Source organism: Jatropha curcas, chromosome 10 (assembly GCF_041381405.1).
Source record: "Jatropha curcas cultivar XTBG-Jc1 chromosome 10, XTBG_Jcur_1.0, whole genome shotgun sequence".
Lineage (NCBI taxonomy): Eukaryota > Viridiplantae > Streptophyta > Magnoliopsida > Malpighiales > Euphorbiaceae > Jatropha > Jatropha curcas.
The window spans coordinates 16,949,714-17,021,802 of NC_143160.1; the positions used below are offsets into that span (position 1 = coordinate 16,949,714).

At 31.6% G+C, this 72,089-nt stretch overlaps 5 protein-coding genes and 1 pseudogene across 6 annotated transcripts; 4 read left to right on the forward strand and 2 right to left on the reverse strand.

The window, feature by feature from the left end:
* The first annotated feature begins 13,166 nt into the window (after nt 1-13,166).
* Nucleotides 13,167-19,158, forward strand: LOC119369584 (putative terpene synthase 2). The gene is made up of 7 exons (XM_089715697.1): nt 13,167-13,326; nt 14,493-14,754; nt 15,334-15,709; nt 16,551-16,769; nt 17,064-17,202; nt 17,608-17,856; nt 18,711-19,158. The coding sequence occupies exons 1-7, from the start codon at nt 13,198-13,200 to the stop codon at nt 19,002-19,004; spliced, it is 1,668 nt and encodes a 555-aa protein (XP_089571823.1). The 5' UTR covers nt 13,167-13,197; the 3' UTR covers nt 19,005-19,158.
* Nucleotides 19,159-23,540: 4,382 nt separating this feature from the next.
* On the reverse strand, nt 23,541-26,518 carry LOC149493195 (chaperonin 60 subunit alpha 2, chloroplastic-like). The gene is made up of 4 exons (XM_089715438.1): nt 26,418-26,518; nt 25,809-25,875; nt 24,714-24,914; nt 23,541-24,012 (listed from the first exon to the last, which is right to left on the reverse strand). The coding sequence occupies exons 1-4, from the start codon at nt 26,516-26,518 to the stop codon at nt 23,725-23,727; spliced, it is 657 nt and encodes a 218-aa protein (XP_089571564.1). The 3' UTR covers nt 23,541-23,724.
* Nucleotides 26,519-33,640: 7,122 nt separating this feature from the next.
* Nucleotides 33,641-35,273, forward strand: LOC149493196 (putative terpene synthase 2 pseudogene; annotated as a pseudogene).
* A 1,150-nt stretch (nt 35,274-36,423) lies between these two features.
* LOC149493197 (putative terpene synthase 2) lies at nt 36,424-38,799 on the forward strand. The gene is made up of 4 exons (XM_089715802.1): nt 36,424-36,566; nt 36,861-36,999; nt 37,405-37,653; nt 38,506-38,799. The coding sequence occupies exons 2-4, from the start codon at nt 36,877-36,879 to the stop codon at nt 38,797-38,799; spliced, it is 666 nt and encodes a 221-aa protein (XP_089571928.1). The 5' UTR covers nt 36,424-36,566; nt 36,861-36,876.
* A 3,587-nt stretch (nt 38,800-42,386) lies between these two features.
* On the reverse strand, nt 42,387-45,268 carry LOC119369585 (chaperonin 60 subunit alpha 2, chloroplastic-like). Of its 2 annotated transcripts, none has more exons than XM_089715328.1 (3): nt 45,128-45,268; nt 43,812-44,012; nt 42,387-43,120 (listed from the first exon to the last, which is right to left on the reverse strand). In XM_089715328.1, exons 1-3 carry the CDS (start codon nt 45,251-45,253, stop codon nt 42,833-42,835), a joined length of 615 nt encoding a protein of 204 aa, XP_089571454.1. In that variant the 5' UTR covers nt 45,254-45,268; the 3' UTR covers nt 42,387-42,832. The 2 variants fall into 2 exon arrangements, with proteins under 2 accessions (XP_089571454.1, XP_089571455.1); XM_089715329.1 differs by lacking the exon at nt 45,128-45,268 and adding an exon at nt 44,521-45,121.
* A 17,776-nt stretch (nt 45,269-63,044) lies between these two features.
* LOC105635753 (putative terpene synthase 2) lies at nt 63,045-69,479 on the forward strand. Its single transcript, XM_089715724.1, has 6 exons — nt 63,045-63,178; nt 64,390-64,651; nt 65,230-65,605; nt 67,274-67,412; nt 67,807-68,055; nt 68,973-69,479. Exons 1-6 carry the CDS (start codon nt 63,050-63,052, stop codon nt 69,264-69,266), a joined length of 1,449 nt encoding a protein of 482 aa, XP_089571850.1. The 5' UTR covers nt 63,045-63,049; the 3' UTR covers nt 69,267-69,479.
* Nucleotides 69,480-72,089: the final 2,610 nt, after the last annotated feature.

Sequence of the window (72,089 nt, forward strand, 5' to 3'; positions counted from 1 at the left end):
CGACGCCGGGAAAATCTGGCCTCTTTTAACCTTACGATTTCTAATTTATTTTAGTTAGGAAAGCCAAATTATTTGTTTACTTAAACCCAACCTGAATGAATCGAACCGAGTTCTTATATGGAAAATTAATTAATCATCCCAATGAAATCCAATCATCACAAAATAATCATACAAACCATTCAAACGAAAGCAATTAAATCAAGTAAATAAAAAAGCCGCTCTTGCCTTATGGTTAAAGGCGGGCTACAAACCGAACCTAAAAATACATTCTACCCGATTCAAAATTTAAACCCGAAAACCAAAAATCCAAAAATCATGCATAATTATTATTTAATATTCTAAACCTAATTAAATTGCGATTGCTCACAGTTGGTCGTCTTTGGATCTATTAGAAAAATTAAATTTTATTTTGTACAAAATTCGTTAATTTTTTAAAAGAACAAAAATTGTTTTTGGACTCCTAGAACAGTCGCGTCACGCAGCTGTTCTTTGGAAGATCAGTTGCGTGACGGATCTAGCGGATGCGTGACCTAACTGTTCTTAAAACTCCATATCCGTTAAACATTTATTTTAGGTCTGCAATCAAGAAATAGAATATTGAAAATAAAATAAAATTTGCACATGAACAGTTCCGTGACGCAACCACTAGATCCATTACGGATCTGATAGCTGCGTGACGCAATTGATCTGGGTAAAGAAACGATGTTTTGGACATGAACAGCTACGTCATGCATTTGCCAGGTCCGTTACGGATCTACTGGCTGCGTGGCGCAACTGCTCTGGTCCGTGCTTACTTTTCTAACAGATTGTCTAAATCGTTCTTTTATTTAAACATGCTTTAATAAGATCTAAAAATGACCAAGAGTGAACAGACTACCATTTAACTAAAATTAAACAACTAAATAATAACAAAATAAATAACGATAAATAAAAATATACAAAAGGGTGTAAAGGGATTACCTAACCCTCAGACAGAGGATTGTAAATGACTTTTTAAACGCCTTAGCGAATGATGGTTAAGCGGGTCCAGAAACTTTATCACCAAGGATTTAATACACTCACCCTTTTCTCTCTTTTTTCTTCTTTTATGATTTTCGTTTTTAACCTAATTGATGTCTAATGGCTGTTTTTCTTCCAGGCAACTCAGAAGAGTCTCTGGTGACGCCCTAAAAACCAACCCCAAATAAGAGATAAAATGATGAATTTATAGAAGTAGGGCAACAGGGGATAGCTACGTCACGCACCTTACGGCTGCGTGACAGATCCGATAGCTGCGTGACGCAGCTCACTTTCTGGACCGTTGCCACGTACTCAGACAGAATGAAAAACCGTTATGTCGGCATTCTCGGTGCGTCATCTAAATTGGAGTTGCGTGACGCAACCGACAGTGCCGTCACACACCTGATAGCTGCGTGACGCAACTATTATGCCATCCAGACACATTTACATTGGTCTAATTTATATCCTTGGATTAAAAGACTTCTAGATAGCAATAACCCTTCATTCCGCATCCTTGTATCCTCATTGGGTTAGGTGGGGGCATAAAGACACGCGTCAACAATATTATATTAACTGCACATAAAGTGAATATCTTGCACATAACTGTCAAAAGCACCAAAAAAATGTTATTGTTAGTATAAAGAAGAGTTCAATGTTAGCAAAATTTGTAACTTCAGGGGCATAATAAGTTACTCGCAAAATTTGAGGTGCCACAAGATTTTTTTCGTAAAATACATGGATATATTATGTATTTGGCCTTATAAATACATTTTTATTTTTAATTTATTAATCATCAGTAGCCACTACTACCAGTTAACATTCACCACCAGCCACCACTATCGGCCGCCATTGGCCACCACCGCCAGTCATTGGCAACATTCACAAATTTTGATTTTTTTCATTTGTACTCATATTTAATAATAAAATTTTTAAAATACAAAATTTTTATTATTATAAATATTTATATAGTCTTATAAGTTAAAGATCTTAATATTTTTTAATTAATTTTCAATATTGCAATCAAATAACGGAAAATAAATTATTTGAAAAATAATTTTCAAGGAAAATATTTTCTTTAGAAAATATTTTTCAAGGGTAAATTAGTTTTCAGAAACAAACTGAATTTATAAAAAAAAAAAAAATCAATAAAGTGCTCAGTGCTATCTCACCGCAATGATGATTGTCACCTTCTTAATTGAACGTTCAAGGCTAAAACCTACAAAAATACTCTGGCCTTTGCGACTTATTGTAATAACACTCTAAATTACCCTTCATCCCCCGGACACTCCAATTTAGTAATATTGTCCCCTTAAATTCAAAATCAGGTACGGTTTATAATAAAATAATATAAAATTGGTCTCTCATCAAACCAGCTTAGGTCAACTTAACTTAAGCCCCTATAAATAATGAAAACGCACCATTTTAATCTTTAAAAAACCAAAATTCTTAATCTCTCTTTCCCATCTCCATCGATCCTTCTCCCTCGATGATCTCCTGACAATGACCCAGACAATGAGTTTTTTGTAAGATTAAGCTCAACCAATGTAGAAAGATAACCCAGTTCCACAAGAATTGAAGCAGCAAAATTATTATCAAAGAAGTTAAAAGATTGCAATTTAGAAATGTCACTCAAACCAAGTGGAATCGACCAAGATAAGTAATTAGAAGAATCAACAACACTACTAGATAAAGATAAAACTTCATAAGCCATGAGAGACCATAGAAAGCAAAACTTAAAAAATGCTTGAAAGACCAAGTGGATTAAATTGGAACAATACCAAGCACATTTATCAATTAAATAGAGGAGTGAAAGTTAGAGAAGAAGGAGGGAATAGCTACACATCGAAAAATAAAGAAAATTAACTTAGAAATTAAAAAAAAGAAAAGCCTGCCTAAGAAGACGAGAAGAGAACTCTTTAAATATTATTAACTCCAGCAGCTAAACTACCTGAAGCAAAACCCATTACAACACTGACCAAGCAAAATGAAGAAGAATGAAAAAAGAAACAACACATGGGAAAAATTTTGAAAAGAAAAAAGAAATATTAACTAGATGATACAAGAAAGGAAATGCAAATTATTGCCCAGACAAAGAGAAGAAAGAAGGGGAACAATGGAGAGGAGAAGAGAGAAATCAGGGGTTTTGGTGAAGATCACAACTATGTGTTTTTGTGTTTTTAGGAGGGCTTGGGTTAAGTTAACCAAAGTTAATTTGGAGGGACCCATTTTTATATTATTTTATTAGAAACCCTAACTGATTTTGAATTTAGGATGACAATATTTCTAAATTTCTAAGTTGGGGTGCCTGGTCAATTTAGAGTGTTATTGTAACAAGTCGCATAGGTCAAAGTATTTTTGTAGGTTTAGCCACACGTTCAAAACCCGGTACCTATTGTTGACCATGATTTCAGCAACGGGCATGAGAACAGGCCTGTTTCTAGGTTCCAAGGCATAATAGGACGTACCTAAGGCACCATAGGCCCCACCCATGATTCTGAGATGTAGAAAATCTTTTCATGGTTCCAACACATCAAGAATTAGCTCAATCGGACATCATTCGGTCCTCGAACCAACTTCTAGAAGTGGAAGGTTCATAAATCAAAGATAGCTTCATCTTAGGGTCGAAGGCATAGCAGGCCTGATCCAAGGAATCATGGGCCCCACCCATAATATCAAGAAATAGAAAATTTTGTCACGAACACATTAAGAATCAACTCAATCGGACGTCATTTGGGCCTTGAACCGACATCCGGAAGTAAAATAGGGTGAAAAATCAAACCAAACGGCATAGGTACCAAGGACCCCCAGAATGGTACCGGGGACCCCCAAAATGGTAACGACCACATCCAGATCGATACTGACCATGGCTGCCAGAGGAGGGCAGGCCGATACCACCAGGGCGATGGCCGATACCGATTTGGAGGTGGTTGGTACTGCCGTATACATGCCTGACACCTCCCTTTACCTATAAAAAGGCACTTCTCCTGCTCATTTTCTCACCTCTTCTTGCTTGATTGAATGGTTCTCAAGCATCAACAACTCTCTCTCTTCCTCAAAAGCGATTCTAAGGCTATAAAGTCAAATTTATGCTCTTTTTCCTTAGTTGAGCCAAAATCCAACTTGGCTCTCAAACGTCAATCCTTTCGACTTTACGCACACTTTGGTCTATCTTAGACTAAAGCTACAAGTTAATTAATTTATTATTAATTAATTTAAGAATTAATTAATAATCCATTAATTAACAATATTATAAAAACTATACTAGGTTCCTTGTGCCCATCCTTTGCTTTATTGGAGTAAGACTCGATCTCCTTGATCGAGAAAGCGAATAGTGGAACTCCGAAGCCGCAACCCCGACTAGACGTAGGGTATAATCACTAAACTCAGACCTTTGTCAATTCAAGCTTGGTTCGTCCGACATTCAATATCTGTCAAGCCCGATCTATCCGACATCTAATATCTTTTAAGCTTGGTCCGTTCGGCAGCCAATGGATGTAAGCTCGGTCCGTCGGGCACCCTTCAAGCCCTTTCTAAGAATGGCAAAATTCTACCATCATAATCGATAATAAAACTTCGTGCGCCTTGATCCTCATACAAACGAGGTATGAAGGCATACCTATGGATTTTAACCTAGGTAGCGGGCTCCCGACTGAACTAACTAGTTGGGACTTAGGAAAATGTATCACGCGACCTAAAATCTTCCATAAACAAGACTAGAGTTGGGCTCCCCTCCGAATTATACACTTTTCAATTAATTATGCTTTTAATGCTTTATTTATAATTGCCATGCATTATTAGTATGTTCATGCATCGATAAACTGATATTCATGCAAAATATTATTTTGATTTCTTGATTATAATCCAAACTACCGATTCATATGAAAGAACCCGAAAATCTAGTCCCCGAACCAAATGATTTAAGGCTAGTGCATTTTATCCTTAAAGGCAAACTGAAAATGGAGTGAAACTGGGTTTTTTCCTTAATCTTTTCCCCAAAAATAAAAGCAAATTAAGGAGGCGACTCTAATACACCACACACAATCAAAAGCACTCCAAAAAGCCAACCCAACACACGTAAGTGCTAAACCGAGCCAATCACAACACAAAAAGGAATTGTAAAGAGATCCCCTTAGTTTTCGTAATGAACCCATCAATGGGCTTGTTTCGATTTACTCTGTCCTTCAGATCTTTCCTATAGCGCTCGATTGGGCACGCACACCTATGTTTTTTTTGTGCATTATTTCTGTAAAACCAATTTCCAGCAAATTTCCGGGTGCAAGTGGCTTTATCCTCCAAGTACATGGTCCCTGATAGACATGGCCACGGTTCCGGAACCGGTGGTTCCGGTTCCAGAAAAGCTGGAACCGGAACCGAACCGAAATGGTCCGGTTCCGATTTCGGTTCCGAACCGTCCGGTTCCGGTTCCAGTTCCGGTTCCGATCCGATTACAAAACCGACGGTTCCGATTGGTTTTCCGGCGAATCGCATAATTTTAAATTTTAAATTTTGGATACCGGTTTAAAAAAAAAAAAAATTATATGAACATAAAAAATTAAAAAATACAGTTAAAAAATTATAAAATATGAAGACCGGTTAAAAAAAAAATTATTTGAACATAAAAAATTAAAAAATACACCTAAAAAATTTTAAATTTTGAAGATCGGTTTAAAAAAAATTATTTGAACATAAAAAATTAAAAAATACACCTAAAAAATTAAAAAATACTTCAATTAAATTTATTTTTTTAAAGACTTGAATTGTTGAGTGTTGAACATAATGATTTTTTTTTAAAAAAAAATTGAACTGAATTTTTTTTTTTAAGTTTGAACAAAATTAAAAAAAAAAAAATGGGCTTGAACTTAATTTTTTTTTTGTTTAAAAAAAAAATTAAGTTGCCTACGTATCCTCTTGGGCTTTAGAGGAATCAAAGCCCACGTAGTTCTTACTTACCTTATATTAATTTCACCCCTTTTACCTTAATCGCTATTTGCACCACCGGTTGATGTTCCCGTTGAGGACCCATCGTATAAATCAAATAAATCTTCATTTTCTTTTGGATTTTCTTGGGCTCTTAGTTCGGCTTTGGTCCAATCATCCACGTACGCTTGTGCTTCTAATGAATCGGGTGTTATACGAGATCGTGTTTCATCAAGTATGTTACCTCCTTGACTAAAAGCTTGTTCAACCGCAACAGTAGAGACCGGAGCTGCTAAAATTTGTTTTGCAAGTAAAGAAAGAATTGGAAAAGTATTTGCGTGACGACTCCACCAATCTAAAATAGGAAAATCTGCATCTGCATAATTATCACCAAATTCAAAAGAAGTTGTTAGATAATTGTCAAATTCAGAAATAGAACTGGATTCCCTTGTTCTTTTTTGTCTTTGCAATAAAACTTGTTGAGCAACATCAACACCACTTACCCTTTGTGTTGAAAATTGTGAAATATTAGATTGAGAAGAAGTAGAAATAGAAGTAGATGAACTAGAAACTTGAACAAATTCATTATATAATTGCATAATATTTTGTTTAACTTCATCTACTAGTACATTTATATTAACATTATCTTCTACATCAAGATTTAATACGTCATAATAAATAGTCAAATAATCACATAAAATATCTATTCTACATCTAGGATCAAATACAATAGCAACAAGATAAAGAGGTGGTATAATTTTAAAATAAGATAACCATTTTTTTTTCATTGAAAAAATACAATCTTTTAATAAATCATCATTTTGAAATTCTTGTAGTGCAGTAACAATATTAATACACATAGGTAAAAATAAATTAGATGTGGGATAATAAACTCCACTAAATTTATAGGTAGCATCATTAAAAATTTTTAAAATATCTAAAATTTTTGCACAAATCTCCCAATTTTGTGGATATAAATTAATATCCTCAATATTATTAGTAACAAAAAAACATAATAATTCTTTATAAGAAAAAGACTCGTTTAGTAATTCATATGTTGAATTCCAACGAGTTGGGACATCCCTTGGAAAACGTTTTGGTCTTTTATTATTTTCTTTACAAAATTTAGCCCAACTTTTCATCACTTAGGGATGTGTCCATAAATATGAAATAGCTTTTTTAATTGGAGAAATAAAAGAATCAAGAATTTTCAAACCATCTTGTACACATAAATTTAAAACATGGCATGCACATCTTATATGAAAAAATTTACCACCAATATTTGGTTCACAAATTTTTTTAAGTTCAATAATTGATCTAGTATTTGCAGAAGCATTATCAAATGAAATAGAAAAAATTTTTTTTGTCAACCTATATTCATCTAAAATTGAAACAATTACTCTATAAATATTATTTGCAGTATGTTTATCATCAAAAACACGAAAACCAATAATTCTTTTTTGAATTTTCCAATCATCATCAATCCAATGACATGTAATACCCATATAAGAATGCATTTGCCAATGATCACTCCAAACATCACAACAAATTGAAACACGAATTTTCAATTGAGAAAATAAAAGTTCTAACTCTTTTTTTCCTTTGTTATATAAAGAAATAATAGTTCGTTTTACAGTATTTCTTGGTACTCTTTTAGCACAAGGATTTAAAGCTTTTTGACAATAATTATTAAAACCTAATTTTTCACCAAAACTAAAAGATAAATGTTCCATAGAAATCATTTTTGCTAATTCTTCTTTTTGTATTTTATCAGAATATTTAAATAAAGAAAGGTTAGAAGCGTACCCGGAAATTTGTTGTTGAGACCGATCAACTCCTATTTTTGTTGGATGTTTTGCCTCCAAATGCTTCCAAAATGATCCATAGCCGCCCGCTTGTTTAAATTTATAAGATTTTCCACAATAATTGCAAATTACATCGTACATTTTCTCACCTTTGAATTTTTTTGTGAAATGAATGGAGAATATGTCGGAACTTTGTCTTGCTCTTGTAACAATTTTTGCTCGTTGCTCTTACTCTTGCTCTTCATCTTCTTGAAATTGCTCATTAAATTCGGATTCTTGAGTTGGAATATCCAAATTTTCATTTGGAAAACCTTCAAAATTAAATTGGTCGGGAATCATATCATAGATGTCGTTTGTAGGGATAGATGATTCTCCAATTTTTCCCTTGCCCTTACCCGAATTTGAGTTTCCTCCACTTGCCATTATATGATAATAAAATATAATTTGGAAAATTGAATAAAAAAAATTAGAGAGAATAATTACTTAATAAGAGATATTGTAGAGTAGAGAATAATAAATGAATAATATAGAGTAGAGTGTAGTATATTGTAGAGAGAGTAAGTAGAGAGTGTAGTATATTGTAGAGAGAGTAAGTAGAGAGAGTTGAGATTTTTTTTGTAATGAATTTATAAATAAAATGAGGTATTTATAATAAATCCAAAAATTCATTTTTCCAAAAATACCCTTAAAACTAGCCGTTATATAGCCGTTTATGGCTGTTGGGAGGGGTAATTAAGACGTTTCACAAAAAAAAAAAAATCAAAAATCTGACAATTACAATGGCTAGAACCGCCGGTTCGAATTAAGACATTTCACAACAAAAAAAAAAAAAAAAAAAAAATCAAAAATCTGACAGTTACAACGGCTAGAACCGCCGGTTCTAACCGGCCGGAGAACCGGCGGTTCCAGTCCGGTTCCGACCGGTTCTCTGGAACCGCCGATTCTGGTTCCTCATTTGCAGGAACCGGAACCGAACCGGATTTTTCCGGTTCCGATTCCGGTTCGTTCCGGTTCCGGTTCTCACCGGTTCAGGTTACGGTTCCGGGCCGGTTCGAACCGATGGTTCCGGTTCCCGAAACCGTAATTTGGCCATGCCTAGTCCCTGATACTCCAGGCCCCACCTTCATAATGATCACGTGAATACTAACCCACAATGAAACTTGTCGGGTCAAATGCTTCAATAATATTAATCTTCATATTGGACGAGACTTATTTGGCCATCATATTGTTAATCTTCCTTGGATGCTTCAATGGAAGTGTTACTATGAAACTAGAGACGTGATGGGATGGAAATCCAAATATTTTTATACTTGATATGAATACAATGCACATGATTGTAATTAGGAATTTAAAATTTTTCTTTTTTTATTATATGATTGTAATTGGTGTTTTTTTTTTAAAAAAAATGATTTTTCCTTTATTTTTTTGTCTTTTGTTGGATTTTTTAAATTTAAAATTTAACATTTAGTATTAATAATTAAGTTATATTTTACTAATTAAATAATTATATTATAAATAATATTTTATCATATATTATCCACATTGAATTATTTGAGTTATAAAACTTTATGTGTATAAAATTATCTAAAATAAAAAATAATGTTTAATCTTATTGAATTGCAAATTCTGACCAACTTAGTTAGGATTAATTCAAAGTCTATAGTTATTTTAAATAAATTAATTGCATTACAATTTTTATAACACAATAATTTAATAATTGACAAAATAAATCTTATAATACATACTAAATACAATGTATATATTATAAATATGAATGGTTTATAAATTATAAGTTACAAATTACTAAAGTAACACGTGCAAAAGGCTAAATCTCAATCAACCTTAAGAAAATGAGAGAAAATGTTATGTAAGAAAATGAGAGAAAATGTTATGTTTGACATTTTTGAAATGTCATTATGTGGGCCAAATTTATGAGGCTTAAATTAATTGTGCCGTTTCACTTGGAACCACCAAAATTATTGAGTTTCACTTCGAACCACCGAAATTATTGAAGCTAATGACAAATCACTATTTTTTAAATAAGATTTTATATAAAAACCAAAATTTTAAAATGTTATTGAAATAAATAAAATTATGATTGATGTACTTGATTTCTTTCAATATAATTTTAAATTTAATAATTGATAAATGTTTTTCATATATGGACACAATCAATTTATTTTGTTATTTAATACTGTTTTATTAATTAAAAGATTTTTTAATCATTTTATTTTTTTAGAAAAATAAAGCATGCTTTCTGATTTTTTTTTTAAATGTTTTTGAGAAATTTTTACATAGAAAATACACTTCTTTAAAAAAAAATCAAAAACTGTGATTTTTAAAATTTAATTTGTACTTTTTTTTTTTTTTTTTTTTTGCATCCAATATCCTTCGTATCCCAGGACTAACAGTACACATCAATGTTGCTAACACAATCATCCACGTGATTTTACTACAACCACAGAAATATCAAAATGCAACAAAAAAAAAAAAAAAAAACAAATTGAAACAGCAATATCAACGTTTTTACGTGGTTCACTTTTGCATTGCGTCATTATTATTCGTGACTACATCTTCCTTAACAGAAATTCTTAATAAGGGGACGCCTCGAAGAATATAATTAAAAAAATTTAAAATCTATTTCACATCAAAAGTCAAATTCAAATGATGATGCTGATAACGATTACCATTCAGGCATAGGTCCACCCTCCCTTCTTTCCTTCAATGTAATTATTTAGTTTTTATGTCAGTTCCCCTCTCTACTGTTTCATGTCATGACATGACATGACACAAGTTTTCAACATAAATTCATTGTCAATGGGAAAATAGGAAGAGAAAATTTGGGACCCACCAATTGAATTGAATGACATATTGACAATGAAATATATATAAAGCTTCAAACTAGTAATTGTTTCTTTTTCTCCTCCTATTATTATACATATATGGCATGTAACCATGAATCTTCCTTAACATGGAAGATGTAACGCCTTCCACTAATCATTTCACATACAATAAAAAAAAAAAAAAAAAGCATATTATTAAGTTTTAAAGTTTTGTTCATTTAGCTCCGATGGTCCGCGGAGACTAATATATTTTTAGACTAAAAATAATATTATATAAGATTTTTTATTTTATATGCAAGATATTGATTCATTATGAGGTTAATATAATTTTTGAAATAAAATTTTTATAATTTTAAATATTTAATAAATATTTAATCGACATTATTTATAAATATTTAAATATTTAAATCAATTTAATTTTAAAAATTAAAATTTTTTGATAAATCAAATAAAAATTAAGGATGTTTTTTTTTTTTTTTTTTTTTAAATACACACATGAATTTATGTTGAAAACTTGTGTCATGTCATGTCATGACATGAAATAGTAGAGAGGGGAACTGACATAAAAACTAAACAATTACATTGAAGGAAAGAAGGGAGGGTGGACCTATGCCTGAATGGTAAATCAGTTATCAGCATCATCATTTAATTTTTGACCATGTAATCATTTAAATAATGCCCTTGGATTGTGGTGTTTTTAATGGATTTAAAACTGTTAAAAAAAAATTACAATATTAATAATAGACTTATTAAATTTATGAAAACACTTATAATTGAAAAAATTCAAATTTAAGACCTCCACTCGAGTAAAAATAACTAACCAAATCATATTTAATTAATTAATAATAGTAATTTAAATAATATAATAATAATTACACTTATATAGTTTATGCTTTTTCCTATATTGCTATATATACACTACAACTTTTTACCTTTATTTTAATTTTATAAATTGATTTTTACTTTCTATCAATAATGTAATATAGTTATAATTAGCAAGAATACTAATTTATAATATTATACTCAGCAATAGTCATAATGAAAATTAAATTTAAAACGGAGTTTATAAATTTTAAAAATCGAGTATTACAGTTTCTTTTTAAATGTTTAACTTGAGTGCATAAATGAACTAAACATTGCTTAGTTATGGGCTTAAGCCAAGATTATTAGGTGTAATCTGTTTTTGCAGTTAATTCTATACAAGTGATAAAGTAATTAATGAAATACAGAGCTCTTTGAAAGTTGATTTTAGAGTAATTATTTATCTTTGCATGAGTTGTGAGCTATAAGCATGACCATGGTTTCACAACCATCGGTATCAATTTTAAAATCAGTAGTTCCAGTTATATAAAAAGTGATACCGAAACCAAATTGCTTTTAAGTTGTTTCTAACACGGTTTTAAAAACGCTAGTTTCGATTTTGTTTGAAATTAAATAATTTAATTCAAGCTTTTTCAAATTTGTAGCATCAATAATAATAATAATAATAATTATTATTATTACTATTGAAAAAGCTAAACCAATTTAATAAAAATTCTTCAAAATAATTTTAAAAAATTATAATAAAAACAAAATAATATATTGAAAATTTCTTTAAAACATGTTTTTCACTGTTTCAAACTGAAATAGCGGGTTTGACACCAAAATTGCCCATTCCGATTTCAAAAAATGAACAACTAAAACTGAACCTTAAATTCACAATTTTAGTTATGGTTTAGAATCAAGAACCATAAACCATAATTTAGTACTGATTTTAATTGATTCCGGTTTAAAATCCAACCATGGCTATACTTAGTGAGCTAGTTCTATGAATTAATAGTTCTTAATATTTTGTTTATTTGGTGGGTAGGATTTCTTTAGATTTGTTTTCTAGCCGCTGAGAAGCCCCACAACTAGGGATAGCAACTGATCATGTATATGTTTAAAATGTTTTACCCGAATTCAAATCCGATTATAAATTAGGTATCCGAACCCATCCTAAACTCGTTTAAAAATTAATCTTTATTACATGAACTCATCCTAAATTCGATTATAATTACCTATTTAAAAATTCGAACCCGTTTAAATACCCATTTAGCATTGAAAATATTTTTAATTTTATTTTTTAAAATAAAAAGCAAGTAAAAATGAATAAAATTATTTATTTTGACTTAATAAAAAATATAATATAAATATTAAATAATTATAGTATTAATTATAATTAAAAAATGTGTATATATAATTTTTTATTTTAAATATTTTTTAAATATTTATTAAACGAGTAATGAGTACTCGCATTCTTGAACCTGAACTTGATACAGGTAATAAAAATATTATTCAAATCCATCTTAAGTCCGTTTATTCAGTTTCCAAACCCCGTTAAATAGGATCGGGTATCGATCCGATGGGGTTAAATTGCCATCCATGCCTACAACAATTCTAATTAGTCATTATTAACATGTGCATATATGTTCTTGTAAATCTTGTGGTAAGAAATGACGTAATATGAAAAAGGACCACAAGTTATTAGAAATCCGTCGCTTATTAGTTATTACAGGACCACAAGTTAATTTACTTTAATTCTCTACAGTAGTTTTTGGGCTAGTATAAGATGGTTAGCAGATGTGTTTCGTTTTCGGCATAAGCAAATTAAAATGTCTGCTCAAGCTTTAGCAGCTCCTCCTTTAACCCAAAATACCAGTTCCAATACTACTCGGCACACGGCAAATTTTTCCCCGGACATTTGGGGAGATCGTTTCCTTTCGTATGACTCTGAATTCACGGTAAAGCTTATTTCTACTTATGAATAGCATTACTTCATTTTTGTTTGTTTTTCTGTGTGTTTACTTTTACTATTTTGATAGTCTTTATATCTATAACAAATTTGTATATATATTGGCTATATTTTTGTGTATTTTTGTTATAACTACTTGATATGATACTTTAGCAGTGGATGGTGCTAAAAAAGGAAAGAAGCCAGCGAAGAATTCTTTAAAGGAAAGTTATTGTTTGTATATCAGTGAGGATATTGCTATGAATATAATAAAATAATATATCAAATGACCGTAAAATTTCCCTTCAAAAATTTTTTCACAAAACATATTACTTCACATTGATATTAATTTAATAAGGGGCGAATCATTGAGCAAACTTCAAACTTTGCATGTAATTGTAATTGTACCTTAAATCTAACTTTCATCTACTAATTCTCTGAATTTGAAGTTTAATTACAATAGCACTTTAATCTCAAATTGTACCCAATTTTATGAATAAAGTATTATTTTCATGAGGCCCACACTCTTTTTATGGTCGGGTTAACCAACTCATTTTAGCACCCTAATACAACCTTCTCCCCAAATTAGACTCCTTCCCTACCACTAATGCTTATAAATAAATAAATATTTATATTTATTTATATATATAAATAATATATTCATCTTAAAAATAAAATATTTTTATTTATTTATATAATATTGATAACAAGTAATGGCTCTCTAAAAGTGGAAATTCGGTATAATTTAATATTAGAGTGCTATTATAACTAAAGTTAGGAATTCAGAGTACTAGAAAAGAAAATTGGAAAGGTATAATTAAAACTACCAGCGAAGTTTGGGGTTTTTTTAATGATTTAACCTTTAATAAGAGCACATGTTTGAAATAAAAGATTCATATAATCGACTCCAACTAGTTTGGGACCAAGGTTTAATTGTTGTTGTTTGTCGTCGATTGAGGTCCAAATCTAAGCATGGATATACAGTGGGGGCAATAGGGCATTTGTCATGAAGACCCGACCAAAAAAATTTAGTGTGCTCCATTGCTACCTACAATTTAGTGTCGTACACTCTCACTGCTCCCTTGTAGTTCTTTTAAATGTTTTTACTTGTTCAGAAGAAGTTTTGAGAGACTTCTAATGCACCAAATTTTGATTCTCTTTTATTTGTTTGCATAGAATATCAACAATGATATGGAAGAACAAGTTCAGAGATTAAAGGAGGAAGTGAAAAGGATGATAATTGCATCGACTCATGAATCCTCAGAGGATTTGAATCTTATTGATTCGATCCAACGCTTAGGTGTGGCTTACCATTTTGAAAATGAGATTGAGGAAGCATTGCTCCGTATTCATTGCTCTACAGATAATTATAATGACCTTCACAGTGCTGCTCTACGCTTTCGATTACTTAGACAACAGGGTTTCAATGTCTCTTGTGGTATGTTCTTCTCTACTTGTTTGTTGTGTATAGAAGGTTTTAATATGTAACGCAAATCTGGATAGAAGTATATACTTAACTTTATCTTCTTTTTAATTAGTAACTCAATCTAGAAGTATATTTGTATAGATACATACAACCTAAATTTATTATCATATTTTAGAGTGCCAAATATGGGAGGCTATAACAAAACCCCTTATCTAATATATTAAAAATAAATTTTAAAATTTTATTGAGGATGACATCTAGCCGTTTTCATGTATCTGTGGTATTAGTAGATTTAAGGATTCATAAAGAGTGGCTCAAGTGATGAGATACATTTGAGTTCAGTAGAAGATCTATATAAAGTTAGAGGTTTGATTCGTGAAATTAAAAAACAGGAGGCTATCACGGAATAATCTCATACTAAAGAGCATTTATCACAATAATAATAATAATAATAATTTAGATACAAAGCCTCTAATCTCTAACTTTGATTTAAATCCTAAATTTTAATCATTAGCATATCATCCATAGTTCCTATTGTGTTCCTACTGTTATTAATAATTAACATATTGCTTATGTTGTATCATGAAACAGATGTGTTTAACAAGTTCAGGGATAGCAATGGGCACTTTAATGAAACACTTAAGAATGATATACAAGGAATATTAAGCTTATATGAAGCTGCGTATCTCAGAGTCCATGGAGAAGATATACTAGAGGAAGCGCTTGCCTTTTCTACAGTTCATCTTAAGTCCATAGCTAATTCCAATACGCGATTTCCGTTTGCTGCACAAGTAAGTCGTGCATTAAAGCAACCAATACGCAAGGGCTTGCAAAGGCTGGAGTCAAAGCATTATATCTCCATGTACCAAGAAGATGCTTCCCACAATGAAGTACTACTGACCTTTGCAAAGTTGGATTTTAACGTCTTGCAAAAGATGCATCGGGAGGAGTTGAGATATATCTCAAAGTAGGTTCTCTCTGTTTCAACCTTTTTATTATTTTTTAGAAGAAAGTTTTAGACAGACTCGCTAACTTCTAAACCAAGACAACTAGGTTTTTTATATTTAATCAAACGGAAAACATAAATGAATTAACATTAAATAAGTTAGAAAAAAAAAAGCTGTTGATGTAGTTTTATTTCATTAAATGAGTCTATAGCTGACGTGGTAGATTAAATCTATTTAAGATTTTCTCCCTGTAGACCACCACGCAAGTGAGACCCACCCAGACCACGTGTTTGGTCTACTGTGACATGAATCCAAGTAAGTATTTTCCCTGGGCAATATACGTGATGGTCCTCTCAAATAAGGATTTATAAGGCCCATGTAAAATGTGATTGGATAAGCATGGACATTAATTTATAAAATCGACCAAAACAAATGGATTGGTTTATTTTGGTGGTTTTGATCTTAATCAGAAAATTAATTTTTTTAATTTAAAATTTTAGAAATCAAAAACGTAGAAATAAAATCAGTCTTTTAATCTAATTTTATTTTTTTTGTCCTTGAACTATGACTCCCCATGATCCATCACATATGGAGTGAGACTGAATATCTAAGTCAAAATTCACTTTTGTACAAAACACATTATTCTACGGTTTTTTATTAGTACAAACAACATAAATTTTCTTTCGGCAGTATATATATATATATATATATATATATATATATAAAATTTTCTTGAACTTTTTTTTCAGATATAGAAAATCTTTTGATAGAGAAGTATGAACAACAATTTGAGAAAATTCCTAAAAATTTATTGTGAACCTTTGACTTTAATAAATTGTCTTTTCTATTATGTTATTTCAGGTGGTGGAAAGATTTAGACTTCACTACAAAGCTGCCCTTTATACGCGACAGAGTGGTAGAGGGCTACTTCTGGATAATAGGAGTGTACTTTGAGTCCCAATATAGTCTTGCCAGAAGGTTTTTAACCAAAGTAATTGCAATATCATCAGTTATAGATGATATTTACGATGCATATGGTACACTTGAAGAACTTATAATCTTTACCAGTGCAATTCAAAGGTTTGGCTCATGTGTATCATCTATATGTTCAAAGTTTATTTTGGATAGTGGCGCGGAGCTAGAAATATTTTTCAGTGGGTCATTATTTAATTTGATTTTTAGTAGGATTAATTAGATTAAATATTCTAAAATTTCTTACTTAATATTTTTTTTATCAATTTAATCATATTTTATAAATATTTTTTTAAAAGTTGAATGGGTGAATTTACTCGGTATGTATGTTGTGGCTTGGCCCCTGATTTTGGGTTAAGTCAAGATCATTATAGAACCTAACTTTCTGAAATCATCTTTTAGGTGGGACATTGCTTGCATGGATCAACTCCCAGAGTACATGAAATTGTGTTACATGGCACTTTTAGATATTTATGACGAAATGGAGAGAGAGTTATCCGAGCAAGGAAGTTCTTCCTACATTCACTATGCCAAAGATGAAGTACTTCCCTTAATGCCTCAATTTTTAGTGATGAACATTCAATTGGTTTAGTTAAAATTGAATCAAATTAATATAAATTAAATAAAATAATTTTTTATATAAAAAAATCAAATTGAATTGAATTGTTTATAAAATAGAATTGAACCAAATCATTTAGTTTCAATACTTTTCAAATTTAATTTTTTTCAAATCAAATCCATTTGGATGGAAATTAAGATTTTTAAGATTTTAAATTTTATATAATAATCTAACAAAATTTAATTTTTCTATCAAATCCAAAACCGAACCGTATTTAAAAAAAATCAAACTGAAATAAATTGTAGAATTCCAATCAATATTATCGTTATTTGGCATTTTTATTTTTGAAATGATTATTATGTGTTCATTTGATTCTTTATTCCCTAGATGAAGAAATTAGTCCAAGCCTACTTAGTTGAAGCCAATTGGATGAATAAAGATTATATACCAACAATGGATGAGTACATGAGCATCGCTCTAGTAACTTGTGGTTACTCTCTTCTTACAACCACATCTTTTATTGGCATGGGAGATATTTCAACAAAGGATGTGTTTGACTGGTCTTCTAATGGCCCTAAAATTGTTAGAGCTGCATCTGTTATTTGCAGGCTCATGGATGACATTGTTTCTCATGAGGTATGCGCTTATACACTTTGCTCAATAAATAAATTTACCTTTATACCTTTTTATAAAAAATTTTGTATCGCTCTTAATTTTTATTTGATCTATTGAACTCTTTAACTTATAAAATTATACTTAGTAAACACTTTAATTGACTATTAAGCACCTTAACGTGTAAAATTAGATCATTAAACATATAGTTATTTAATGTGAAAATTATTATTCTAAAAATTGTATTAACCACATATCGTATTTTGCATATAAAAGTGAAAAACCATAAAAATTATTATTGCTAATATAGCAAGGGTTGAAATTATATAAAAAGTGAAGTTCAAGATATTATAAGATCAATTTTAAAATTAATGGTTCCATAAGATTTTTATTGTCAAAGTTCATAATTATACTCGATAATTTGGTTCAAACTAAATTAAATTATTATAAATTGAATAAACCAAAATTTTTAAGATAAAATCAAATTTAACTGATTAGCGCAGAGAGTTAAAGCAAACTAGTTAAATTTTATCAGTTCAGTTAAATTCTTAGCTAATTTTTAGGCGAATTCAAGATTGTTTTTTTGGATTTAATGAAAATCGAACTGAATTGGAAAAAAATTAATCTTTTCTATTAAAATCAAAAATCAAATTAAATATTTTAACAACCGAATCAAATTAAATCAATCCAATCATGTTATATCAATTTTAATTTTAATGAACTATGTTGACTATTAATTCAAATAGACAATTAATGTTCATTTTAGAGATTCAACCTACTATTGAAAAATATATATATATATTATCTTGGATTTCAAAATTTTATTGGTTCTTGTAAACGATATATGGTAAATGGTAAATTGTCTTGGATTTTTGCAGTTTGAGCAAGCAAGAGGACATGTTGCCTCTGCTGTTGAGTGCTACATGAAGCAAAATGGAGTATCAGAAGAAGCAACACGAGATGAGTTCAATAAACAAATAGTTAGTGCTTGGAAGGACATTAACGAGGCATGTCTTAAACCCACTGAAGTACCAATGCCTATTCTTACACGTGTAGTTAATCTTGCACGTGTTATAGACTACTTATACAAGGACGGGGATGAATATACTCACACAGGAGAATTGATGAAAAGTAGCATTACATCGGTGTTCATAGATCATGTGCAAATATGATCTTACAAGAGGAGTTTACCTATTTTCTATTTCCTACTATTGTATCTGAAGTGTATGATACAATCATACATTGATTTATGCCTCAAAAGTCAAAAAAACTATGTTTAATTTTGATTCACAAGTTAAAACCATAAGCTTAATTTTGTTTGGTTTAGTTTCTTTTTTGTGGATGTTATTACCTTTTGGGTTTATGTTGTGTAAAAAAGAAAAATCAAGGTGAATGTTTAGCATTTAGTAGGTGCTTCAACATTATTTTGGTTTTTTTTTTTTTTCCCTTTTAGCAATTGATTGAGGTTGAGATTTGACATTTTATGGTGCATATTTAGAAAAATTTGAAGTTGTAACTACAAAAAATAAAAAATTCTTATAAAATAATAAAAAAATTGGGAGAAATGTAGAGAGAAAAATATGAGGGTCATACTTATTAATGAGAAGCCACATTTGCATAGGCACATGAGTGGTACCTTAATTAGGAAAATAGACTCTTGCACAAATTAGAAAGGCTTCTCACTAATCAAGAATATAGACTTCTAATCTATATAGGACATGTTAGAGTTTAAGTGTCCAAAATACTCACATATAAATTGAAATTATAAAAAATAGAATAACTTTCAAATTCTCTTGTCTGCTTCCATTAATACCATCTTGATCCCAAATGCTATGTTGAACCAAATAGAAACAGCATGCACAATTGTCCGTGGACGGTTAGGTACTTCCACTCTATGTCTATAAACACCCAGTAGATGGAATAATTTTTATGTTTTGACGAGATAGATTAGGGAGAGAGGACATAACCTCTATAAAAACTATTAAGATCTCCCATCATTAATTCTAATAGAATATACAATCCTAATCCAAGTTAGGATTTAACCACACTTAAGCCAAACACATTTAACAAGCTCATCAATACTTAATGATCACTCCTTTTAAATTTAGACCTTTTGGATTATAAAGGTTAACCCAAATATTTTATAAAATCAAATAAAACACAATCAATAAGCCCAAATAAATAAATTTCTAACATTCCCCCACTTGGGCCCTATTTGATTGTTAATTTTATAATAAAAATTTTATTTAGAAAACGACTCTTGGGTTAGCAAACAAGAAAACTTTTATGTGGCCGCTCATTTAAAAAAAGAACATCATAATCCAAAAGAATGCTCCAAGCATCACAGTTCTATCCAATAAACAACTAATGTCGAAATATGGCGATCTTTGTATCAACTACAGATACAAGATAATCTATAATTACAAAACTAATTTATTTATTTACATGAACTACATGTGTTTTAATGTGGTGTGAAAATTAGCACCATCATGTGATCAAAATATGATAATTTCAACTTTATCCTGCTTTCAGTCTCTCACGAGACTCCATTTATGATTCACCAAGAAGCTTGACAAACAGTCATGCTTAAGTACAACTTAAGACTTTCTAAAATCTGCAGAAATCAAATTATTATATGCAACATTTTATAAACATATATAAATTTCATAATTATGATCATTAATAATTATATCAAGCAACAATATCCTAAAATAGGATATAAATTTGTTATTATGAAAGGAATCATATAACAAAGCAATGGTTACAACCAAAATAAAATCTTGCTAATCAAGAACAACGAAAGACTCAATTATACCATATTCATCACATGAATTTTAAAAGTCTCATGAGAAGTTGCCTTAGTCACAGAATCTATCAGCATGTCTCTAGTTGAAATCTGTTCTAAATCTATCTCTTTATTCTTTACCATCTCTTGAACAGTGAGAAAATTTATTCAAATATCTTAGAGCCACTGGAGCGTTTATTATTGTTAGAGAAACACACAGTTGTCATGCTATCACAATATATTTTCATTGGCTTAAAAATAGAATCCATTACCATGAGCCCAGCAATAAAATTCTTTAGCCAAATAGAATGAGTTGTTGTCACCATAACATGCAATATACTCAGCATGATAATAGATGAAGCTATAAGAGACTGTTTAACGCTTTAAAGATATAGCCCCACCAGCTAACATGAAAATGAACTCTGAAGTGGATTTCATATCATCTACACAACTAGCAAAATATGAATTGGAGTAACCATCACCTCAAGTTCTTTAAATTGCCAATGGACAAGCATATAATCTCTAGTATGCTTCAAATGTTGAGATTTTTAGGGAAGGAAGAATGGAAATGCACAAGATGATTAATAATGTTTTGAATTTCATTGAATTAACAAAAGAATATGCCTATTTATAGGCTTACAAGTGAATCAAATAAGACCTAAAAATACTCCTAAAAATCATTAATCCTAATAACAAAAATATCAAATTCTATGCAGAAAATCTGCACTAAATAAAATTGAAATCTCAAAATAGTTTTATTAATATTATTTTGAATTAATCCTAACATTCTCTCTTAATTCAAACATAATATTTTTTATTACAATAATTAACAATTAAAATTTTTAATCTAGCGTTTGAAGCACCTCTCTTCAATTAACTTTGTTGAAGCACTCTCTCCAACTCATCATTTTGATGCACTTCTCATCAAACTAGCAAATGAATTTTTTTTTTTTTTGAAGCACTTCTCTTTAAATATTGATGCACCTCTCATCACTTTCTTTATTTTGGAGCACATCTCTCCGATATTCTCTTGGAGCACATCTCTCCAATACTCAAAAAAAAGTTTCTTGCTTTGATACAATGTTGAGATTTTTAGGGAAGGAAGAATGGAAATGCACAAGATGATTAATAATGTTTTGCACTTCATTGAATTAACAAAAGAATATACCTATTTATAGGCTTACAAGTGAATCAAATAAGACCTAAAAATACTCCTAAAAATCATCAATCCTAATAACAAAAATATCAAATTCTATGCAGAAAATCTGCACTAAATAAAATTGAAATCTCAAAATATTTTAATAATATTATTTTCAATTAATCCTAACATCAAATACCGCATTAATTTCTTAGCAACCACCCAATGCTCCCAACTAGGATTAGACATATATCTACCAAGCACACCCTCAAGATAAGAAATATCAGATCTAGTGCATACCTGTGCATTTGTTAAACTTCCCAGTGAACTAGAATAAGGGATATTAACCATAGATTGCTTCTCAATTCCATTCTTGGGACATCGATTCTTACTAGACTTGTCTCCTTTTGTCATTGGCACATGCCAAAGCTTATAATTCTTCTTATTGACACGTTTGAGTACTCTATCTATGTAAGACCTCTGTGAAAGTCCAAAAATTTTTCTAAACCTATCTCTAATGATTTCAATCCCCAAAACAAAGATGGCTAGGTAGGTGATTCATATCAAAAGTTTTGGACAATTAGCTCAAAGATTAACTATTACCTATTTGGAAAAAAGAGTCACTTTTTGTTCATGCTTTCTGCTCGAGATTCGGCTTAAAAGCAAAAGGGTAGAGTCTAGAGAGAGAGAGAGAGAGAGAGAGAGAGAGAGAGAGAATCATTTAGGGAAAGAAAGAGTTGAACGACAAATAGAGAAACCAAAGAGATAGGAGATGTTTTGCATTTAAAGAAAGAGATAAAAAAAAGTCTCTTAGATTTAAAATTTAATATATTCTATTTTTGTTGATAATTTAGATTTAGAACTTAATACATCGTGTTATTGTACACAATCTATATAGATAAAAAAAAATTATAAAAGAAAAAAGAAATATTAAGAAAAGAGATTAAAGAATTAGAAAATTTATAATGACTAAAAAATAAGAATAATATTAATTCCAACACGAACACATTATAATTCCGAATAACAATACTTGTTTCTGTTATGGCAATAGTAATACAAATTGTCTTTATGAGAGTAAGGTGGTATTTTAAGTAGAGGTAAACTATAATTTTGTTCGCAAATTAATTTAAATCCTTCTATGTTTGAAAAATATCGAATGTCCTTAACTTATTCTTAATTTATTTTAATATCATATCATGTAGTCTAAAAAGTGAATTTTTAATTCAAAAATTCAAAAATAAATACACAGCTTAATTTAATTTAATTTATCTTACTATCATGCCATTTCATCTAAAAAGTGAGCATATTCCCTTGAAAGTGTTTATAGTGACGAAAAACACAGGTTTTCATATTTTTTTGGAAAATAGATGAAAGTATAAATTAAGCATTTTTTTTACATTATTTATTTATTTATTTATTTGTTTTATTTATTTATTTATTTGATTTTATGACTTCTTTCGGTTTTATAGTTAATTTGGCTGACGCTAACATTACCACAAAATTGAAGGTATTTCACAAATCAGATTACAAAATAGCATCACTTCATCTATACTTACCAAAAAACCACAACCAACACTACAGGTGCAAGCTTTTAGGGAGTTCAGAATGGAGGGGAAGATGGACAAAAGAAAAAATCTTCAAAGTAGCGAGTCGCAGCAGAGATCATGCACTGCAGGATTTACCTAGTAGCTCTACCTCACTCACTTTGTTGTAAGCAATTCTAGCAACATACGTTTAGAACTACCCTAAGTACAAAATCTTTTCACCAAATATGGCAATATCTCAATTAGAGGCCCAAAACCATCTACTAATTCCGTGCCTTGAGAAGGCTTCTGCAAGAAAAGCTTCTGTCATACTCTAATTTAGTCCAAATTCGTGTGCCCAAGCCTGCAAGATTCGTTTCAAACCACAGCATACAGTTTCTTCCATCCCATTCGAGGCTTTCCAATTAACTATTTGGTTGTTTTCCTTAGGGTGTGATTCCAGGAACCTGAGGAACAAGAGGCTTGGGCTTCTTTACTTTTTCGACCAATATAGCTTGAGTTGTTAGAACTAATCCAGCAATTGAGGTAGCACTCTGAAGCGCACACCGTGAAACCCTACAAGGATCGACCACTCCTGCATCCAAAAGATTTTCATATTCTCCTGTCATTGCATTGAAACCTATTCTCCAATCAGAACATCGAATTTTCTCCACCACAAGTTCTCCATCAAACCCAGCATTTGTCGCAATTGTTTTTGCAGGTGCAAGAAGTGCCTGAAAACAGGATCATAAAGATACTTGCATCAGGAGATTTTCATCAGGTCTCAAGTTCAAATCCTAAATAGAGTGGACATAAAAGGGAGCTACCTTCCATTGTGCAGCTCATCTTAAATTCCAATATACAAAAAAAAAAAAAAAAGCCTCAATGATACTAGCAGAAGTGAAGGAATTTCCATCAAATAATTATTTAGAGCTATTTTAAGTCATACAAACAGTTCAACAGATAAAAAATTTTGGCACATTTTGCAACTGAGACTGTTAAATATAGGGAAGCATCTCCTACTCTAGAACTTGTCAGGGCCAAAAACTGCATTTCCAGCCATCTTTCAGCAGAGCGTCTTGCTCTATTAGTAATTGCAAAGCTTCCATGAACCATGAAAAGGACTTTGGCACATTTCACATATAACACACATTCACACTTCATAGATGCATTATATAGCACCAGTTTTTGAAATAAAACTACTTTGTCTGCATATATGATATTTCACACCTGAAGATAATTTTGAAATGCAAAAGCAGATGTGAAAAAAGAAAGTACCACAAAAGCACGTCTATCTAGAATCAAAGAGTGGAAAATCGTAGATGCATATTATACCCTAGAGAATCCTTCATTGTTATCAATAAAATCATTACTTGCAATTCAATTAAAAAACAAATAAACTATAAACGAGGACTAAAAGAAAATAAGTACACACCTTTGCTACAATATCAGCACCAATCTGCTCATCTTGATCTTCCATAGATTCCTGTATGGTGGAAATATGCTTTGAGAGATGTACGTATGCAACGCCGCCACCAGGTACTATCCCTTCATCCATGGCAGCATATGTTGCATTTTTTGCATCCTCAATCCTGAGTTTCCCATCTTCAAGTTCTGTTTCCGTGTGTTCTCCTACCTGAATTGCAAACAAATCTCTTATTTAGCAAGTCAAACATAGAAATAAAATATTGACAATCTATTGATTTTTATTTGCCTTCATGCTTGCAAGTTTAAGATCTTAATGTTATGAAAGGAATCCTAATACTATGTGGTCTGACTTAGCAAGTAGTCTCTGCTTCGATATGGTCAATTCTTGAAAAGCAAAATATAATTTTAGCCTTGATGATTCCCCATTTTGATAAATCTCCAACTTGGAAATATTTAAACTTATGAATGTCTAAGAGGCTCCAGTTTGCGAAAAATAACTTAACTATGAGAAATATATTGGAAAACCTTTTTTGAATAATAACTAAATCTTTCATTCTAAGCTAATTGAGGTCGGCTATATGGATTAATCTCTTCTATTCCAGATGCACTGTCAGATATAATTTTATAATGAGTTCAAACCAAATTTTCAGTGTTTCAAGTATACCAGCTGAATCAGACAAATGTGCCAACATATTGTGCAATCAAACACGTCTTAGAACAAACAAAATTCACACAACGGAAAAATTCTGCATAAGTAGGCTTCTGCCGAAGTTTGTGAAAGACATTTGAAGTTGGATGGTAGAAAATATATTAAAATGGAAAAAACATAATAAAGACATAAATTTGGAAGACAGTAAAGGTGATACTATTTCATCAGGGATCATCCACTCAAGGGTGCCAATAGCGTGCCAATGGTGAACAACCATTGTTTCCCAAATGATAATTAAGGTGCAACCAAAAGTCACTAAGGACTCAAGTGCATGCAATACTCAAACGTGAGTTCCTTTCTCAACATGTTTCTAATTGTAGGATGCTCTAGGATACTCCTTTTGTTGACAACCACCATCTTAGATAAGTCATATAAATAGTATATCTACATCACATTTTTCAACCATTTCTCATTCATACTACGAGAATTGATTTGAGCCATTTGACTAATTGCAACAATTCTGGGGATAAAAGGAAGGTTCACAAAAAGTTATACCCATCTTTAAATATTATTAACTCAAGCAGTTGAACCACCTGAAGCAAAACCCATTACAACACTGAGCAAGCAAAATGAAGAAGAATGAAAAAAGAAACAACACATGGGAAAATTTTTGAAAAGAAAAAACAAAAGCTTCAGAATAAACAAATATTAATTAGATGATACAAGAAAGGAAACGCAAATCATTGCCCACACAAAGAGATGAAAGAAGGGGAACGATGGAGAGGGGGAGAGAGAAATCAGGGGTTTTGGTGAAGATCACAACCGAGCTTTTTTGTGTTTTTAGGAGGGCTTGGGTTAAGTTAACCAAAGTTAATTTGGAGGGACCCATTTTTATATTATTTTATTATAAATCCTAACTGATTTTGAATTTAGGATGACAATATTTCTAAATTTCTAAGTTGGGGTGCTTGGAGGATGAAAGTCAATTTAGAGTGTTATTGTAACAAGTTGCATAGGTCAGAGTATTTTTGTAGGTTTAGCCGCACGTTCAAAACCTAGTACCTGTTATTGACCATGATTTCAGCACCCGGGCATGAGAAATGCCTGTTTCTGGGTTCCAAGGCATAATAGGCCGTACCTAAGGCACCATGGGCCCCACCCATGATTTCGAGATGTAGAAAATCTTGTCATGGTTCCAACACATCAAGAATTAGCTCAATCGGACATTATCGGACCTCGAACCAACTTCCAGAAGTGGAAGGTTCACAAATCAAAGATAGCTTCATCTTAGGGTCAAAGGCATAACAGGCCTGATCCAAGGAATCATGGGCCCCACCCATAATATCGAGAAATAGAGAATTTTTTCACGAGTCTAACGCATTAAGAATCAACTAACAGTACCCATCAATGTTGCTAACACAATCATCCACGTGATTTTACTACAACCAAAGAAATATCAAAATGCAAGGAAAAACAAAAAAACAAATTGAAACAACAATATCAACGTTTATGTGGTTGACCTTTGCATTGCGTCATTATTATTCGTGACTATATCTTCCTTAACAGAAATTCTTAGTAAGGGGACGCGTCGAAGAATATAATTAAAAAAATTTAAAATTTATTTCACATTCAGATCATGGGCCCCACCCATAATATCGAGAAATAAAAAATTTTGTCACGAGTCCAACGCATTAAGAATCAACTCAATCGGATGTCATTTGGGCCTCGAACCGACATTCGGAAGCAAAACAGCGTGAAAAATCAAACCAAACGGCATAGGTACCAAGGACCCCTAGAATGGTACCGAGGACCCCCAAAATGGTACCGACCACCTCCAGATCGGTACTGACCATGGCTACCAGAGGAGGGCAGGCCGGTACCACTAGGTCGGTGGCCGATACCGATTTGGAGGTGGTTGGTACCGCCGTTTACATGCCTGGCACCTCCCTTTACCTATAAAAAGGCACTTTTCCTGCTCATTTTCTCACCTCTTTTGCTTGATTGAATGGTTCTCAAGCATCAACAACTCTCTCTCTCTCCATCAAAAGCGATTCTAAGGCTAAAAAGTCCAATTTATGCTCTTTTTTCTTAGTTGAGTCAAAATCCAACTTGGTTCTCAAACGTCGATCCTTTCGACTTTACACACACTTTGGTCTATCTTAGACTAAAGCTACAAATTAATTAATTTAAGAATTAATTAATAATTCATTAATTAACAGTATAATAAAAACTATACTAGGGTCCTTGTGCCCATCCTTTGCTTTATTGGAGCAAGACTCGATCTCCTCGATCGAGAAAGCGAATCGTGGAACTCCGAAGCCGCACGGGTGCGCAAAACTGACCTCACAACCCCGACCAAACGTATGGTATAATCACTAAACTCAAACCTTTGTCAATTCAAGCTTGGTTCGTCTGACATTCAATATCTGTCAAGCCCGGTGTGAATACCCAAATTTTGAGGCTCAAAGAGCCAGTTTTTCTGGATTGCAAACAGTCCGACCGGACCGAAGGCCATTTTGGAAGTTTACCAGAAGTATGCCAATATGGTACTTGAAATGTCTGGAAAATTACGAGGATTGCAGAACTAGTCCCGGAATATTTTTTGGAGGTCCGGAACTCCCGGAAAAGCCTCCGGAACAAAAAACCTGCGCGCCTGTCAGCCACGGCGGCAGTAGCCGCCGGACACGGCGGTTCCTGCCGCCCGCCGCGGCGGCGGAGGCCGCCGGCCACCGGAACCGGCGACTCTGGCCGCCGGCCCCGGCGGCAGCGGCCGCCCTCCAGCCCGGATTTTGCCTATAAAAGCAGCCCCGGGTCTTCATTCCAACTCACTCAGTCTGTGTTGACGGACGCTCCTTCTCCCCTACGCTCCTTGCGATTCTTTACTGCTTTTCTAGATTACTGCTTTTCTACATTATTGCTTTCTTGCTTTGCTAATTGGTCACTAAAATCGAATTAATTAATATTCCCCTTAACGAGGAGCTTAACCTGGAGCTAAGAAGTGGCCGACGACTGACTCAGGTAATAACGAAACCCTGTCTACTTAATTTTAGCATTTCATGCATATTTCTCTTCTACTCCTAAACTCTACAACTGCATAAATGCATTCACGTCATCAATTTGACAAATAAATTGCCTCAATTAAAAATGATTAAGCTTTAATGCCCGGTTAATCAATAATCGTGGTGTTAAGCTTAAATCCGACAATATTGGCTAAAGAGCCTAGTTAATTAATAACTACGGTTTAATCGCCTTTATTTCGAACAATCTGGCTTAAGTCCAATTAATCAATAATTGTGGCTAAATGGCCTTCATTAAACACATTTTTTCTTGGCAATCAATTGCCTACATTGCAATTCAGTTAATCACTTTTGGCAAACAAATTGCCTATAAAGTAAGATTAACCCTTTTTTGGCGACAAATCGCTTAAACCAATTTTTGACAAAATGCCTTGAATAAATCAGTCTTTTGGCTTAAAGCCTTAAAATTAATCAATTTTGGCGATAATCGCCCAATCAATATCTTTTGGCAAACAAATTGCCTAAATCAACTCATTTTGGCTAAAAGCCTTAAAATCAAACATCTTTTGGCAATAATAAGCCCAAACATCAATTTTTAGCAATAAAGAGCCTTAAATCAACACTTTTGGCAACAAATGCCTAAAACAATCAATTCTTTGGCAAAATGCCTAAACAAAATGCACAAAGCATACACATACTCATGCATTAAGCATACCCATTCAAAGCCCTTTCAAAAAGGCCTATCGAACTACGTTGACTTTGATCTTCCATTCAAACGGAAGTACGTAGGTACGTTTGGGATTTAACCACGAGCGGCAAGTCGAAATCATATAAACATTTCAATTGGTCCAATTATTTCATTCACCCTGCAAAAGCATTCATTTATAGGTTAGTTCATCAGCATGACATGGTCTCGGGATCCACCTCGGGTTTGCGAACCATGCTTTAAACATTGGGATAATTAATCTAGTAATTAGGTTAATTAAAATCGGAGTCAACTTAGGGTTTTTTCCTAGTTTGCCCTAAAATAATTAAACCAGGTGGCGACTCATACATTCACGTGCATTTCTGCCCTTAGTCATATTCATTATATGCCTGTTTTCGGGGGAGGGGTTCACACCCGGTCCGTCTAACATCTAATATCTTTTATGCCTGGTCCGTTCGGCACCCAGTGGATGTAAGCCTGGTCTGTCGGGCACCCTTCAAGCCCATTCTAAGAATGGCAAAATTCTACCATCATAATCGATGATAAAACTTCGTGCGCCTTGATCCTCATACAAACGAGGTATGAAGGCATACCAATAGATTTCAATCTAGGTAGCGGGCTCTCGACTGAACTAACCGGTCGAGACTTAGGAAAATGTGTCGCACGACTTAAAATCTTCGATAAATGAGACTAGAGTCGGGCTCCCCTCCGAATTACATACTTTTCAATTAATTATGCTTTTAATGTTTTTTTTATAATTGTCATGCATTATTAGTATGTTCATGCATCGATAAACTGATATTCATGCAAAATACAATTTTGATTTCTTGATTATAATCCAAACTACCGATTCATACGAAAGAACCCGAAAATCTAGTCTCCGAACCCAATGATTTGAGGCTAGTGCATTTTATCCTAAAAGGCAAATTGAAAATGGAGTCAAACACTAGGTTTTTTCCGTTAATCTTTTCCCAAAAAATAAAAACAAATTAAGGAGGCGATTCTAATACACCACACACAGTCAAAAGCACTCCAAAGAGCCAACCCGACACATTTAAGTGTTAAACCGAGCCAATCACATTACAAAAAGGAATCGTGAAGAGATCCTCCTAGTTTCGGTAATGAACTGATCAATGGGCTTGTTTCGATTAACTCCGTCCTTCGGATTTTTCCCATGGTGCTCGATTGGGCGTGCACACCTATGTTTTTTGTGCACTATTTCAATAAAACCAATTTCCACCAAATTTCCTGGTGCAAGTGGCTTTATCCTCCAAGTACATGGTCCCTCATACTCCAGGCCTCACCTTCAAAATGATCACGTGAATAGTAAACCCACAATGAAATTAGAACTTGTCAGGTCAAATGCTTCAATAATATTAATCTTCATATTGGACGAGACTTATTTGACCATCATATTGTTAATCTTCCTTGGATGCTTCAATGGAAGTGTTACTATGAAACTAGAGACGTGATGGGATGGAAATCCAAATATTTTTATACTTGATATGAATACAATGTACATGATTGTAATTAGGAATTTAAAATTTTTCTTTTTTTATTAGATGATTGTAATTGGTGTTTTTTTTTTTTTTTAAAAAAAGTGATTTTTCCTTTATTTTTTTGTCTTTTGTTGGATTTTTTAAATTTAAAATTTAACATTTAGTATTAATAATTAAGTTATATTTTACTAATTAAATAATTATATTATAAATAATATTTTATCATATATTATCCGCATTGAATTATTTGAGTTATAAAACTTTATGTGTATAAATTATCTAAAATAAAAAAATAATGTTTAATCTTATTGAATTGCAAATTCTGACCAACTTAGTTAGGATTAATTCAAAGTCTATAGTTATTTTAAATAAATTAATTGCATTACAATTTTTATAACACAATAATTTAATAATTCACAAAATAAATCTTATAATACATACTAAATACAATGTATATATTATAAATATGAATGGTTTATAAATTATAAGTTACAAATTACTAAAGTAACCCGTGCAAAATACAGTTTCATTTAATTATTTTAAAAGTTATTGCCTGGGAAGGCTAAATCTCAATCAACCTTAAGAAAATAAGATTACTAAAGTCACTGTTTTTTAAATAAGATTTTATATAAAAACTAAAATTTTAAAATGGTATTGAAATAAATAAAATTATGATTGATGTACTTGATTTATTTTAATATAATTTTAAATTTAATAATTGAAAATTTTTTTTCATATATGGACACAATCAATTTATTTTGTTATTTAATACTGTTTTATTAGTTAAGAGATTTTTTAATCATTTTATTTTTTTTAGAAAAATAAAGCATGCTTTCTGATTTTTTTTTTAAAAATATTTTTGAGAACTTTTTACATAGAAAATACACTTCTTTAAAAAAAAGTACCCATCAATGTTGCTCACACAATCATCCACGTGATTTTACTACAAGCACAGAAATATCAAAATGCAAGGACAAAAAAACAAAAAAAGAACAAATTGAAACATCAATATCAACGTTTATGTGGTTTACCTTTGCATTGCGTCATTACTATACGTGACTATATCTTCCTTAACAGAAATTTTTAGTAAGGGGACGCCTTGAAGAATATAATTAAAAAAATTTAAAATCTATTTCACATTCAGATCAAACTGATCTCTTGCCCTGATTGTGCTGTTTTTGATAGATTTGAAACTGTTAAAAAAATTATAATATTAATAATAGACTCATTAAATTTGTAAAAACACTTGTGATTGAAAAAATTTGAGTTTAAGAAGATCAACCAAATCATACTCCTCATATAAATAAGAAGATCAATCAAATCATACTTAATTAGCTAATAATAATAATTTTAATAATATAATGATAATTACAGTTATATAGTTTACGCTTTTTCCTATATTGCTATATATACACTATAACTTTTTTCCTTTATTTTAATTTTATGAATTGATTTTTATTTTCTATTAATAATGCAATATAGTTGCAATTAGCAAAAATACTAATTTATAATATTATACTCAAAAATACTCATAATGAAAATTAAATTTAAAACGGAGTTTATAAATTTTAAAAATCGAGTATTACAGTTTCTTTTTAAGTGTTTAACTTGAGTGCATAAATGAACTAAACATTGCTTAGTTATGGGCTTAAGCCAAGAATTATTAGGTGTAATCTGTTTTTGCAGTTAATTCTATATGAGTGCTAAAGTTGTGAGCTATAAGTATGACCATAGTTTCAGAATCATCGGTTTCAATTTTAAAATCAATGGTTCCAGTTATACAAAAAGTGGAACCGAAATCAAATTACTTTTAAGTTGTTTCTAAGACGGTTTTAAAAACATCAGTTTCGATTTTGTTTGAAATTAGATAATTTAATTCAAGATTTTTCAAATTTGTAGCATCAATAATAATAATAATAATAATAATTACTGTTGAAAAAACCAAACCAATTTAATAAAAATTCTTCAAAATAATTTTAAAAAATTATAATAAAAACAAAACAATATATTGAAAATTTCTTTAAAGCATGTTTTTCACTGTTTCAAACTGGAACAGCGGGTTTGAAACCAAAACTGCCTATTCCGATTTCAAAAAATGAAGAACCAGAACTGAATTTTAAATTCACAATTTTAGTCACGGTTTAGAATCAAGAACCATAAACCATACTTTAGTACTGATTTTGGCCGATTCCGATTTAAAATTCAACCATGGCTATACTTAGTGAGCTAGTTCTATGAATTAATAGTTCTTAATATTTTGTTTATTTAGTGGGTAGGTTTTCTTTAGATTTGTTTTCTAGCAACTGCTGAGAAGCCCCACAACTACGGATAGCAATGGATCGTGTACCTGCTTAAAATATACTATCCGAACTCGAACCCTATTATAAATTAGGTATCTAAACCCATTCCAAACTCGTTTAAAAATTCATCCTTACTACATGAACTCATCTTAAATTCAATTATAATTACCTGTTTAAAAACTCGAACCTGTTTAAATACCCATTTAACATTAAAAATATTTTTAATTTTATTTTTTAAAATAAAAAGCAAGTAAAAATGAATAAAATTAGTTATTTTGACTTAATAAAAAATATAATATAAATATTAAATAATTATAGTATTCATTATAATTAAAAAGTGTGTATATATAATTTTTTATTTTAAATATTTTTTAAAATATTTATTAAACGAGTAACGAGTAACTGCGTCCTTAAACCTGAACCTGATATAAGTAATACAAATACTATTCAAACCTGTCTTAAGTCCGTTTATTCAGTGTCCAAACCCGTTAAATAGGATCGGGTATGGACCGGATCGGGTTAAATTGCCATCCATGCCGACAACAATTCTAATTAGTCATTATTAACATGAGCATGTATGTTCTTGTGAGTCTTGTGGTTAGAAATGACGTAAAACGAAAAAGGACCACAAGTTATTAGAAATCCGTCGCTTATTAGTTATTAAAGGACCACAAGTTAATTTACTTTAATTCTCTACAGTTGTTTTTGGGCTAGTATAAAATGGTTAGCGGATGTGTTTCGTTTTCGGCATAAGCAAATTAAAATGTCTGCTCAAGCTTTAGCAGCTCCTCCTTTAAACCAAAATACCAGTTCCAATATTACTCGGCGCACGGCAAATTTTTCCCCGGACATTTGGGGAGATCGTTTCCTTTCATATGCCTCTGAATTCACGGTAAAGCTTATTTCTACTTATGAATAGCATTACTTCATTTTTGTATGTTTTTCCGTAAATATGATACTTTAGCAGTGGATGGTGCTAAAAAAGGAAAGAAGCCAGCGAAGAATTCTTTAAAGGAAAGTTATTGTTTGTATATCAGTGAGGATATTGCTATGAATATAATAAAATAATATATCAAATGACCGTAAAATTTCCCTTCAAAAATTTTTTCACAAAACATATTACTTCACATTGATATTAATTTAATAAGGGGCGAATCATTAAGCAAAATTCAAATTTTACATGTAATTTTAATTGTACCTTAAATCTAACTTTCTTCTACTAATACTTTGAATTTGAAGTTTAATTACAATAGCACTTTAATCTCAAATTGTACCCAATTTTATGAATAAAGTATTATTTTCATGAGGCCCACACTCTTTTTATGGTCGGGTTAACCAACTCATTTTAGCACCCTAATACAACCTTCTCCCCAAATTAGACTCCTTCCCTACCACTAATGCTTATAAATAAATAAATATTTATATTTATTTATATATATAAATAATATATTCATCTTAAAAATAAAATATTTTTATTTATTTATATAATATTGATAACAAGTAATGGCTCTCTAAAAGTGGAAATTCGGTATAATTTAATATTAGAGTGCTATTATAACTAAAGTTAGGAATTCAGAGTACTAGAAAAGAAAATTGGAAAGGTATAATTAAAACTACCAGCGAAGTTTGGGGTTTTTTTAATGATTTAACCTTTAATAAGAGCACATGTTTGAAATAAAAGATTCATATAATCGACTCCAACTAGTTTGGGACCAAGGTTTAATTGTTGTTGTTTGTTGTTGATTGAGGTCCAAATCTAAGCATGGATGTACTATGGGGGCAATAGGGCATTTGTCATGAAGACCCGACCAAAAAAATTTATCACAATAATAATAATAATAATAATAATAATAATAATAATTTAGATACAAAGCCTCTAATCTCTAACTTTGATTTAAATCCTAAATTTTAATCATTAGTATATCATCCATAGTTCCTATTGTGTTCCTACTGTTATTAATAATTAACATATTGCTTATGTTGTATCATGAAACAGATGTGTTTAACAAGTTCAGGGATAGCAATGGGCACCTTAATGAAACACTTAAGAATGATATACAAGGAATATTAAGCTTATATGAAGCTGCGTATCTCAGAGTCCATGGAGAAGATATACTAGAGGAAGCGCTTGCCTTTTCTACAGTTCATCTTAAGTCCATAGCTAATTCCAATACGCGATTTCCGTTTGCTGCACAAGTAAGTCGTGCATTAAAGCAACCAATACGCAAGGGCTTGCAAAGGCTGGAGTCAAAGCATTATATCTCCATGTACCAAGAAGATGCTTCCCACAATGAAGTACTACTGACCTTTGCAAAGTTGGATTTTAACGTCTTGCAAAAGATGCATCGGGAGGAGTTGAGATATATCTCAAAGTAGGTTCTCTCTGATTCAACCTTTTTATTATTTTTTAGAAGAAAGTTTTAGACAGACTCCCTAACTTCTAAACCAAGACAACTAGGTTTTTTATATTTAATCAAACGGAAAACATAAATGAATTAACATTAAATAAGTTAGAAAAAAAAAAGCTGTTGATGTAGTTTTATTTCATTAAATGAGTCTATAGCTGACGTGGTAGATTAAATCTATTTAAGATTTTCTCCCTGTAGACCACCACGCAAGTGAGACCCACCCAGACCACGTGTTTGGTCTACTGTGACATGAATCCAAGTAAGTATTTTCCCTGGGCAATATACGTGATGGTCCTCTCAAATAAGGATTTATAAGGCCCATGTAAAATGTGATTGGATAAGCATGGACATTAATTTATAAAATCGACCAAAACAAATGGATTGGTTTATTTTGGTGGTTTTGATCTTAATCAGAAAATTAATTTTTTTAATTTAAAATTTTAGAAATCAAAAACGTAGAAATAAAATCAGTCTTTTAATCTAATTTTATTTTTTTTGTCCTTGAACTATGACTCCCCATGATCCATCACATATGGAGTGAGACTGAATATCTAAGTCAAAATTCACTTTTTGAATAAAGCTCATTATTCTAACGTTTTTTCTTATTACAAACAACATTATAATTTTCTTTCAGCAGTATATATATATATATATATATATATAATTTTCTTAAACTTTTTTTCAGATACAGAAATTTTTTGATAGAGAAGGATTGTGTTCGGCAATAGTTTTTTTAAAGTTTTAACCAATCAAAATGCTAAACATTGTTTTTTATAATGTTCGATAATATAACGTTTGAACTAGTTTTTAAGGTTAACTAAGATAGCCTTTTGTAAAAAGTTAACTCATGTAACTTTTAATTTTTAGCATTTTATAAATAGTTATTCAAACAGCTAACAGTTAAACACTACTAAAACAACTAACAACTACCAGAACAACTAATTTTTCGAACAGACCCAATAAATCGCTACAGTAGCATGAACAACAATTTGAGAAAATTCCTAAAAAATTATTGTGAACTTTTGACTTTAATAATTTGTCTTCTCTATTATGTTACTTCAGGTGGAGGAAAGATTTAGACCTCAAAACAAAGCTCCCCTTCGTACGCGACAGAGTGGTAGAGTGCTACTTCTGGACAATAGGAGTGTAATTTGAGCCCCAATATAGTCTTGCCAGAAGGTTTTTAACCAAAGTAATTGCAATATCATCAGTTATAGATGATATTTACGATGCATATGGTACACTTGAAGAACTTATAATCTTTACCAGTGCAATTCAAAGGTTTGGCTCATGTGTATCATCTATATGTTCAAAGTTTATTTTGGATAGTGGCGCGGAGCTAGAAATATTTTTCAGTGGGTCATTATTTAATTTGATTTTTAGTAGGATTAATTAGATTAAATATTCTAAAATTTCTTACTTAATATTTTTTTTATCAATTTAATCATATTTTATAAATATTTTTTTAAAAGTTGAATGGGTGAATTTACTCGGTATGTATGTTGTGGCTTGGCCCCTGATTTTGGGTTAAGTCAAGATCATTATAGAACCTAACTTTCTGAAATCATCTTTTAGGTGGGACATTGCTTGCATGGATCAACTCCCAGAGTACATGAAATTGTGTTACATGGCACTTTTAGATATTTATGACGAAATGGAGAGAGAGTTATCCGAGCAAGGAAGTTCTTCCTACATTCACTATGCCAAAGATGAAGTACTTCCCTTAATGCCTCAATTTTTAGTGATGAACATTCAATTGGTTTAGTTAAAATTGAATCAAATTAATATAAATTAAATAAAATAATTTTTTATATAAAAAAATCAAATTGAATTGAATTGTTTATAAAATAGAATTGAACCAAATCATTTAGTTTCAATACTTTTCAAATTTAATTTTTTTCAAATCAAATCCATTTGGATGGAAATTAAGATTTTTAAGATTTTAAATTTTATATAATAATCTAACAAAATTTAATTTTTCTATCAAATCCAAAACCGAACCGTATTTAAAAAAAATCAAACTGAAATAAATTGTAGAATTCCAATCAATATTATCGTTATTTGGCATTTTTATTTTTGAAATGATTATTATGTGTTCATTTGATTCTTTATTCCCTAGATGAAGAAATTAGTCCAAGCCTACTTAGTTGAAGCCAATTGGATGAATAAAGATTATATACCAACAATGGATGAGTACATGAGCATCGCTCTAGTAACTTGTGGTTACTCTCTTCTTACAACCACATCTTTTATTGGCATGGGAGATATTTCAACAAAGGATGTGTTTGACTGGTCTTCTAATGGCCCTAAAATTGTTAGAGCTGCATCTGTTATTTGCAGGCTCATGGATGACATTGTTTCTCATGAGGTATGCGCTTATACACTTTGCTCAATAAATAAATTTACCTTTATACTTTTTTATAAAAAATTTTGTATCGCTCTTAATTTTTATTTGATCTATTGAACTCTTTAACTTATAAAATTATACTTAGTAAACACTTTAATTGACTATTAAGCACCTTAACGTGTAAAATTAGATCATTAAACACATAGTTATTTAATGTGAAAATTATTATTCTAAAAATTGTATTAACCACATATCGTATTTTGCATATAAAAGTGAAAAACCATAAAAATTATTATTGCTAATATAGCAAGGGTTGAAATTATATAAAAAGTGAAGTTCAAGATATTATAAGATCAATTTTAAAATTAATGGTTCCATAAGATTTTTATTGTCAAAGTTCATAATTATACTCGATAATTTGGTTCAAACTAAATTAAATTATTATAAATTGAATAAACCAAAATTTTTAAGATAAAATCAAATTTAACTGATTAGCGCAGAGAGTTAAAGCAAACTAGTTAAATTTTATCAGTTCAGTTAAATTCTTAGCTAATTTTTAGGCGAATTCAAGATTGTTTTTTTGGATTTAATGAAAATCGAACTGAATTGGAAAAAAATTAATCTTTTCTATTAAAATAAAAAATCAAATTAAATATTTTAACAACCGAATCAAATTAAATCAATCCAATCATGTTATATCAATTTTAATTTTAATGAACTATGTTGACTATTAATTCAAATAGACAATTAATGTTCATTTTAGAGATTCAACCTACTATTGAAAAATATATATATATTATCTTGCATTTCAAAATTTTATTGGTTCTTGTAAACGATAGATGGTAAATGGTAAATTGTCTTGGATTTTTGCAGTTTGAGCAAGCAAGAGGACATGTTGCCTCTGCTGTTGAGTGCTACATGAAGCAAAATGGAGTATCAGAAGAAGCAACACGAGATGAGTTCAATAAACAAATAGTTAGTGCTTGGAAGGACATCAACGAGGCATGTCTTAAACCCACTGAAGTACCAATGCCTATTCTTACACGTGTAGTTAATCTCGCACGTGTGATAGACTACTTATACAAGGACGGGGATGAATATACTCACACAGGAGAATTGATGAAAAGTAGCATTACATCGGTGTTCATAGATCGTGTGCAAATATGATCTTACAAGAGGAGTTTACCTATTTTCTATTTCTTACTATTGTATCTGAAGTGTATGATACAATCATACATTGATTTATGCCTCAAAAGTCAAAAAAACTATGTTTAATTTTGATTTACAAGTTAAAACCATAAGCTTAATTTTGTTTGGTTTAGTTTCTTTTTTATGGATGTTATTACCTTTTGGGTTTATGTTGTGTAAAAAAGAAAAATCAAGGTGAATGGTTAGCATTTAGTAGGTGCTTCAACATTATTTTGGTTTTTTTTTTCCCTTTTAGCAATTGATTGAGGTTGAGATTTGACATGTTTATGGTGCATATTTAGAAAAATTTGAAGTGTTAACTACAAAAAATAAAAAATTCTTATAAAATAATAAAAAAATTGGGAGAAATGTTGAGAGAAAAATATGAGCGTCATACTTATTAATGAGAAGCCACATTTGCATAGGCACATGAGTGGTACCTTAATTAGGAAAATAGACTCTTGCACAAATTAGAAAGACTTCTCACTAATCAAGAATATAGACTTCTAATCTATATAAGACATGTTAGAGTTTAAGTGTCCAAAATACTCACATATAAATTGAAATTATAAAAAATAGAATAGCTTTCAAATCCTCTTGTCTGCTTCCATTAATACCATCTTGATCCCAAATGTTATGTTGAACCAAATAGAAACAGCATGCACAATTGTCCGTGGACGGTTAGGTACTTCCACTCTATGTCTATAAACTCCCAGTAGATGGAATAATTTTATGTTTTGACGACATAGATTAGGGAGAGAGGACATAACCTATATATATATATATATATATATATATATATATATATATATATGAAACTATTAAGATCTCCCATCATAATCCTAATAGAATATACAATCCTAATCCAAGTTAGGATTTAACCACACTTAAGCCAAACCCATTTAACAAGCCCATCAATACTTAATGATCACTCCTTTTAAATTTAGACCTTTTGGATTATAAAGGTTAACCCAAATATTTTATAAAACCAAATAAAACACAATCAATAAGGCCAAATAAATAAATTTCTAACATTCCCCCACTTGGGCCCTATTTGATTGTTAATTTTATAATAAAAATTTTATTTAGAAAACGACTCTTGGGTTAGCAAACAAGAAAACTTTTATGTGGCCGCTCATTTAAAAAAAGAACATCATAATCCAAAAGAATGCTCCAAGCATCACAGTTCTATCCAATAAACAACTAATGTCGAAATATAGCGATCTTTGTATCAACTATAGATACAAGATAGTCTATAATTACAAAACTAATTTATTTATTTACATGAACTACATGTGTTTTAATGTGGTGTGAAAATTAGCTTCATCATGTGATCAAAATATGATAATTTCAACTTTATCCTGCTTTCAGTCTCTCACGAGACCCCATTTATGATTCACCAAGAAGCTTGACAAACAGTCATGCTTAAGTACAACTTAAGACTTTCTAAAATCTACAGAAATCAAATTATTATATGCAACATTTTATAAACATATATAAATTTCATAATGATGATCATTAATAATTATATCAAGCAATAATATCCTAAAATAGGATATAAATCTGTTATTATGAAAGGAATCATACAACAAGCAATGGTTACAACCAAAATAATATCTTGCTAATCAAGAACAACAAAAGACTCAATTATACCATATTCATCACATGAATTTTAAAAGTCTCATGACAAGTTGCCTTAGTCACAGAATCTATTAGCATGTCTCTAGTTGAAATCTGTTCTAAATCTATTTCTTTATTCTTTACCATCTCTTGAAAAGTGAGAAAATTTATTCGAATATCTTAGAGCCACTGGAGCGTTTATTATTGTTAGAGAAACACACAGTTGTCATACTATCACAATATATTTTCATTGGCTTAGAAATAGAATCAATTACCATGAGCCCAGAAATAAAATTCTTTAGCCAAATAGAATGAGTTGTTGTCCCATAACATGCAATATACTCAACCTGATAATAGATGAAGCTATAAGAGACTGCTAACATGAAAATGAACTTTGAAGTGGATTTTATATCATCTACACAACCAGCAAAATATGAATCGGAGTAACCCATCACTTCAAGTTCTTTAAATTGCCAATAAACAAGCATATAATCTCTAGTATGCTTCAACTACCGCATTACTTTCTTAGCAGCCACCCAATGCTCCTAACCAGGATTAGACATGTATCTACCACGCACACCCACAAGATAAGAAATATCAGATCTAGTGCATACCTGTGCATATATTAAATTTGCCAGTGAACTAGAATAAGGGATATTAACCATAGATTGCTTCTCAATTTCATTCTTGGGACATCGATTCTTACTAAACTTGTTTCCTTTTGTCATTGACACATGCCAAAGCTTACAATTCTCCATATTGGCACGTTTGAGTACTCTATCTATGTAAGACCTTTGTGAAAGTCCAAAAATTTTTCTAGACCTATTCCTAATGATTTCAATCCCCAAAACAAAAGATGTCTCACATAGGTGATTCATCTTAAAAGTTTTGGACAATTAGCTCAATTAAAGATTAACTATTACCTATTCGGAAAAAAGAGTCACTTTTTGTTCATGGTTTCTGCTCTAGATTCGGCTTAAAAGCAAAAGGGTAGAGTCTAGAAAGAGAGAGAGAGAGAGAGAGAGAGAGAGAGAGAGAGAATCATTTAGGGAAAGAAAGAGTTGAACGACAAATAGAGAAACCAAAGAGGCAGGAGATGTTCTGCATTTAAAGAAAGAGATAAAAAAAATCTCTTAAATTTAAAATTTAATATATTCTATTTTTGTTGATAATTTAGATTTAGAACTTAATATATCGTGTTATTGTACACAATCTATATAGATAAAAAAAATTTATAAAAGAAAAAAGAAATATTAAGAGAAGAGATTAAAGAATTAGAAAATTTATAATGACTAAAAAATAAGAATAATATTAACTCCAACACGAACACATTATAATTCCAAATAACAATACTTGTTTCTGTTATGGCAAGAGTAATACAAATTGTCTTTATGAGAGTAAGGTGGTATTTTAAGTAGAGGTAAAATATAATTTTGTTCCCAAATTAATTTAAATCCTTCTATGTTTGAAAAATATCTAATGTCCTTAACTTATTCTTAATTTATTTTACTATCATATCATGTCATCTAAAAAGTGAATTTTTAATTCAAAAAGTCAAAAATAAATACACAGCTTAATTTAGTTTAATTTATCTTATTATCATGTCATCTCATCTAAAAAGCGAGCATATTCCCTTAAAAGTGTTTATAGTGACGAAAACACAGGTTTTCATATTTTTTTGGAAAATAGACGAAAGTATAAATTAGGGATTTTTTTTTTTGGAGAATAAATGAAAGTATAAATTAGGGACATCATAGTTATATATTAATTTAAACACAATTTAAAAACCCAGTTATGTTTTACCTTTTGAATAATAAGAAAGCTTGTGATACATTCTGAAAAATATGCTGATATAATGACTAGTTTGTTTTATGTATTTATTTATTTATTTATTTATTTGATTTTATGACTTCTTTCGGTTTTATAGTTAATTTGCTGACGCAACATTACCACAAAATTGAAGGAATTTCACAAATCAGATTACAAAACAGTATTTCACTTCATCTATGCTTAAAAAAAAAAAAAACCACAACCAACACTGCTGGTGCAAGCTTTTAGGGAGTTAAGAATAGAGGGGAAGATGGACAAAAGAAAAAATCTTTTACCTAGTAGTTCTACCTCACTCACTTTGTTGTAAGCAACTCTAGCAACATACGCCAAGAACTACCCTAAGTACAAAATCTTTTCACCAAATATGGCAGTATCTCAATTAGAAGCCCAAATCTATCTACCAATTCCGTGCCTTGAGAAGGCTTCTGCAAGAAAAGCTTCTGTCATACTCTAATTTAGTCCAAATTCGTGTGCCCAAGCCTGCAAGATTCGTTTCAAACCACAGCATACAGTTTCTTCCATCCCATTCGAGGCTTTCCAATTAACTGTTTGGTTGTTTCCCTTAGGGTGTGATTCCAGGAACCTGAGGAACAAGAAGCTTGGGCTTCTTTACTTTTTCGACCAATATAGCTTGAGTTGTTAGAACTAATCCAGCAATTGAGGTAGCACTCTGAAGCGCACACCGTGAAACCCTACAAGGATCGACCACTCCTGCATCCAAAAGATCTTCATATTCTCCTGTCATTACATTGAAACCTATTCTCCAATCAGAACATCGAATTTTCTCCACCACAAGTTCTCCATCAAACCCAGCATTTGTCGCAATTGTTTTTGCAGGTGCAAGAAGTGCCTGAAAACAGGATCATAAAGATACTTGCATCAGGAGATTTTCATCAGGTCTCAAGTTCAAATCCTAAATAGAGTGGACATAAAAGGGAGCTACCTTCCATTGTGCAGCTCATCTTAAATTCCAATATACAAAAAAAAAAAAAAGAGACTGGCAGAAGTGAAGGAATTTCCATCAAATAATTATTTAGAGCTATTTTAAGTCATACAAACAGTTCAACAGATAAAAAATATTGGCACATTTTGCAACTGAGACTGTTAAATATAGGGAAGCATCTCCTGCTCTAGAACTTGTCAGGGCCAAAAACTGCATTTACAGCCATCTTTCAGCAGAGCGTCTTGCTCTATTAGTAATTGCAAAGCTTCCATGAACCATGAAAAGGACTTTGGCACATTTCACATATAACACACATTCACACTTCATATATGCATTATATAGCACCAGTTTTTGAAATAAAACTACTTCTTCTGCATATATGATATTTCACACCTGAAGATAATTTTGAAATGCAAAAGCAGATGTGAAAAAAGAAAGTACCACAAAAGCACGTCTATCTAGAATCAAAGAGTGGAAAATCGTAGATGCATACTATACCCTAGAGAATCCTTCATTGTTATCAATAAAATCATTACTTGCAATTCAATTAAAAAACAAATAAACTATAAACGAGGACGAAAAGAAAATAAGTACACACCTTTGCTACAATATCAGCACCAATCTGCTCATCTTGATCTTCCATAGATTCCTGTATGGTGGAAATATGCTTTGAGAGATGTACGTATGCAACGCCGCCACCAGGTACTATCCCTTCATCCATGGCAGCATATGTTGCATTTTTTGCATCCTCAATCCTGAGTTTCCTATCTTCAAGTTCTGTTTCCGTGTGTGCTCCTACCTGAATTGCAAACAAATCTCTTATTTAGCAAGTCAAACATAGAAATAAAATATTGAAAATCTATTGATTTTTATTTGCCTTCATGCTTGCAATTTTGGCCATAATATTCACACAAAAAAGAACAAATAACTAAATTGACTGAAAGTTTAAGATCTTAATGTTATGAAAGGAATCCTAATACTATGTGGTCTGACTTAGCAAGTAGTCTCCGCTTCGATATGGTCAATTCTTGAAAAGCAAAATATAATTTTAGCCTTGATGATTCCCCATTTTGATAAATCTCCAACTTGGAAATATTTAAACTTATGAATGTCTAAGAGGCTCCAGTTTGCGAAAAATAACTTAACTATGAGAAATATGTTGGAAAACCTTTTTTGAATAATAACTAAATCTGTCATTCTAAGCTAGTTGAGGTCGGCTATATGGATTAATCTCTTCTATTCCAGATGCACTGACAGATATAATTTTACAATGAGTTCAAACCAAATTTTCAGTGTTTCAAGTATACCAGCTGAATCAGACAAATGTGCCAACGTATTGTGCAATCAAACACGTCTTTGAACAAACAAAATTCACACAACATATAAACCTTAGGAAAAATTCTACATAAGTAGGCTTCTGCCGAAGTTTGTGAAAGACATTTGAAGTTGGTAAAAGGGAGACATAGCCTGATGCCAAACTGGTATTTTAAGTGCCAATGAAACTCGTGTTGGCTCCTCAGATTCAGAAAGAGGATGTTTCGTTACTGAATGAAGAATCTTTGGTTTAAAAATATTGTTTTGAGATCTTGTAGTCATAGGATGTGTTCGAATCGGAAGAGTAGAGGAACCAGACTCAGACATTAATGAACTCGATTGAGAACTAGACACCTCAGTAGAAGACAAAGAAGAAGACACTTGAGAATCGTGAGATTCTCGAGATTGGACAGATTGAGAAATGGACGGTGACTGATTATCTTCAGCAGCAAAAGAAGAGGAAGGGGAAGACACTAGAGAATTCGAAGATTGGGCCGACTGTGAATTAGACAAAGAAGGGGTATGCGCAGGAGATGAAGACAGATTGGGAACCCTAGTTGTGGAGAATGGCAATTGAAAAGGAGGTAAAGAGGGATTTACTTGAGACAGCACCGTATTGTCCATAGAAGAACTCTTATGTGAAGGTCGAAACGGCACCGTTTGGTAATTAGGAATATTATCAGTGCAATAATCGTACCAAGAGCTTGAAGGAGCTAAACCTGACATAGACAAAGTATGGCCTAGAAATTGATTTTCAATAAAGACAACATGACGAGAAACATACACCTTTTCCTTACTAGGATCAAAACACACAAATATACACTTTGACTCAATGAATACCCCAAAAAGATGCAAGGCTTTGATTTTGTTCAAACTTATTATGGTTATAGGTCCGAAGATAAGGATAACAAAGACAACCAAACACCTTAAACCGAGTATAGTTTGGGTCTTTTTGAAACAACCTAAAAAATGGAGACGACATATTAAGAATTGGTGTGGGTAAACGATTAATGAGATAAGCTGCTGCTTGAAAAGCATAAGACCAGAATTTAGAGGGCAATGAGGCAGATTGAAGAAGAGTGAGACCAGTTTCAACTAAATGTTGATGACGTCGCTCAGTAGTCCCATTATGCTGGGAAGTGTGAGGTGGTGTTTGAAGATGATTAATCCCATTATTTCTAAAAATTGTTTGCAAAGCAACAAACTCCCCTCCCCCATCGGTATAAACAGATACAATTTTAGTCCGAAACATATTTTCGACCAATTTTTGAAAAGCTGGAAATATAGAAGCAACATCAGATTTAGCCTTAATAGGATAAAACCAAATGTATTTAGTATAGTGATCGACAAATATTAAATAATATTTGAAACCATCAATCGATTGAATAGGAGCAGGCCCCCATAAATCGGAATACAATAACTCTAAAGGTCGAGAACTAGAAAGAGACAAAATACCAAACGCTAGTCTATGACTCTTATTACAACGACATGAATTACAATCAAAAGTTGCAGCAAACGACTCAGACAACTGAAATTTAGATAAAACATAACGACATACTTTAGCAGACGGATGACCTAAACGCTGATGCCAGATGGACGAAGGATCACGAACACAAATATTTGTTTGTAGCAACAGAAGACGCTGACCGACCTTTGGAAAGCGAAGAAAGACGATAGAGAGAGTTCTTAATTTGCCCCTTTGTGACTATCTCCCCCGTGAATAGGTCCTTGACAACAAAACAATCAAAGAAAAACTCAATGGAAACCTTATTCGCAAGACAAAACTCAGAGACAGAAATTAGATTTTCTTTCGAACGAGGAACATACAAAACATTATTTAACGAACAAGATTTCATTGGAAATGAAAGAATTTGAGAGCCAACATGAGTAATTCGCAAACCTGTACTATCAGTAAGATGCAACTCATTTAGGCCTTCGTACGTTGCATGTAAGGACAGATTTTATAGATCATTAGTGACATGATGAGAGGCACCTGTATCCAAAATCCAGCTTGAAGATTCAGTAGCAGTAACATGATTGGCTCTCAGTGGCTGGGGAAAATTATTTGTAAAGAATTCCTTAGCACGAAAGCACTGTTTGGCGCTATGACCTGGCCTCTCACATATCTGACAAAAAATTTTCGAACCACCAGATGTCTTTTGCGCCGATTGAAACCAAGAGGTCTGATCTAGAAGAAACCGTGAGCCCGAAGAATTTGAAGTTTCAGTGGACACACGTTGTCCATCAAACCGAGTATTCTGCCTGTGAAGTGATCCTTTCCTCACGTTGTTAGCAGTAATGGGCATGGGATTATACGAGGAATCAACCCTCTTCAAATATAGCTCATGTGCCTGAAGTTTATCTTGGAGCTCTTCAAAAGAAATAATAGAATCCCTCGCACATACAGCTGCAGCTATATCACGAAATTCAGTTCCCACACCATTCAAGACATAAATTACCAAATCCACATCAGAGACAAGGCTGCCAGAAAGAGCTAAATCCTCTGAAATGAGTTTAACATTCTGCAAATACTCGGATATAGATGTAGATTCTCTCTTGTAATTAGCAAGCTTGTCACGAAGAGAAAGAATGCGTGTTGCAGAACGATTTGCACAAGTAGTCTGAATTTTATCCCAGGCATCAGCTAAGGTTAGAGCAGAAGAGACAATATGCATTACTGAGAAACTTGTAGAAGCAATGATTGCAGCCAACACCAGTTGATCTTGACACATCCAGTATTCATAATCTGGATTTGCAACATCTTTCCCTTCTTGCTGAAGAACCACAGAAGGACATGGGAGAGTTCTGTCAACATATCCCATTAAGTTATGTCAATGAAGAACAGGGACAATTTGAGCACGCCATGTTAGGTAATTTTGTTGCGTAAGTTTCAAAGGAAATTGAGAGGCATTAAAGGAAACCAGATTCTTCCCTGAGGAATGAGTGACATTCGATATATTAGAAGATAAAGACATCGTAATATGAAAAGGGAAGAAAAAGGAAAAATTGAAAACGAAGCAGAAACAGAGTAAAGAAAACCGAAAGGTTTTATGGCTCTGATACCATAAAAGGGAGAAAACGAAATTGTATTTTTATTCATTCTTGTGTTCTTTAAATATACATCAGTATAACCAACCTTATCATGTTACATGAGATAAGGACTATACAATTCAAATACAAAGGCTAAATATATCTATTCCCAGAACTAATCCTGTACAGCTATTCCAGCTGTTCCATTAGTTGGATGGTAGAAAATATATTAAAAAGGAAAAAACATAATAAAGACATAAATCGAAAGACAGTAAAGGTGGTACTATTTCATCAGGGATCATCCACTCAAGGGTGCCAATAGTGTGCCAATGGTGAACAACCATTGTTTCCCAAATGATAATTAAGGTGCAACCAAAAGTCACTAAGGACTCAAGTGCATGCAATACTCAAACGTGAGTTCCTTTCTCAACATGTTTCTAATTGTAGGATGCTCTAGGATACTCCTTTTGTTGACAACCACCATCTTAGATAAGTCATATAAATAGTATATCTACATCACATTTTTCAACCATTTCTCATTCATACTACGAGAATTGATTTGAGCCATTTGACTAATTGCAACAATTCTGGGGATAAAAGGAAGGTTCACAAAAAGTTATACCCATCTTTAAATATTATTAACTCAAGCAGTTGAACCACCTGAAGCAAAACCCATTACAACACTGAGCAAGCAAAATGAAGAAGAATGAAAAAAAGAAACAACACATGGGAAAAATTTTGAAAAGAAAAAACAAAAGCTTCAGAATAAACAAATAGTAATTAGATGATACAAGAAAGGAAACGCAAATCATTGCCCACACAAAGAGAAGAAAGAAGGGGAACGATGGAGAGGGGGAGAGAGAAATCAGGGGTTTAGGTGAAGATCACAACTGTGCTTTTTTGTGTTTTTAGGAGGGCTTGGGTTAAGTTAACCAAAGTTAATTTGGAGGGACCCATTTTTATATTATTTTATTATAAACCCTAACTGATTTTGAATTTAGGATGACAATATTTCTAAATTTCTAAGTTGGGGTGCTTGGAGGATGAAGGTCAATTTAGAGTGTTATTGTAACAAGTTGCATAGGTCAGAGTATTTTTGTAGGTTTAGCCGCACGTTCAAAACCTAGTACCTGTTATTGACCATGATTTCAGCACAGGGGCATGAGAAATGCCTGTTTCTGGGTTCCAAGGCATAATAGGCCGTACCTAAGGCACCATGGGCCCCACCCATGATTTCGAGATGTAGAAAATCTTGTCATGGTTCCAACACATCAAGAATTAGTCAATCGGACATCATCGAACCTCGAATCAACTTCCAGAAGTGGAAATTTCACAAATCAAAGATAGCTTCATCTTAGGGTCAAAGGCATAACAGGCCTGATCCAAGGAATCATATTGAAATACCCCGAATTTTTATTTTCAAAACTTTTGAATTTTCATTAAATCAAAAATCCAGATTTATGATAATATGGGCTATTAAGACCGAGTAATTCTAATTGAGCCCAAAGTTTTACGAATTGGGCCCAAGCCCAAAAACATATTATTTAGAATTTTCGTTTGGGTAATACTTAAAATTTCGATGAAAATAAAATGGAACACTAATTGTTAATCGATTAAGAATGTGTTTATATATATGTAACTACTGTATAAATTAATCAGCCTAAAATTAAATATCTTTGTTATTAATATTTTACGAATAGATTGAGAAAATATTACGGAACTGAACAAAATAATCAAATAAATTGAACCGGACCCAAAAATCAAATTAATTTTTCGAAAACCAGATGAAAAATCCATAAATCAATTGAAAAACCAAGCTAAAACCATGATTTAAACCAAAGCAGACTCGAATCGACCCAAACCCCATCCACCAATTAGAAAATTATAGAAAAAAAAAAGAAAGAAAAGAGAAACGAGAAGAGAGACTCAGTGTTCTCTCTCTCGCTCTTCTCTCTCAACAACCCCCTCCCCTTTTCTTCTCGTTCTCCAACCACCGGCCGCCAAATCCGGAAAATAGATACTCTAAAAATATCTACTCGTCGCAAGGAGTTTGATTTAAACCTTGGTTGGCGAGATTTGAGGCCGGATTGAGAGAAATCTCAATCGAAATGTTTAGCACCATTGTAACAACTTCTCTGGCGATTTCCCATCATTTCCGATGACTTGAGGCGTCGAGGTAGGTGTTGCTCGACTCCTCTCTTCTTCCTCTTTCATTTGGTGGCCTCCTCGTCGACTGTAATAGTCGGAATTGGAAAACCCAAAATGGGTATCACCGAACCTTTTCGGTCAATTTTCGGCCAAATAGTTCACACCCACCTTGATTTGAATACATATTAGTGATCCTCTCATTGAAACAAATAAAATGATGTATTGTTTGTTAATTTTGGTGAAGATTTGACTTTTCCGGCCACCGCGCATAGCGGCGATGGCGGTGGTCCGGCGAGACTCCGATGAGACTTCAAGAGACAGAATGCTCTCCTCTTCGCGCAGATCATGGACATAACATCTGATTTTCAATCGGTACACTCTAAAGCTTAATTCGTAATTTTTGAATAAATCCCGAATTAATTAATTAATGAACTTAATTAAGTATTGAAGTAAATTAAATTAAATATTGTTAAATATATTTTATGAATATTAATTATAACTATAAGGATGGTACTAAAATATATATTCCTAGCTAATAATAAATTTTAGGAATTTTATTAACAAATAAATAGTTATAGAACAATTAATTATAATGGACTATGTGAATTAAGTGACCGAATAAATGACGGTTACAGCGGACGGGATTAGTGGATATGAATTTACCCGATGGATGGGCTGTGCGTGTGGATTTGTGAAAATTTGATAAATTGGGGTAGTACAGTTTATAGAGGAAATGCTATCGAAATTTCGGCAAACACTTAGTAAAGAAATCCGTAATAGATAATACGACTAAAATGATTATCGTTAGTGATATTATATTATCAATCGTATTATTACTATTAATAATATTATTATGATTAATATTCATATTCTTCTTAGCGTTATTATAAAATATTACTTAACTGATAACTAAACATTTTATTTAAAGGCGATAAATTAGAATAAATAAATAAATAAGGAAACCCAATATATAGCTTTATAAGTGAATTAAATGACTGGAAACCAAAACTAATAAATGAATATAAAAAAGAATCTTTCAAATTAAACTTACTTAGAATTTTATTGTTTATTTTAGAGGTTTATAAAATTCCGAAATGCGAGGACAAAGTCTGGAAGCATGTGGCTAGAAAGGCAGTCCACTTAGAGGACAATAAAGAACTATGAGTAGTGTTAGATAACTAGTATCATCCGCCTGCATTCATGCATTCACGGCTAAATGTTATCATGCATTAATTTATTGAGTTGCCATATTATGATGCACTATTTGTTGATATTAAAAATTGTTTGATTACTTGTGCTATGAACATACTATGCCTTATTTGTGTGGAATTGGGATGAAGTGGACCACCATGGGTTTGTGAGGACGGTCTATGTGATATGAATCCTAAATATGATATGATATGGAATTTGACCGTCAGCCGAGTAAATGGGAGATCGGCGCCCCCGTGTGCACCTGATGATATGGATTATATGGAAAACCACAGGATGGCTTCTTGTTGTTGCGCACCTAATAATCTAGATTTGATTGTAGCCCGCAGGGTGGCCTCCTGTTGTGAGCACTTGATGATCTAGATTGGATGGAGACCACCGAGTTGCCTCCTGTCGGTATATTAAAAAAAAAAAAAAAAGAGAATGGAAAAACAATGAGAGGACTGGTCAATGAGGATTCGACCAGTTGGCCGTATGTGGGTCGGCTCCCTGGTGCACATGTATGAGAGGGCGAGCCATGTGTGAGGACGGCTCGTTGGGGTTTCAGGTGGTGCCACTGACTAATTTCCACGTGATGTGATTATATGAAGGTGATAATAATTGTGATTGCTGTTGTATTGTCATTTGTGTGACAAACTGCATGATCATAAAATTAATCGGTGACTAGATAAAAAATATTTTTAGCATCTGTGTGATTGTGTGGGGTGAGAGAGTTGTCTAACCCTACTCATTGAGTTTGGCGCTCACCCCTGCCTACCTATTTTTTTTCAGGTAATAGAAGAAAGAAAAATCCTATGGAGTTTAGACATTAATTATAGAAGACTGTTAATGATAGAAATGACGATGTAAATGTAAAGGTAGAGTTCCACAATTGTATTCCAGTTGGGTTGTAAGTGAATAATAAAAGTCCATATTAAATACATGAACTGTATTAGTGATACATAATTGAAATAAATTATTGGGCCTGCATCCATAGTTATGAAGAGGAAATGAAGTTTGCATAATATAGGCTTACTACGGGCTTCGGGGGCCTTAAGCCCACCCAGGTCCTAGTGCCGGTCTGGTCCATGGAAATGGGTCGTGACAAAGTTGGTATCAGAGCATAAGTTGGGCCTTAGGAATCAATTGCGGAACACAGGAAATTAAATAGAGAGCTCCTATGTTGGGATCGGCCGTAACCAACAAAGGAGGTGAAGTCTGGATTGAATTCCATTTTAGTGCCAGTGGACGCATCGTGCACGAGGATGGAAGGAAATCTATATAAAACTTAGGATAAGAACTAAAGGTACATACATAATAGTAAATTATAAAAAGGTACGTTTGGGTAACTGACGTTTATAAAATAAATACTTTGAGTTTTGCTATATCCCCTCCATCTATTTTGAAGCAGAAGATCAGTTGGAAATTGGTGTAATGGCCTGATCACCCAGTACACCTTGATTCGACAAGAGACACTGCTTCAAAAATTATTTGAAATTGTTCAGAAAAGAATTGGGAGTTTTAAAGACAATAAGAAAGTGAGTTTATTTAAACTATGATTCGAGAAAAAAAAATATTTGATTATTTGCGTATTGGAACTTGTTTTTATTGTGAAGTTGCAATTAATTGCTTGGTTTTATTATTCTGTCGGCATGTCAAAATTTGTTTGATTTTAGAATTTAAATGATTTACAAGGATTGCATGTTTGATTTATTTTATTGTCTATCCCGAGGACTAAATTAGGCTTACAGAAATTGATACTGATAAATTAATAATAAATGGTATAGAATATGAATTTGAATGAAAATTTCAATTAAGATATAGATTAAATTCTAGAAATGTTACGGTTAGGGAATAAAAAGTGGAAATTGTAATTTAAATTAAATTAAGGGTTAGAAAAAGGAGGATTTAGGACAAATAATCATACTAGACAAGAAATCCTCCATTAACCAAGCGAAACTTAAGGATGTAAAGAGAAAATTTGTAACTTACTTAAGTATAACATTAAGGAGGATAGAGACTTATTGGAAAAAAAAATTAAATAGAGTTAGACGTGGAAACAATAATTTGTGTCTAAGTACAATAAAAGGTATTGATTAAGGTGAATCTCGACGTATAGAATTTAAATAGAGCAATTAAATTAAAATAAAAGACAAAGGTACATAAGTATGTGATTAAATGTGAAGAAAATAATGATAACTGAGTAGGTCATATTGAGGTGAGACAGAATAACTAAATATAATAAAGAAGCGGGTAAAACTTCCTTTGCATATGAAGGGTAAAATTTTGGGTGTTTTAATATAGAATTAAAAGTAGTTAGTAAATAATTGGGCAAAAGTTTGAATTTAAAATTTGATTAATATGAAAAAGATTGACTAATAGTTAATAGAAGAAATTACAAATCATGAAATAATTAAGAATCTATTATAACAAAATGAATGTAGATGATGATGAATAACTTTAAATCACATATGGGGAATGAATGAGGAAATGAACGTGGATGTTGCAGGAAAGCTTAATAAATTAAGGAAATTGGATGTATCTAGGTAGAGAGTTATGTAGAAAGGACTAATACCATTTATTAATCTAAGGTAATGATAATAAACGTATATAAAATCTGCTTTAAAGAATTAAGTACGAAATTAGATCGAGGTGCTAAATAAAATAAAATAAACATTTAATAAAATTTTGAAGGGGATAAAAATCAAAGATAACTCATAATGATTTAAGTAGAGATTGAAAAATTAGAATAAGGAAATCTAAGGAACAATGACCTTACGACGGAATTAAGTTTTGTGTAGAATAATGGTTTCACACCGTAGATTCATGTACCCATCATTAAACTCTTTTAAAGATAGGACTTAAACGAGGTTGGGTACACTAAGGAGACATGAATGATAAAAGAAAAATTAAAATGAATCAAAAAGCTAAAGAATTTGGATAAGACTAGCAGATGTTAAATAGTAGAAAAGTCGATAATATGGTCAATTAATTTCTCTTCTGTGGAATACTAGAATAAATAAGCAGAAACAAATCGGGAAAGAAGTAAAGTTCAGATGTAAGGAATATGTAAGGATTGTCCTCGTGGAGATAGACAATTCATTTTTGTTAAATACCAAAAGGTTTAAAAATAATAATAATAATAAAAAATAAAAAATACAATGAGTATTGATTTTCAAACTTCACGAAAATATTTTTATACCCCGATTGAGATTGGGTTTGAAATGAAATAAAAGTAAATGCAAATTTCTATTAAAAGAATTTCAAGGTTTTGTGTGAGTGACATGCCGATGTTTTTAAAAGTGGAAAGGGAAATTTTTTTTGAAAGTTTTTAAATAGCCAGTTACCCATAGAATGGTCAACCTAGAATATAGTTGCCAACTCATTAGTCGAATTTTGAATAAACGATTAATCTAATAATTTATATCGGTGAAACAATGTATAGTGGAAGTATTAATAAATGAGGACTCTTAAATTACTCAAAAATCCTTAGTTAGTAGACACATTCGATGAATTCACATGAGATAGTTAGTACTGTAGATTATTAGTACAAATGAATCTGATGAGGCAGAAATTTTCTCAAAAATAAGAAATAGAAATCAATAAAAATTTAAAGATAGATACGTTAAGAACTGTAATTTTTAGTATTATGCCTTTTAGACTATAATGACTTGTGACAAATCAGAACTAGAGAGTCGTGATATTTAAATTTAAATTTTTGGGTAGTTGCTAGATCATAAGAAAATTATTCAACTTTAAGGGATGTTTTGGAGTTAAAAGACATGTTAATAAAGTACAATTGAAACATGTGGCAATTAATTTCTCCGAAGTCTTCGATAAATATTAAAATTAATAAATTTAAATCCTTACAGAAAAGAGAATAGAGGAATCCAGTGAAGTGAATCGTCAGGTAAGTTTGACGTGTCAGCAAAAGGAGGAAAGACCTGAATTAAGTCGAGATGTAGGTAGCCTTGTGCTAACCTGAGAAATTAGAGATGATAAGGTTAAATGGGTAAATTTAAGAATTTATAAATATCTTGCGAGACTTAAATAAGAAAAGACTAATGGACTAAAGACGGGTGAGATAGATAAGATGATATGATATTTTAAAACTTGGATGGAAAGTTAAACAATTAACTTATGTATTATAAATATGGATTAGGGCCTTGCTATTATTTCATAAATAAAGTATAAACTGAACTTTCACATGGAAACAAATAAATTATTTAGTTGACGCAGAGTTGCGTAAAAGAAATTGAGTTAGTGAAGTCTACTTAATTGGTGTGATGTCGGAATTGTAACACAGTGTTAGGTCGGAACTTGAGAACTGTTAGTGAAATAATAAATATTAGGTCGAAACGATAGTGATTGGATAAGCCGTGAAAAAAAAAATCATGATTCGTAGTATAAAGAAACTAATTGGAAGGAATACTTAACAAGTATGCTTCAATATCCTTAGGATGAATTAATAAGCAACATAAGTGAAATTAGAGGTTATTATAAAAGTCAACTTTTAATGATAAATGTGAAGATAATTTAAGGAATAAGCATTAGACGGAGGGACAGTCGGTTAAATAGAAAAATGTGGGAATCCATATAGAGTAAGAAAACTAATAGTGCAGGGATGTCCTTAGTAAATGAGCTATTTAAATAATTGCACTAGTGTACCATAAAAATATTATAAGAATAGAACTTGTATAAAAAGAAATGATAGAGTGAGTTCGAATAACCCTGCGATATTATAGACAACGAACATTACAAGAGAATTTTTTCTTAAAATTTTGGATTAAAATAACAAATTTTCGACCTTAATTAGTAAACAATTTAGTCATAACATATGTAAATTAAATGAATCAATTCTTATTATAAATAAATTGAATGTCAAATTGTTTTGCCTTGTGTAAATTATATAATTGGTTTTCGTAAAAGAATGCGTAATAAATTAATTTTCAAATGAAAGTAAATAAGCTTGAGAAAAATGTACATTATTACTATTACGCCTTTATTGCTAAACTCAGTTTTATTGAAAGATGTTTATTTAAAGAACGATTTTCTAAAGATTCCAATAGCCGAATGATGATAGTATTGAAGATTAATGTAATAAAACTCCTTACAAGCTTCAGCTAGGTGGTACTATGTAGCTTGAATGAAATTTTATTCTAAATATAATAATTGGCGGTAGAAGTACAACCAGAATACCCCACTCACTGCCTTTCCTCGATCTGTATTTTCGCTTTTGAGCTGTCTCCTTGGTAGTGGAAGCAATTTTTCGTGACTTTAAAATTCCTCATGTGTCCATTCTTATTCTTTCCCACTAGATTTCAATTCGAGGACGAATTGTCTTAAGGGGGGGAGATTGAAATACCCCGAATTTTTATTTTCAAAACTTTTGAATTTTCATTAAATCAAAAATCCAGATTTATGATAATATGGGCTGTTAAGACCGAGTAATTCTAATTGAGCCCAAAGTTTTACGAATTGGGCCCAAGCCCAAAAACATATTATTTATAATTTTCGTTTGGGTAATACTTAAAATTTCGATGAAAATAAAATGGAACACTAATTGTTAATCGATTAAGAATGTGTTTATATATATGTAACTACTGTATAAATTAATCAGCCTAAAATTAAATATCTTTGTTATTAATATTTTATGAATAAATTGAGAAAATATTATGGAACTGAACAAAATAATCAAATAAATTGAACCGGACCCAAAAATCAAATTAATTTTTTGAAAACCAGATGAAAAATCCATAAATCAATTGAAAAACCAAGCTAAAACCATGATTTAAACCAAAGAAGACTCGAATCGACCCAAACCCCATCCACCAATTAGAAAATTCTAGAAAAAAAAAAAAAAGAAAGAAAAGAGAAACGAGAAGAGAGACTCAGTGTTCTCTCTCTCTCGCTCTTCTCTCTCAACAACCCCTCCCCTTTTCTTCTCGTTCTCCGACCACCGGCCGCCAAATCCGGCAAATAGATACTCTAAAAATATCTACTCGTCGCAAGGAGTTTGATTTAAACCTTGGTTTGCGCGATTTCAGGCCGGATTGAGAGAAATCTCAATCGAAACGTTTAGCACCGTTGTAACAACTTCTCCGGCGATTTCCCATCGTTTTCGATGACTTGAGGCGTCGAGGTAGGCGTTGATCGACTCCTCTCTTCTTCCTCTTTCATTTGGTGGCCTCCTCGTCGACTGTAATAGCCGGAATTGGAAAACCCAAAATGGGTATCACCGAACCTTTCCGGTCAATTTTCGGCCAAATAGTTCACACCCACCTTGATTTGAATACATATTAGTGATCCTCTCATTGAAACGAATAAAATGATGTATTGTTTGTTAATTTTGGTGAAGATTTGACTTTTCCGGCCACCGCGCGTAGCGGCGATGGCGGTGGTCCGGCGACCGGCCGACGAGACTCCGACAAGACTTCAAGAGACAGAATGCTCTCCTCTTCGCGCAGATCATAGACATAACATCTGATTTTCAATCGGTACACTCTAAAGCTTAATTCGTAATTTTTGAATAAATCCCGAATTAATTAATTAATGAACTTAATTAAGTATTGAAGTAAATTAAATTAAATATTGTTAAATATATTTTATGAATATTAATTATAACTATAAGGATGGTACTAAAATATATATTCCTAGCTAATAATAAATTTTAGGAATTTTATTAATAAATAAATAGTTATAGAACAATTAATTATAATGGACTATGTGAAATAAGTGACCGAATAAATGACGGTTATAGCGGACGGGATTAGTGGATATGAATTTACCCGATGGATGGGCTGTGCATGTGGATTTGTTAAAATTTGATAAATTGAGGTAGTACAGTTTATAGAGGAAATGCTGTCGAAATTTCGGCAAACACTTAGTAAAAAAATCCGTAATAGATAATACAACTAAAATGATTATCGTTAGTGATATTATATTATCAATCGTATTATTACTATTAGTAATATTATTATGATTACTATTCGTATTCTTCTTAGCGTTATTATAAAATATTACTTAACTGATAACTAAACATTTTATTTAAAGGCGATAAATTAGAATAAATAAATAAATAAGGAAACCCAATATATATCTTAATAAGTGAATTAAATGACTGGAAACCAAAACTAATAAACGAATATAAAAAAGAATCTTTCAAATTAAACTTTTTACTTAGAATTTTATTGTTTATTTTAGAGGTTTATAAAATTCCGAAATGCGAGGACAAAGTCTGGAAGCATGTGGCTAGAAAGGCAGTCCCCTTAGAGGAAAATAAAGAACTGTGAGTAGTGTTAGATAACTAGTATCATCCGCCTGCATTCATGCATTCACGGCTAAATGTTATCATGCATTAATTTATTGAGTTGCCATATTATGATGCACTATTTGTTGATATTAAAAATTGTTTGATTACTTGTGCTATGAACATACTATGCCTTATTTGTGTGGAATTGGGATGAAGTGGACCACCATGGGTTTGTGAGGACGGTCTATGTGATATGGATCCTAAATATGATATGATATGGAATTTGACCGTCAGCCGGGTAAATGGGAGATCGGCGCCCCCGTGTGCACCTGATGATATGGATTATATGGAAAACCACACGATGGCTTCTTGTTGTTGCGCACCTGATAATCTAGATTTGATTGTAGCCCGCAGGGTGGCCTCCTGTTGTGAGCACTTGATGATCTAGATTGGATGGAGACCATCGGGTTGCCTCCTGTCGGTATATTAAAAAAAAAAAAAAGAGAGAATGGAAAAATAATGAGAGGACTGGTCAATGAGGATTAGACCAGTTGGCCGTATGGGGGTCGGCTCCCTGGTGCACATGTATGAGAGGGCGAGCCATGTGTGAGGACGGCTCATTGGGATTTCAGGTGGTGCCACTGACTAATTTCCACGTGATGTGATTATATGAAGGTCATAATAATTGTGATTGTTGTTGTATTGCCATTTGTGTGACAAACTGCATGATCATAAAATTAATCGGTGACTAGATAAAAAATATTTTTAGCATCTGTATGATTGTGTGGGGTGAAAGGGTTTTCTAACCCTACTCATTGAGTTTGGCGCTCACCCCTACCTACCTATTTTTTTTCAGGTAATAGAAGAAAGAAAAATCCTATGGAGTTTAGACATTAATTATAGAAAACTGTTAATGATAGAAATGACGATGTAAATGTAAAGGTAGAGTTCTGCAATTGTATTCCAATTGGGTTGTAAGTGAATAATAAAAGTCCATATTAAATACATGAACTGTATTAGTGATACATAATTGAAATAACTTATTAGGCCTGCATCCACAGTTATGAAGAGGAAATGAAGTTTGCATAATATAGGCTTACTACGGGCTTCGGGGGCCTTAAGCCCACCCAGGTCCTAGTGCCGGTCTGGTCCATGGAAATGGTCGTGACAGGGCCCCACCCATAATATCGAGAAATAGAAAATTTTGTCACGAGTCTAACGCATTAAGAATCAACTAACATTACCCATCAATGTTGCCAACACAATCATCCACGTGATTTTACTACAACCACAGAAATATCAAAATGCAAGGAAAAACAAAAAACAAATTGAAACAGCAACATTAACGTTTATGTGGTTGACCTTTGCATTGCGTCATTATTATTCGTGACTATATCTTCCTTAACAGAAATTCTTAGTAAGGGGACGCCTCGAAGAATATAATTAAAAAAATTTAAAATCTATTTCACATTCAGATCATGGGCCCCACCCATAATATCGAGAAATAGAAAATTTTGTCACGAGTCCAACGCATTAAGAATCAACTCAATCGGACGTCATTAGGGCCTCGAACCGACATCTGGAAGCAAAACAGCGTGAAAAATCAAACCAAACGGCATAAGTACTAAGGACCCCCAGAATGGTACCGGGGACCCCCAAAATGGTACCGACCACCTCCAGATCGGTACTGACCATGGCTACCAGAGGAGGGCAGGCCGGTACCACTAGGTCGGTGACCGGTACCGATTTGGAGGTGGTTGGTACCGCCGTTTACATGCCTAGCACCTCCCTTTACCTATAAAAAGGCACTTCTCCTGCTCATTTTCTCACCTCCTTTGCTTGATTGAATGGTTCTCAAGCATCAACAACTCTCTCTCTCTCTCCCTCAAAAGCGATTCTAAGGCTATAAAGTCCAATTTATGCTCTTTTTTCTTAGTTGAGTCAAAATCCAACTTGGTTCTCAAACGTCGATCCTTTCTACTTTACACACACTTTGGTCTATCTTAGACTAAAGCTACAAATTAATTAATTTAATATTAATTAATTTAAGAATTAATTAATAATCCATTAATTAACAGTATTATAAAAACTATACTAGGGTCCTTGTGCCCATCCTTTGCTTTATTGGAGCAAGACTTGATCTCCTTGATCGAGAAAGCGAATCGTGGAACTCCGAAGCCGCACGGGCGCACAAACTGACCTCACAACCCCGACCAAATGTATGGTATAATCACTAAACTCAGACCTTTGTCAATTCAAGCTTGGTTTGTCCGACATTCAATATCTGTCAAGCCTGGTCCGTCTAACATCTAATATCTTTTATGCCTGGTCCGTTCGGCAACCAGTGGATGTAAGCCTGGTCTGTCGGGCACCCTTCAAGCCCATTCTAAGAATGGCAAAATTCTACCATCATAATCGATGATAAAACTTCGTGCGCCTTGATCCTCATACAAACGAGGTATGAAGGCATACCAATATATTTCAATCTAGGTAGCAGGCTCTCGACTGAACTAACCGGTCGGGACTTAGGAAAATGTGTCGCATGACCTAAAATCTTCGATAAACGAGACTAGAGTCGGGCTCCCCTCCGAATTACACACTTTTCAATTAATTATGCTTTTAATGTTTTTTTCATAATTGTCATGCATTATTAGTATGTTCATGCATCGATAAACTGATATTCATGCAAAATACAATTTTGATTTCTTGATTATAATCCAAACTACCAATTCATACGAAAGAACCCGAAAATCTAGTTCCCGAACCCAATGATTTGAGGCTAGTGCATTTTATCCTAAAAGGCAAATTGAAAATGGAGTCAAACACTAGGTTTTTTCGTTAATCTTTTCCCAAAAAATAAAAACAAATTAAGGAGGCGACTCTAATACACCACACACAGTCAAAAGCACTCCAAAGAGCCAACCCGACACACTTAAGTGCTAAATCGAGCCAATCACAATAAAAAGGAATCGTAAAGAGATCCTCTTAGTTTTCGTAATGAACCCATCAATGGGCTTGTTTCGATTAATTCTGTCCTTCAGATCTTTCCTATGGCGCTCGATTGGGCACGCACACCTATGTTTTTTTTGTGCATTATTTCTGTAAAACCAATTTCCACCAAATTTCCGGGTGCAAGTGGCTTTATCCTCCAAGTACATGGTCCCTGATACTCCAGGCCCCACCTTCATAATGATCACGTGAATACTAACCCACAATGAAACTTGTCGGGTCAAATGCTTCAATAATATTAATCTTCATATTGGACGAGACTTATTTGGCCATCATATTGTTAATCTTCCTTGGATGCTTCAATGGAAGTGTTACTATGAAACTAGAGACGTGATGGGATGGAAATCCAAATATTTTTATACTTGATATGAATACAATGTACATGATTGTAAATAGGAATTTAAAATTTTTCTTTTTTTATTATATGATTGCAATTGGTTTTTTTTTTTTTTTTTTTTTTTAAAAAGTGATTTTTCCTTTATTTTTTTGTCTTTTGTTGGATTTTTTAAATTTAAAATTTAACATTTAGTATTAATAATTAAGTTATATTTACTAATTAAATAATTATATTATAAATAATATTTTATCATATATTATCCGCATTGAATTATTTGAGTTATAAAACTTTATGTGTATAAAATTATCTAAAATAAAAAATAATGTTTAATCTTATTGAATTGCAAATTCTGACCAACTTAGTTAGGATTAATTCAAAGTCTATAGTTATTTTAAATAAATTAATTGCATTACAATTTTTATAACACAATAATTTAATAATTGACAAAATAAATCTTATAATACATACTAAATACAATGTATATATTATAAATATGAATGGTTTATAAATTATAAGTTACAAATTACTAAAGTAACCCGTGCAAAAGGCTAAATCTCAATCAACCTTAAGAAAATGAGAGAAAATGTTATGTTGACATTTTTGAAATGTTATTATATTGGCCAAATTTATGAGGCTTAAATTGTGCCGTTTCACTTCCAACCATAGAAATTATTGAATCTGTTGAAAATTCACTGTTTTTTAAATAAGATTTTATAAAAAAACTAAAATTTTAAAATGGTATTGAAATAAATAAAATTATGATTGATGTACTGGATTTATTTTAATATAATTTTAAATTTAATAATTGATAAATTTTTTTCATATATGGACACAATAAATTTATTTTGTTATTTAATACTGTTTTATTAGTTAAGAGATTTTTTAATCATTTTATTTTTTTTAGAAAAATAAAGCATGCTTTCTGATTTTTTTTAAAAATATTTTTTGAGAACTTTTTACATAGAAAATACACTTCTTTAAAAAAAATCACAAACTGTGATTTTTAAAATTTAATTTGTACATTGTTTTTTTTTTTTTTTTGCATCCAGTATCCTTCGTATCCCAGAACTAACAGTACCCATCAATGTTGCTCACACAATCATCCACGTGATTTTGCTACAAGCACAGAAATATCAAAATGCAAGGAAAAAAAAAAAAAAAAAAAAAAAAAAAAAAAATTGAAACATCAATATCAACGTTTATGTGGCTCACCTTTGCATTGCGTCATTACTACACGTGACTACATCTTCCTCAACAGAAATTCTTAATAAGGGGACGCGTCGAAGAATATAATTAAAAAAATTTAAAATCTATCTCACATCAAAAGTCAAATTCAAATGATGATGCTGATAACTGATTTACCATTCAGGCATAGGTCCACCCTCCCTTGTGGTTAGAAATGACGTAAAACGAAAAAGGACCACAAGTTACTAGAAATCCGTCGCTTATTGGTTATTACAGGACCACAATTTAATTTACTTTAATTCTCTACAGTTGTTTTTGGGCTAGTATAAAATGGTAAGCCGATGTGTTCCGTTTTCGGCATAAGCAAATTAAAATGTCTGCTCAAGCTTTAGCAGCTCCTCCTTTAAACCAAAATACCAGTTCCAATATTACCCGGCGCACGGCAAATTTTTCCCCGGACATTTGGGGAGATCGTTTCCTTTCATATGCCTCTGAATTCACGGTTAATCTTATTTCTACTTATGAATAGCATTACTTCATTTTTGTATGTTTTTCTGTGTGTTTACTTTTACTATTTTGATAGTCTTTATATCTATTACAAATTTGTATATATTTATTGGTTATATTTTTGTGTATTATTTTCTTGTGACTGAGGTTATAACTACTTGATATGGTTGTGACTGAGGTTATAAATATGATACTTTAGCGGTGGATGGTGCTAAAAAAGGAAAGAAGCCAGCGAAGAATTTCTTTAAAGGAAAGTTATTGTTTGTATATCAGTGAGGATATTGCTATGAATATAATAAAATAATATATCAAATGATCGTAAAATTTTCCTTCAAAAATTTTTTCACAAAACATATTACTTCACATTGATATTAATTTAATAAGGGGTGAATCATTAAGCAAACTTCAAACTTTGCGTGTAATTTTAATTGTACCTTAAATCTAACTTTTTTCTACTAATACTCTGAATTTGAAGTTTAATTACAATAGCACTTTAATCTCAAATTGTACCCAATTTTATGAATAAAGTATTATTTTCATGAGGCCTACGCTCTTTCTATGGTCGGGTTAACCAACTCATCTTAACACCCTAATTTAACCTTCTCCCCAAATTAGACTCCTTCCCTACCACTAATGCTTATAAATAAATAAATAAATATTTATATTTATTTATATATATAAATAATATATTCATCTTAAAAATAAAATATTTTTATTTATTTATATAATATTGATAGCAAGTAATGGTTCCCTAAAAGTGGAAATTCGGTATAATTTAATATTAGAGTGCTATTATAACTAAAGTTAGAAATTCGGAGTACTAGAAAAGAAAATTGGAAAGGTATAATTAAAACTACCAGCGAAGTCTGGGGTTTTTTTAATGATTTAACCTTTAATAAGAGCACATGTTTGAAATAAAAGATTCATATAATCAACTCCAACTAGTTTGGGACGAAGGTTTAATTGTTGTTGTTTGTTGTTGATTGAGGTCCAAATCTAAGCATGGATATACAGTGGGGGCAATAGGGCATTTGTCATGAAGACCCGACCAAAAAAATTTAGTGTGCTCCATTGCTACCTACAATTTAGTGTCGTACACTCTCACTGCTCCCTTGTAGTTCTTTTAAATGTTTTTACTTGTTCAGAAGAAGTTTTGAGAGATTTCTAATGCACCAAATTTTGATTCTCTTTTATTTGTTTGCATAGAATATCAACAATGATATGGAAGAACAAGTTCAGAGATTAAAGGAGGAAGTGAGAAGGATGATAATTGCATCAACTCATGAACCCTCAAAGGATTTGAATCTTATTGATTCGATCCAACGCTTAGGTGTGGCTTACCATTTTGAAAATGAGATTGAGGAAGCATTGCTCCATATTCTTTGCTCTACAGATAATTATAATGACCTTCACAGTGCTGCTCTACGCTTTCGATTACTTAGACAACAGGGTTTCAATGTCTCTTGTGGTATGTTCTTCTCTACTTGTTTGTTGTGTATAGAAGGTTTTAATGTGTAATGCAAATCTGGATCGAAGTATATACTTCTCTTTATCTTTTTCTTAATGAGTACCTCAATCTAGAAGTATATTTGTATTGATACATACAACCTAAATTTATTATCATATTTTTAGAGTGCCAAATATGAGAGGCTATAACAAAACCCTTTATCTAATATATTAAAAATAAATTTTAAAATTTTATTGAAGATGACATCTACCCGTTTCTATGTATCTGTGGTGTTAATAGATTTAAGGATTCATAAAGAGTGGCTCAAATGATGAGATACATTTGAGTTCAGTGGAAGATCTCTATAAAGTTAGAGGTTTGATTCGTGAAATTAAAAAACAGGAGGCTATCACGGAATAATTTCATACTAAAGAGCATTTATCACAATAATAATAATAATAATAATAATAATAATTTAGATTCAAAGCCTCTAATCTCTAACTTCGTTTTAAATCCTAAATTTTAATCATTAGTATATCATCCATAGTTCCTACTGTTATTAATAATTAACATATTGCTTATGTTGTATCATGAAACAGATGTGTTTAACAAGTTCAGGGATAGCAATGGGCAGTTTAATGAAACACTTAAGAATGATATACAAGGAATATTAAGCTTATATGAAGCTGCATATCTCAGAGTCCATGGAGAAGATATACTAGAGGAAGCGCTTGCCTTTTCTACAGTTCATCTTAAGTCCATAGCTAATGCCCATACGCGATCTCCTTTTGCTGCACAAGTAAGTCGTGCATTAAAGCAACCAATACGCAAGGGCTTGCAAAGGCTGGAGTCAAGGCATTATATCTCCATGTACCAAGAAGATGCTTCCCACAATGAAGTACTACTGACCTTTGCAAAGTTGGATTTTAACGTCTTGCAAATGATGCATCGGGAGGAGTTGAGATATATCTCAAAGTAGGTTCTCTCTATTTCAACCACTCTATCAGTTTTTAGGAGAAATTTTTAGGTAGACTCAGTAACTTCTAAATCAAAACAACTAGGTTTTTTATATCTAATCATACGAAAAACGTGAAAGAATTAACATTAAATAAGCTAGAAAAAAAAAAAAAAGCAAACTGTTGATGTGGCTTTATTTTATTAGATGGATGTATAGCTGACGTGATAGACTAAATCTACCTTAGACTTTCACTGTGTAGACACATTAAGTGGGTCAACCATGGAAGTGAGATCCACCCAGACCACGTATTTGGTCTATTGTGACATGAATCCAAGTAAGTTTTTTCCCCAGAGAATATATGTGATGGTCCTCTCAAATAAGGATTTATAAGGCCCATGTAAAATGTGAGTGGATAAGCATGGACAATAATTTATAAAATCGACCGAAACAAATGGATTGGTTTATTTCGGTGGTTTTGATCTTAATCGGAAAATTAATTTTTTTAATTTAAAATTTTAGAAATCAAAAACTTAGAAATAAAATCGGTCTTTTAATCTTTTTTTTGTCCTTGATCTATGACTCACCATGATCCATCACATATGGAGTGAGACTGAATATCTAAGTCAAAATTCACTTTTGCACAAAGCTCATTATTCTAACGTTTTTTCTTATTACAAACAACATAATAATTTTCTTTCAGCAGTATATATATATATATATATATATATATATATATATATATATATATATATATATATATATATATATATATATATAATTTTCTTGAACTTTTTTTCAGATACAGAAAATCTTTTGATAAAGAAGGATTGTGTTCGGCAATAGTTTTTTAAATAGTTTTTTTAATGTTTTGACTAATCAAAATGCTAAATATTGTTTTTTATAATGTTCGATAATATAGCGTTTGAACTAATTTTTAAGGTTAATTAAAATAGCCTTTTGTAAAAAGTTAATTCATGTAACTTTTAAGTTTTAGCATTTTATAAAAAGTTATTCAAACAGCTAACACTTAAACACTACTAAAACATCTAACAACTACCAGAACAACTAATTTTCCGAACAGACCCAACAAATTGCTACAGTAGCATGAACAACAATTTGAGAAAATTCCTAAAACATTATTGTGAACTTTTGACTTTAATAAATTGTCTTCTCTATTATGTTACTTCAGGTGGAGGAAAGATTTAGACTTCAAAACAAAGCTCCCCTTCGTACGCGACAGAGTGGTAGAGTGCTACTTCTGGACAATAGGAGTGTAATTTGAGCCCCAATATAGTCTTGCCAGAAGGTTTTTAACCAAAGTAATTGCAATATCATCAGTTATAGATGATATATATGATGCATATGGTACACTTGAAGAACTTATAATCTTTACCAGTGCAATTCAAAGGTTTGGCTCATGTGCATCATCTATATGTTCAAAGTTTATTTTGGATAGTGGTGCGGAGCTAGAAATATTTTTCCGTGGGTCATTATTTAATTTGATTTTTAGTGAAGTTAATTAGATTAAATATCCTAAAATTTCTTACTTAATATTTTTTTAATTTTTTGATCAATTTAATCATATTTTATAAATATTTTTTTAAAAGTTGAATTGGTGAATTTACCCGGTATTTGGGTTAAGTCAAGATCATTATAGAACCTAACTTTCTGAAATCATCTTTTAGGTGGGACATTGCTTGCATGGATCAACTCCCAGAGTACATGAAATTGTGTTACAAGGCATTTTTAGATATTTATGACGAAATGGAGAGAGAGTTATCCGAGCAAGGAAGTTCTTCCTACATTCACTATGCCAAAGATGAAGTACTTCCCTTAATGCCTCAATTTTTAGTGATGAACATTCAATTGGTTTACTTAAAATTGAATCGAATTAATATAAATAAAATAAAATAATTTTTTTATAAAAAAAAAATCAAATTAAATTGAATCGTTTATAAAATGGAACTGAACCAAATCATTTAGTTTCAATACTTTTCAAATCAAATCCATTTGGATGGAAATTAAGATTTTTAAGATTTTAAATTTTATATAATAATCTAAAAAAAATTTAATTTTTCTATCAAATTCAAAACCGAACTGTACTTTTAAAAAAAATGGAACTGAAATAAATTGTGGAATTCCAATCTATATTATCGTTATTTGGCATTTGTATTTTTGAAATGATTATTATGTGTTCATTTGATTCTTTATTCCCTAGATGAAGAAATTAGTCCAAGCCTACTTAGTTGAAGCCAATTGGATGAGTAGAGATTATATACCAACAATGGATGAGTACATGAGCATCGCCCTAGTAACTGGTGGTTACCCTCTTCTTACAACCACATCTTTTATTGGCATGGGAGATATTTCAACAAAGGATGTGTTTGACTGGTCTTCTAATGGCCCTAAAATTGTTAGAGCTGCATCTGTTATTGCCAGGCTCATGGATGATATTGTTTCTCATGAGGTATGCGCTTATACACTTTGCTCTATAAATAAATTTACTTTTATACTTTTTATGAAACAGTTTGTGTCACTTTTAACTTTTATTATCTACGGAACTCTTTAACTTATAAAATTATACTTAGTGAACACTTTAATTGACTATAAAACACTTCAACGTGCAAAATTAAATCATTAAACGCATAGTTAAGAAATATGAAAATTAGATCATTATACTTTTTATGAAACAGTTTAATTGACTATAAAACACTTCAACGTGCAAAATTAAAAATTGTATTAACCACATATCGTATTTTATATATGAAAATGAAAAACCATAAAAATTATTATTGCTAAAATAGCAAGGATTGAAATTACATAAAAAGTGAAATTTAAGATATTCCAAGGTCGATTTTGAAATTAAAGGTTCCATAAGATTTTTATATTGTCAAAGTTTAAGGGTTAAATTATAAATTTGGTCTTTCATAATTATACTAAATTAAATTATTATAAATTGACTAAACCAAAATTTTTTAAGATAAAAATCAAATTGAACTGATTACCACAGAGAATCAAAGCAAACTAGTTAAATTTGATCAGTTCAGTTAAATTCTTAGCTAATTTTTAGGCGAATTCAAGATTGTTTTTTGGATTTAATGAAAATCGAACTGAATTGGAAAAAAATTAATCTTTTCTATTAAAATCAAAAATCAAATTGAATATTTTAACAACGGAATCAAGTTAAATCAATCCAATCATGTTAGATCAATTTTAATTTTAATGAACTATGTTGACTATTAATTCAAATAGACAATTAATGTTCATTTTAGAGATTCAACCTACTATTTAAAAAAATATATATATATTATCTTGGATTTCAAAATTTTATTGGTTCTTGTAAACGATAGATGGTAAATGGTAAATTGTCTTGGATTTTTGCAGTTTGAGCAAGCAAGAGGACATGTTGCCTCTGCTGTTGAGTGCTACATGAAGCAAAATGGAGTATCAGAAGAAGCAACACGAGATGAGTTCAATAAACAAATAGTTAGTGCTTGGAAGGACATTAACGAGGCATGTCTTAAACCCACTGAAGTACCACTGCCAATTCTTACACGTGTAGTTAATCTTGCACGTGTTATGGACTACCTATACAAGGACGGGGATGAATATACTCACACAGGAGAATTGATGAAAAGTAGCATTACATCGGTGTTCATAGATCCTGTGCAAATATGATCTTACAAGAGGAGTTTACCTATTTTCTATTTCCTACTCTATTGTATCTGAAGTGTATGATACAATCATACATTGATTTATGCCTCAAAAGTCAAAAAAACTATGTTTAATAAGGAGGGGATTTGAAAAAATGAAGTTTCTCTTATGATATTTTATTTACTTAATTTGTTTAATAAGGATGGATCTTGGAAAAATGAAGTTTCTCTTATGATATTTGATTTACAAGTTAAAACCATAAGCCTAATTTTGTTTGGTTTAGTTTCTTTTTTATGGATGTTATTACCTTTTGGGTTTATGTTGTGTAAAAAGGAAAAATCAAGGAGAATGGTTAGCATTTAGTAGGTGCTTCAACATTATTTTGGTTTTTTTTTTCCCTTTTAGCAATTTGATTGAGGTTGAGATTTGACATGTTTATGGTGCATATTTAGAAAATTTTGAAACTAAAAAATTCTTATAAAATAATAAAAAAATTGAGAGAAATGTAGAGAGAAAAATATGAGCGTCATATTTATTAATGAGAAGCCACATTTGCATAGGCACATGAGTGGTGCCTTAATTAGGAAAATAGACTCTTGCACAAATTAGAAAGACTTCTCACTAATCAGGAATATAGACTTCTAATCTATATAGGACATGTTGGAATTTAAGTGTCCAATATACTCATATATAAATTGAAATTACAAAAAATAGAATAACTTACAAATTCTCTTGTCTGCTTCCATTAATACCATCTTGATCCCAAATGCTATGTTGAACTAAATAGAAACAGCATGCACAATTGTCCATGGAACGGTTAGGTACTTCCACTCTATGTCTATAAACTTCCAGTAAATGGAATAATTTTTATGTTTTGACTACATAGATTAGGGAGAGAGGACATAACCTATATATATATATATATATGAAACTATTAAGATCTCCCAACATAATCCTAATAGAATATACAATCCTAATCTAAGTTAGGATTTAACCACACTTAAGCCAAACCCATTTAACAAGCCCATCAATACTTAATGATCACTCCTTTTAAATTTAAACCTTTTGGATTATAAAGGTTAACCCAAATATTGTATAAAACCAAATAAAACACAATCAATAAGGCCAAATAAATAAATTTCTAACATTCCCCCACTTGGGCCTATTTCATTGTTAATTTTATAATAAAAATTTTATTTAGAAAACGACTTTTGGGTTAGCAAACAAGAAAACTTTTATGTGGCTGCTCATTTAACAAAAACATCATAATCCAAAAGAATGCTCCAAGCATCACAGTTCTATCCAATAAACAACTAATGTCGAAATATGGTGATCTTTGTATCAACTTAGATACAAGATAATCTATAATTAAAAAACTAATTTATTTATTTACATGAACTACGTGTGTTTTAATATGCTGTGAAAATTAGCACCATCATGTGATCAAAATATGATAATTTCAACTTTATCCTGCTTTCAGTCTCTCACGAGACTCCATTAATGATTCACCAAAAAGCTTGATAAACAATCATGCTTAAGTACAACTTAAGACTTTCTAAAATCTGCAGAAATCAAATTATTATATGCAACATTTTATAAACATATATAAATTTCATAATGATAATCATTAATAATTATATCAAGCAACAATATCTTAAAACAAGATATAAATCTGTTATTATGAAAGGAGTCATATAACAAAGCAATGGTTACAACCAAAAAAAAATCTCACTAATCAAGAATAACAAAAGACTCAATTATACCATATTCATCACATGAATTTTAAAAGTCTCAGGAGCAATTGCGTTAGTCCCAGAATCTATCAACATGTCTCTAGTTGAAATATGTTCTAACTCTATCTCTTTATTCTTTACCATCTATCTCTTGAACAGTGAGAAAATTTATTCGAATATCTTAGAGCCACTGGAGTCTTTATTATTGTTAGAGAAACACACAGTTGTCATGGTATCACAATATATTTCCATTGGCTTAGAAATAAAATCAATTACCATGAGCCCAGAAATAAAATTCTTTAGCCAAATAAAATGAGTTGTTGTCACCATAACATGCAATATACTTAGCATGATAATAGATGAAGCTATAAGAGACTGTTTAACGCTTTCAAGATATAGCCCCACCAGTTAACATGAAAATAAACTCTGAAGTGGATTTCATATCATCTACACAACGAATCGGAGTAACCCATCACCTCAAGTTCTTTAAATTGCCAATGAACAAGCATATAATCTCTAGTATGCTTTAAATACCGCATTAATTTCTTAGCAACCACCCAATGCTCCCTTCAGGATTAGACATGTATCTACCAAGCACACCCACAAGATAAGAAATATCAGATCTAATGCATACCTGTGATTTATTAAATTTCCCAGTGAACTAGAATAAGGGATATTAACCATAGATTACTTCTCAATTTCATTCTTGGGACATCGATTCTTACTAGATTTGTCTCCTTTTGTCATTGGCACATGCCAAAGCCAAAGCTTATAATTCTTCTTATTGACACGTTTGAGTACTCTATCTATGTAAGACCTCTGTGAAAATCCAAAAATTTTTCTAAACGTATCTCTAATGATTTCAATCCCCAAAACAAAGATGGCTCACGTAGGTGATTCATATAAAAAGTTTTGGACAATTAGCTCATTTAAAGACTAACTATTACCTATTTGGAAAAAAGAGTCACTTTTTGTTCATGCTTTCTGCTCGAGATTCGGCTTAAAAGCAAAAGGGTAGAGTTTAGGAAGAGAGAGAGAATCATTTAGGGAAAGAAAGAGTTGAACGACAAATAGAGAAACCAAAGAGATAGGAGATGTTTTGTATTTAAAGAAA

Bases quoted from the DNA above. Each gene is read 5' to 3' on its own strand.
- LOC149493197 (XM_089715802.1), top strand. From the start codon at position 36,877: ATGGATCAACTCCCAGAGTACATGAAATTGTGTTACATGGCACTTTTA. The intron at 37,000-37,404 runs GTACTTCCCTTA...TTTATTCCCTAG, and splicing joins TTCACTATGCCAAAGATGAA to ATGAAGAAATTAGTCCAAGC. The intron at 37,654-38,505 runs GTATGCGCTTAT...GGATTTTTGCAG, and splicing joins ATGACATTGTTTCTCATGAG to TTTGAGCAAGCAAGAGGACA.
- LOC119369584 (XM_089715697.1), top strand. From the start codon at position 13,198: ATGTCTGCTCAAGCTTTAGCAGCTCCTCCTTTAACCCAAAATACCAGT. The intron at 15,710-16,550 runs GTAGGTTCTCTC...ATGTTATTTCAG, and splicing joins GAGTTGAGATATATCTCAAA to GTGGTGGAAAGATTTAGACT. The intron at 17,203-17,607 runs GTACTTCCCTTA...TTTATTCCCTAG, and splicing joins TTCACTATGCCAAAGATGAA to ATGAAGAAATTAGTCCAAGC.
- LOC105635753 (XM_089715724.1), top strand. From the start codon at position 63,050: ATGTCTGCTCAAGCTTTAGCAGCTCCTCCTTTAAACCAAAATACCAGT. The intron at 63,179-64,389 runs GTTAATCTTATT...TTGTTTGCATAG, and splicing joins CATATGCCTCTGAATTCACG to AATATCAACAATGATATGGA. The intron at 65,606-67,273 runs GTAGGTTCTCTC...ATCATCTTTTAG, and splicing joins GAGTTGAGATATATCTCAAA to GTGGGACATTGCTTGCATGG.
- LOC119369585 (XM_089715328.1), bottom strand. From the start codon at position 45,253: ATGTCAGGTTTAGCTCCTTCAAGCTCTTGGTACGATTATTGCACTGAT. The intron at 44,013-45,127 runs GTAAATCCCTCT...TTTGCAATTCAG, and splicing joins ACAATACGGTGCTGTCTCAA to GTAGGAGCACACACGGAAAC. The intron at 43,121-43,811 runs GTGTGTACTTAT...TCCTGTTTTCAG, and splicing joins GTGCTGATATTGTAGCAAAG to GCACTTCTTGCACCTGCAAA.
- LOC149493195 (XM_089715438.1), bottom strand. From the start codon at position 26,518: ATGGGTGGGGCCCATGGTGCCTTAGGTACGGCCTATTATGCCTTGGAA. The intron at 24,915-25,808 runs GTGATGTAGATA...TTTGCAATTCAG, and splicing joins ATGAGAAATGGTTGAAAAAT to GTAGGAGAACACACGGAAAC. The intron at 24,013-24,713 runs GTGTGTACTTAT...TCCTGTTTTCAG, and splicing joins GTGCTGATATTGTAGCAAAG to GCACTTCTTGCACCTGCAAA.